This window comes from Gossypium hirsutum, chromosome A05 (assembly GCF_007990345.1).
Source record: "Gossypium hirsutum isolate 1008001.06 chromosome A05, Gossypium_hirsutum_v2.1, whole genome shotgun sequence".
Taxonomy (NCBI): domain Eukaryota; kingdom Viridiplantae; phylum Streptophyta; class Magnoliopsida; order Malvales; family Malvaceae; genus Gossypium; species Gossypium hirsutum.
The window spans coordinates 60455776-60527864 of NC_053428.1; the positions used below are offsets into that span (position 1 = coordinate 60455776).

Below are 72089 nucleotides of genomic sequence, written 5' to 3' on the forward strand. Positions count from 1 at the left end.
ATCTGCATAGTTGTTAGATTTGTGTGATTAAACTATTTCAAACCTAACAGGTCCCTGTTAACTCGTACGAATGCTAAGAAACCCTTAGTAAATAAGGATTAGCAAAATGCATATTTACTAAGTAAAGGATTCCGAAAGGACCTAATGTGGTTTCCAAACTCATGAAAGATCGAGTTGCCATGGAATGTTTTTCTGAATGTTATTAAACATGTTGATAATAAATTGAGTTTAATTAAAGTAATTGTCCTAGTTTATTTATGTTATAATTGTTGCAAATTGTGTTTAATTTTGCTAAAATCTATTTCATTCATATAGTTTGCATATTTAGGATAATTTGCATTAGGGATCATTGCATTTAGTTTAATATATTTAATTTTAATCATCACTTCTCAATCATATTGTGTTTTTATTTACCAAGCTGTTAATATAATTTTACAATTAAGTGATTTAACACAAATACAATCCCTGTGGAGACGATAACTCGATACTTACTTATTACTTGATAACGACTGTGTACACTTGCACAAACCTACGCGTTACAACGGTACAAAGTGGGTACAGGATCTTGCTTAAGGGATTTCCCGAGACTAAGAAGGATAATTATAGTTCAATCGATCAAGAAACTAGGAGTATATACAGACAATTATTGCAAATACAATGACTGAAAAAAATGAAAATTATAGTATAGAAATTTATAAATAATTTTGTGCCTACGAATTCCAATATGTATCAAAGAAGAATATAGACGGATGCAGTTTGCCCCAGATATGGTAAGGACTCTGAAACCAATATACATGCAAGCTGTGATTGTCCACTTGTTCTGCAGGTTTAGAAGAAACTTGGAATTAATTGAAGGGTGAATCAAATAGAAGACTTTATGGCTAATTAGGTTTGCCGGTTATTTTTTAGGAGTAGTAACCAGCAAAAATTAATAGTCATAATTGCAATCTGGCAATTTGGCTTTTGAGAAATGAACTACTGCATGAAGGAAAACAACAATCTAAGACTAAAATTGTTACCTTTATTTTGGGATATGTCCGTGAGTTAGAAATGTTGATTGGGGAATAAATTGGATAAGCGGCAGAAGAGACAGTGATGTGGTGGTCTACCTCAGATCATTTTGATGCAGGTTTCTAGAAAGAGTTGGAGGCAGTGAGTATGTCAATTAACATTAACAATAGCACTGGTCTGATAATAGGAGTAGCTTGCCTATGGAATAGATAGGTATCGAATGTGTTGCCAGTAGAGGTGTTGGTTGGTACCTAGGCTCTCAGATTCACACAGAAGTTCAGATTTTAGGCAATGGAGGTTGAAGGGGATTCTTTGGTGGTTATAATGAAGCTCTGAGCGACATGCATTGATTGGTCAAAGTTAGTAACCACATATGGGGAGCAAAATAGATTGTGCTATATTTTGAAAGATGTAAATTTCAGCATATCAAGAGAGGGGTTAACCGGGTTGCTCACCTATTGGCCAAAGAAGGGTTTCACCAGAAATGTGATGTTTAGTGGGTGGAGGATAGCTTGACAGTGATTCAGGGACTAGTGGAGGAGGAGGGACAGTTCACACTTCAAGTCAATTGAGGTCCATCAATACGGTGACAGAGGAGGCTAAAGATTCGATTATAGCTAGCAAAGTTAGATTGCTTCAGATTGAAGTGATTCAATACCAGTTTTGGGTATCAAAAGCGGTATATGGCATTTGGTGCGGATTGTGAGGGGAAAGAAAGGTTGTTTAATTCTTGTTTATTTAGATAATCGAGGGTCACGATTATTTTTGTTGTCTAACAACTTTTTAGAAATAAATGCATGCCAATTTACAATAAAAAGTTATTTTATAAGTTTTTCTAGTTAAAAAAATTAAGAGTTATTTAATTCCAAGTCCCTCTTTTTTTCACCATTTAAGTTCTTCACTCTACCTATAACGTCACGTGGAACTATTTTTGTGAACCATAATGATAGACAAGATAAAAGTTCAGGTATCAAATTGGATAAATTAAAAATAGAGATATCACATTGAAAGGTTTTTTAAAGTAGAAGGGTAAATTCTGACATTATCCCTACTATTATAGGCATAGATAAATTATGATGGATGTTGGTAATATTTATATTTGATAAAGCCGGCGCTGAGGTTGCAGAGGAGAAGACGGTAAAGCCATGAATGCTCCCGACCGCTACGAGAGATTCGTCGTCCCTGAGGGGACTAAAAAGTAGGCTCTTTAATCCCTTCATCTCTTTCCCTAATTCCTCTCATATCTGTTACATATTCGTTGGTTGAAATTTTAGGGTTTCTTACGAGAGAGACACCAAAATTATAAATGCGGCGACCTTCACCATCGAGAGAGAAGACCACACTATTGGCAACATCCTTCGAATGTACGCAGCATACTATCTTCTTCCTTTCAAGTTTCCTCTCTTTTTTTGCTTATCTTGCTGGATTATCCTCCTAATTATTTTTTCTTTCCCCATTATTGTTAACGCTGATAAACAATCAGGCAATTGCACAGAGATGAGAATGTTTTGTTTGCTGGCTACAAGCTTCCTCACCCTCTGCAGTACAAAATCCTAGTTAGGGTTAGTCTTTTCTTTGTTGGATAGGACTAAATGCTATTAATCTTTGGATTTATGGTATGCGTTCCGGTTCCGGTTCCAGTTGGGTTTAACCAATTTGATGCAATTTCTTAGATCCACACGACCAGTCAGTCTTCTCCAATGCAAGCATATAATCAGGCTATCAATGACCTGGATAAGGAACTTGATCATCTGAAGAATGCATTTGAGGTGTTACATTTGTCTTTTTTTCTTCATAGCTTATTTAAATTTAATTTAGATTGGGGAAATTGCAGTCACAAAGCTTGATATAATCTAATATGGGATTTCTTGAAGAAATTCCGTGCTTGTAGCTCTGCCTCTCCAATTGACGATTTCTGATAAGTGTCATTTCCCATTGTAGACTAGTCTTCACTGCTTCTATGTAGCTCTACACATAAATTGAACCTGTGGCAAACTAGGATTATAATTCTTTCTGTCAGACGCCCACACACGCGGAAGCTTTCACATATCTAACAATTTATTTAAACAGTCAAAAAATATTTATTTAATATATTAAAGTTAAAAGTCATTCTCTGTTTTGATAGTCTTGGTGGGTGTCTGTATATTGAACTTCATCCTCACACTTGTTATATTTCAATTTGTAGGTTGAGCTAGAAAAACATTCAAGGGACTTTTAATGCCTGTTTGAGGTGCTGTTACCTTTCCGGTGCCTTTTTGGTCTGATTTTAAAAAGAAAAGAACCGATATCTTTGAGACATTTTTCTTGTTTTTACTGATGTGATGCGGTAAAAGTTGCAATGCGTGCTATTGAGGCTTCTGTAAGGATATACTGTTCTGAAGTCTGTCTCAAAGCTGTTCAAGAAACAAACCTTCTGCGTTTCTGTATTATGTTTTTCTACCAAGCTAACAGCCTGGTAAATGTTACTTATCTGCTATATAATTGTGCATTTGCCTGTGGTATTTGATAATTAAATAGTGCAGTATTTCATACTACCTGCGCATTTGTTTTGTTTTGTTTTTACATATATCATGGTTCTATTATGGAATGTATGTCTTTTGTAGTGGGTAGCGTTTCCATAAAAAATAATGTTTATGCTGTTAAAGGAGTTGTGAAATGGTCTGAACGTAGTTTAGTTGCTAAACTGTGGCATACTTATATCAAGGATGTTTTAAATTTCTGGACTGTGGCCAATGTTATTTCGAAATAGCAACTAAACTGCAACGAGCACTGTTTAGTTGTATGAAAATTATGATCTGGCCTGTCTACCAAAGTATCAGTGACTCAGTCATCATTCATTCTAAAGACACGACATTCTCAAGGATTCGACTTTAGCTTCTGCTCTTTTATCTTTGGAGCACCTTCACAACCTCCCTTTTGGACACACTGGCAATGTTGAAGTCTTTGAGCAGTAAAACAAAATCATTGCGAAGTTAAGCATTTCTTCAAACTTCAGATGAATGGATCTCAAGAGTTGAGAATATTATTGACTTGAATTTGCAGAAGTGTGTTTTGCTGAATGGATGTGAATGGATCTAGCTAGATGAATTTATTTTTGTTTTGCAGAGTGCATTTAGTTGTGTATGAATATGTGGGTTTGAATATTTGAAGCTAATACCTAAAGGTGACAACCACGAAGAGTCGGTGGTATCCAAGAAGAAGACAATTCCGATGACCCATGTGAAAAACAATTTAAGTTTGGATGCTGTTTTAGTCTAAAATCATGAAACAGATGCATTTGAGAAGCTGCGGTAGCAGTAATCAATTATGTTTATCCATACTTTTTGGAAATGATTAGTAAAAGCTGCAATTACTTTTAAGCACATTTACGGTTCGGTTGTGTTTATCGTGATTACGATTTTGATGACTGTTATTAAGATTCATTATGACAAATATGATTAACAAGAAAAGTCGAAATCATAAAAGGAATGCATTTTGATAATTGGCGACCGGGTGTATCGTTACCGACCATTCTCTTCTATTCCTACAAATTTTACGTAGGATCCAATAAGTAAGTGGTTAAAGTCCTGTGTAGACACTTCAAAAACAATGTCCAATCCCTCTCCCAATATTGGGAACTATAAATATAAACCCACACTCCAACCCCGCTCCCCCCCCCCCTAAAAAAAAATAAATAAATAAATAAAGGCTAAGACTTAGGGAACACTCTTTGATAATTTCCTATTGGCCGTGAAGCTTGGTAGTCGTCCATGTTACGTGATCATTGTGGTCTCAACCTAATCACTGGTAGTGTAATATCCCGTTTTTCAGTGATGTCGAAAATAGTGGTTTCGAGATAACAAATTTGATATGTGAAGTTATGTTTTATGGTTTAGTCAATGTTTATGGAGTTACATTATCGTATTAAGTTTTATAAAAGAAATTTTAATGTTTTGCTTAGTAACATTTCGTAACCCTAATTCGATAATGGAGACTAGTTAAGGGTGTTACATTTAGTGGTATTAGAGCTACAGTTTGATCGATTCTAGGACTAATATAGCGTGTAATGGGTCTAGAATATACATGCCATATATACCCTGCGATAGTGTGACGCTTTTGATCCGTTCTAACATTGTATTTTCTTATAGATAAAAAATGTTGACCGAATCAAACCGAGCCGTAGTTAATGAACCTGAGAGTAATGTTCAAGCTTCCAACTCGGAAGCAAGTTATAGTGCATCAATTCCGCAATCATTTGGTGATAAAATGAAAAGTATATTTTCGATATGAGAATCAATGGTGCAATGAGTTTAAATGAGCGAACCCTATGACTCTGCAACCTCCAACCCCTACAATGCCTCATTTAGTACCTCCATGTCCTCAAAACCCTATGTCTACAATAGTCCATTGCCTTTCGATAGATAAAATTCAGAAATGTGGAGCAGAATAGTTTAGAGGTTAAGTTGATGATGATCCTTCAAAAGCCTAGTTCTGGTTAGTAAATACGAAAAGAGTTTTCTCAGAATTGACGTGTACTCTAGAAGATTGTTTTAGATATACAATTTTGTTGTTGAAAGACGAGGCATATTCATAGTGGGATATTTTAACTACAATGACATCCAATGATCATATTAACTGGGACTTCTTTCAGACAAAATTCAAAAAGAAATATGTTAGTCGATTGTACCTTAACAAGGAAAAGAAAGAGTTTCTTGAGTTGAAAATGGGGAATCGATCTGGAGCTAAGTATGAACAGGAGTTTATGCAGTTAAGTATGCTCGTAATATCGTATCAAATGAAGAAGATATGTGCATTAAATTCGAAGATGGCTTGAACGATGAAATTCAGATGTCGATTGCAACATTGAAATTACGTGAATTTGTAGAACTCTCAGAACGAGCTCAAAAACTTGAAGAAATTTGTAAGAGTAAACGACAATCTGATTTGAGATTTGGAGATTTCTACAAACAAGGGTCATCTAAATCAGCTCAGACTTTTTAGTGAAAAAAGCTCAGAAATGATGCAAATCGGTCAACTTTTCCTTCAAAGTTTACTAGTAGAGATAGAACAAGATAGAGTAACTTGAAATCTATTAATTCACCAGCTACTAGTGTTGGTAGTGTAAGAAAAGCGAAAAAAAGCATTCCAGTGAATGTCGATCTAAGTTAGGAACTTGTTTTCGATGTGGATCTCCTGATCATTTTCTCAGGGACTATCCAAAGCGTCATGGTGATTCAGGAAATCAATCTAGCAAGCCTGAAGCTACATCACAAAGAGGCAGAAGGCCGAGAACTGGTAGGAATGCTACTGCTGGTAGAAGAAAGGCTGGTGATACAACTGAACGATTTAAAGCTAGAGCACCTGCTAGAGTGTACACAATTAGAGCTTGAGAAGAATCTTCTACTTCGAATATTATTGCTGGTACTTTCTCTCTTTTTTATATTGATGTATATGCATTGATTAACCCCAGGAAAAACACACTCTTATATATGCACTGCATTAGTAGACAAAAAAGAAATTACTTGTTGTGTCAACTTAGTACAATGTTAAGGTAACAAATCAACTCGATCAGTGTGTTTTAGTTAATCAGATTTGCAAATCATGTCCACGAAAATTTTGGGGTTATGACTTTCCTACAATTTGATGCTATTACCATTTGATGAATTTGATTTATTTTGGGAATGGACTGGTTGTCTGAACATGATGTGATGGTGAGTTTTTGAAGAAAACAAGTTAGTTTGAAACGTCAAAGTGGTGAATTTATTTGTATTAAGGCAAATGGGATCAATTGTGCGACAAACGTGATTTCGACAATTTTAGCTCATAAATTGATCAGAAAAGGGTGTGAAGTTTATTTAGCTTATATTCTTAATTTTTTTTTACATTTATTGGTCCAGACAAAACTAACATCTTTTTGCAATATCTTAGTCATCAAAGATGCTAAAATGGAAAAGTTTTTAACAAGACATCGATAATATCCCGCTAAGCCCAAAAAGCTACAAACCTCAGAAACATTCTTTGGAATTTTCCAATCAACAAACATAGATGTTTTATTCGGATCAACACGGATTCCATTAGTAGAAACTACATGACTCAGAAATCTAACTTCTTGCAACCAAAATTCACGTTTACTAAATTTTTCGTATAATTGTTTTGTCGGGCAAAACTTGCAATACTATGTTCAAATGCTTAACATGATCTAACTCGTTCAACGAGTAAATCAAAATGTCGTCTATAAACACCACAACAAAATGATCCAAATATGGTTGAAACACCTGATTCATCAAACCCATGGATGGTGCATGTGTGTTAGTCAAACCAAATGGCATCACTAAAAATTCGTAATGACCGTATCGAGTTCTGAATGCAGTTTTAACTCAAAACTAATAATATTTGGATCACAAATCAATCTTTGAAAATACCGTAGATCCCTTTAACTGATCAAACAAGTCATTAATACGAGGTAACATGTATTTATTCTTGATAGTGACTCGATTCAACTACTGATAATCTATTCATAATCTCATTGACCCATCTTTCTTTTTCACAAATAGAACAGGGTTGACACACTCAGCCAAATAAATCTGCGATCTAATAATTCTTGCAACTTTGCTTTCAACTCTTTCACCTCGGTAGGAGCCATTTTGTATAAAGTTATTGAAATTGGAGCTATTCCCAACACAAGTTCAATTACAAATTCAACTTCTCTAATCGGTAGTAATCCCAAAATTCTTTAGGGAAAACATCAACATATTCTCTAACTATAGGTACTTGATCGATTTTTTATTCTACCACTTTTTGAAACCCCATAAACCCAGCCTAAACGTTATTACAGAATCTCGAAAATCACATTGGCCATATTAATGGCACAGCAAATCATTTAACTATTTTCTCTTAAAAGTAGGTGTTGCTAAAAATGTAACTTATTTGAGAAAACCAAATTTTGTTTGAAATTTTTTATCTTTAGAAAATTGACGTTTTGATACTTTCCAAAAAAACGCCGTACTTCAATTAAAATGTCGCAGCGGATAATTTGCACATCTAAAACTCGTTTGTCATTTTTGAAACATAGAGTTAACATATGTCTCATAAAATATCAATTTTTTGAGTAGATAGTGTTAAGTTTCGAAAACAAAGTATTGAATTTTGAAAACATCTTTGTTGGGCCTTGTTTGACTTAGTTATGAAATATCCATCGTAAATTGTCAATTTCACAATCTTTTAAATGATAATTTTAAAACCTAAATCATGCAGAAAAATCCAAAACCAAAATAGTCCAAAGTCCAAAAGAAAATTCGAAGCAAAAATTATAAAGTCCATAAAAGTACCAAAAAAAAGTATAAGTCCATAACCAAAAAAATCATATTTTCGAGAGCCTATCTGATGAATGAATCCGAGTCCTAACCATGAGGATTATTTGAAACAAACAACTAATGTAGGTGAGCTTTAAATGGCTCAGTGTGAGATCAAGACAAATAAATTCACATACATATGAAATTATATATCAATTGCAACATATCAAACATTATTAAATTCATAGATTATAACACAGATACTTATGCATGATCATATCGATGCATATTTAAAAATAAGGCACATCTTATAAAAATTTCCTACTCATTTCCGCTACACACCAATACCGAGTTCCCCAGAACTCGTTCATCCAATAACACACCATTCGTGGACAAGCCACCACATAAATGCCAAAAATGACCACATAGCACATTATGGACAAGCCACCTCATAATTGTCGATAAACGGTCACATAATTGCAGATAAACTACCACATAATTGCAGATAAACTGCCACATATCTTCCTCCTTTAACAAATCCCACCCCATGCATATGATATGACCATTTTCTCATTTTAATCAATTCTCATTAACATGTTGTAAACATGCTTTACACATAGGATCACATATCACAAGGTCATATTCATATTTTCATAATCGCATAACGGAATCATAGCGACAACACACAAGACATACATCATATTTCATGAGAATGAGATCTACACATATATCAATATCACATATATGCAATTTGCACAAAAATCACAATCACATAATATCAACATATCACACAATATACTTTTCATGAATAACGGATAGGGTCACTTACTTGGGTTTCTCCTTGATGGGGTTTTCAACCCTCTTTATGAGTACTTAGTGTACCCATGCATAAACAGTTAATAACATACTAATATAATACAAATAATACTCATCACATGAAATTAGTTAAAGATCCCACACCTTAATATAGATCAAAACTGTACGCTCCCTTTATAGAGGTCTCGCTTAGATTTAGTCCCAATCACAAATCTAACCACACTTTTATCTCTTTTAGGCCATGACCTAACAAAAAACAAGTGCTTTAATACAAAATCTAATATTGGAAATCTCACCAATACTTACCCTTAATTCGAACACTCAGATTCGTTACTCTCACGATGCCACACTATTAGTTTCCTGAAGGGTTGTTGTTCAGTCCTTCATATCACATGGAGATTGAAAGTTAATATCAAGAAACAATTATAGTTGAGTCATTATTTGAGAATGAGGGAAAAATAAGGGAAAGATGATGGTTCTATCACTTTGCATAACTTACACTACTAGATAGCACAAAGAAGTAGAAGATAAATCCTGAAAAAAGGTTCGAAGGTTTAACGATCTACAAGGGATCATGTGATCAGTGAGATTCATACACAAATGGAGTGAAAAAAATTAAAGGATGAGTTAATTGGAAGAGATAGGTGAAAAAAATTAAAAAAAAGAGAGGAAATGAGGAGAAAATCCCAAATCCCGATGATAATTGGCATCGACGATGACGAAAATGGCGTGGTCTGGCGATATTTCACGGCGGTGAGGGCGAGGGGAAGGGTGGTGATTAGAGGAAAAGAGGGAGATATGAGGGGTGTAGACAGTGGTGAGATGGTGGTACAACTAAGGCTCACTATGGAGGAATGGAAACAAAGATGAAGGGAAATGGTTTGTGGTTGCCAAAATAAAGAAAATGATGGAGGAAAAAAAGATGAAAATAGAAAAAGGAAGGAAGTAAGGGTGGTGGACAGTTTGGGAGGCCTTTGGAGTGGTCAACACATTTGTTTTGGCAAGAAAAGAGTGTAAGGAAGGAGAGGAAACAAATGAGCAAAAAGGGGGATGTGTCTCACAACTTATGACAAGTTTGACTTGCTAAAGGAAGAAATGAGCCCTCCACATACGGCAACAAAGGGGGTGGACAGTCGACATCTATTGTACTAATGGAAATTGTGTAAAAAAAAAATAGAGCAAGGGGATTTGAACTAGGGACCTCTAGGATAGTTAAGTAGCTTTCTACCACTAAGCCACTACACTTCGTTGTTTTCACTATTGTGTAATTAATTTAAAACATAGGAGATGACAATAACATTATTGTACAATTAATTGAAAAGTGGGATGTGACAACAATGAGGTGTGGTAAGCTTGGTCAATAGTGACCAGGTTTAATGAATAATAGCAAATAGGCAAAATAAGAAGTTTTGACAAGGGAGGGAGACATGGAGTGAGAAGGCGATCATGTTACCTTAACATATGGTAAGTTTGACTCATAAAGAGGGAAAGGAATCATCCAAAACGTGGTAACAATAGGGAGGACAACAAGCAAGTTATGCACATGGAAATTATGTTAAAAATTAAATAATAAGATGAGAATAATAAGACTTAAACTTAAGACCACTATGATAGTTTAGGAGCACTTAACCATTTGAGCACTTAAACATAGGAATATATTTGCTGAGGTTTAAGACAAAATTGCACCACATAGAAAATAATGTAAAGGAAGGGATTCGAACACAAGTCATCAAGGATAGCTCCGCCACTACTCAACCACTATACTTGATATCTATTAATATTAAAAGATCATCTAAAGTAAATAAATAAAATTTGGGCGACCACTCTTTCATTTCATTAACCCAATTTCTACTAACCTGATTTTTGGGATGTGATATTTTCAGATCAGGAATATAAACTAAATAAGTTTCACACATTTTTCTGATCAATTTATGGGTTGAAATTTCCAAAATCAAGTTTTTCGCACAATCAGTCCCATCTGCCTTAACAAATTAATTCACCACTCGGACATTTCAAACTAACTTGTTTTCTTTGACAACTCACCATTGCATCAAGTTCAAACAACCAATCTATTCCCAAAATATGATCAAATTCATGAAATGGTAATAGCATCAAATTAGTAGGAAATTCATAACCTCGAACTTTCCGCGGACATGATTTGTAAATCTAATTAACTAAAAACACACTGACCAAGTTAATTTGTTACCTTAATATTGTACTCAGTTGACACAACAAGTAATTTCTTTTTGTCTACTAATGTAGTGCATATATAAGAGTGTGTTGACATAGGGTCAATCAATGCATATACATCAAAAAAAAAAAGAAGAAGAAAAAGTACCAACAATAACATTCGGAGTAAAAGCTTCTTCTCGAGCTCTAATTATGAACACTCTAGCAACTGCTCTAGCTTTAGATTGTTCAATTGTATCACCAGCCATTCCTCGACCGGCAGTAGCATTTCTACCATTTCTCGGCTTCCTGCCTCTCTGTGATATAGCTTTAGGATTGCTAGATTGATTTCCCGAATCACCATGACGCTTTGGACAGTCCCTGAGAAAATTGTCATGAGATACACACCGAAAATAAGTTCCTAACTTAGATCAACATTCACCGAAATGTTTTTTTTTTTGCATTCCTCACAAATAGTCTTCTCAATATTTCTCACATTACTAACACTAGCAATCAGTGAATTAACAAATTTCAAGTTACTATGTCTTATTCTATCTTTACCAGTAAACTCTAAAGGAGCAGTTGATCGATTTGCATCATTTTTTAACTTCTTTGATGGAAAAGTATGAGCTGATTTAAATGACCCTCTTTGTTGAAATCTTAAGATCTCAAATTAGACTGTCATTTAATCTTGTAGATTTCTTCAATTTTTTAAGCTCGTTTTGAGAGTTCTACAAATTCACGTAATTTCAATGCTGAAACTGACATCCGAATTTCATCATTCAAGCCATCTTTGAATCTAATCTACATATCTTCTTCATTTGATATGATATTACGAGCATACTTGCTTATTGCATAAACTCTCATTCATACTCAGCTACAGACCGATTTTGTAATAGCCCGGTTTTAGCTAAATTGTAATAGTGGTTTCATAACTAAAAATTCGATGTTAGAAAATTATTTTAATATTATTTTATGTGTTTACAGCATGATTTTATGTATGTGTGAAAATTTCTTTAGCTAATTTTATCGTTTAATAGCTCAATTTGAGAAAAATGACTAAATCGCGTAAAATGTAAAAGTTGCATTCTACTTGTTTAAAGTGCTTAATTGCTATGGATTATTGAATGAAAGGTCCTTATGATGTTATTAAACCATTGATAGTGGAATTTGACATAGATGGCCTAATATTAAGTGATTTTATATGTTTATTATAAAGGTTAAAATGGTAATTAGGTTATTAAGTTAATATTAATTAAAAACAAAAGAAAATATGTTTCATAATCATCTTCCACCATTGGAATTACAAACTGAAGAAGCCATTAGAATCCATTAGGGTTAGGCACTTTGAGGGATCAATTGGTATGTGATTTCAGCTCGATTTTTGATGATTTTTACGTTTTTGAGATTGTTGCTTTGTACTCTAGCTAGACCATGCCTTAATTTTTGAAGCTTTTAATGATTTTATGAAGTTCCATTGTTGAATACTTGATTTTTTGAATGTTTGATGATGAAAAATGAATATTTTTTTATAGTTACACAAGTTTTGTTAAGTGATTTTAGCTAAAAATGCATTTTAGGGATTAAATTGTGAAAAGTGTAAATTGGGTGGATGAAATGTGAAATAAATGAAAGTTTTGGGCTGCTAGTGACTTATATGAAATTCGACCGAGCATGAATCTTGTTGAATTTTGTGAATTTTGTGTATTTGTAAAATAAGGACTAAATTATAAAAATGTGGAACTTTATGGGCTAAAGTGTAAAAATGGCCAAATATGTGTTGTGGAATGAATTGAATGATTTGATGAATAAATGAGTTAATTTTGAATGTATATAGATCAAGAACGAAAGAAATCAGATTTAGATCGGGGAAAATCAAAGGTTATTGAATAGTCGATCCATTCCGTTTATCCCGAATACAAGGTAAGTTCATGTGCAAATAAATGTCTTTAAATTGAATTATATATGTTTAATTGTCATTGAACTGCTATGAATGTTGAATGATCAAATGCGAGTAAGAATCGACAGGGTTACAATATTCGAAAGTCCCATACGAACCTTAGGAATAGTATAGGATACGAATGTCATGACATTAGGATTAACGAGATGTGATTATGTGTAAGACCATGTCTGGGACATTGGAATCATTATATGATTACGTGTAAGACCATGTCTAGGACATTGGCATCATTAGTTGATTTCGTGTAAGACCATGCTGGGATATTGGCATCGGTATGTGATAACATGTAAGACCATATCTGGGATATGTCATTGTACGAGCTATATGTGATTTTCGAGTATCCTTAACAATTCCAAAAGGTTCAACGGGCAAAGTCAAGTCGAGAAAGAATGTGTGAATGAGTTAAGTGACTCAGGTACGTACGAGATTCATACAAGTATTGAAAAGAGAAGTATTTGATGAATTCACTCATGATATTGAATATGCATACATTGGGAAAGGTTTGTGAGCTTATATGTGTTTACTTATAGTTTGCCTATTGAAAGAAATGATCTTGATTCATGTGGTAATTTTATTTGTATATGGATTACTAAGATTTTAAAGCTTACTTTGTGTGTTCTTTCCCTGTTTTATAGATAACTGAAGCTAGCTCAAACTCGGGTATCATCAAGAACACCGTCACACTATCAATCAACTTGTTGGTATTTTTGGTGCTTTGTAAATTTGGTATATGGCATGTATAGGCTAGTGCTATGATGATATGTTTTGAGATATGATAGTAGCCAATGAGATTTGGCTCATAAATGATGTAAATATTGGTGTGTATTTGGCCATTTTGGTTGGCTTATTATGTGAGTTTGGTAAGTGAAACATGATGTATATAAATGGCCTTGTGTTTTGGCATGTTTGTCATGGATGTTGTGATGATTAATTGGTATGATTTAAGGTTTAAAATAGATGTTAAAATGATGAGAAAAGTGCATAGAGAAGATAGGTGAAATTGTTGGTAATGGTATATTGTTTTAGTATGTTTTGGTTGCCTATAAATGTATTGAAATGGTATGAAATGATGTGGTTTTGGTTTGCTTGAGGAGGGTGAGAAATGTGGCTTAAGTCGAGCCTATTTGCACCCAACATGGTTAAGCACACGGACATGTGACTCGACCGTGTGTCTACTGTAACTTAATTAAACAAGGTAGTGACTTACACGGCTTAGACACACTGGCGTGTCTACTGGCCGTGTGTGACAATGGGCTGGGACATGGGTGTGTGGTTGGTCGTGTGCCTAAGTCAGTATACCCTTCAGATTTCACATGGCCAAGGCACACGGGCGTGTCTCCGGCCATGTGATGCAAGTCAGTATGTATGCCCTGTTTTCACACGGCTTGTGACACGGGTGTGTCTGGTAGCCGTGTGAGGCACACGGCCTGTTCACACAGCCGTGTGATCCCTGTATGCATGAAAATTTTATAAGTTTCCCAAAGTTTTCAAATGTTATCGGTTTAGTACCAAATCTCTTCCAGGCATGTTTTAAGGTCTCGTAGATGTAACAACTCGGTTTAGACCCTAGTCAGAATAGTGGTTTTGAGACCACAAATCTGAGTTAAAAAAATATTTTTATATTATTTTCTATGTTTACAGCATGTGTGGTTAAGCATGTGTGAAAGTTTCGTATGAAAATTTGATCGTTTGTGTGCTCAATTTGATAAAAAGACTAAATCGTAGAAAATGCAAAAGTTGTGTGCTACATGAATAAGTGTCGAATTGCTATGTCTCTTTAAACGAGAAGTCCTTATGTTGTTAATATGCCATTTACATGGTAAGTGAACAATAATGGCCTTAATGTTAATGTTTTATATGTTTATTAATCATGGATAAAATGGTAATTGATGTATTATTATGAATTAAAGAAAAAAAAGTCATAATATGCATTACTCTTTGTTCATCAACCGAAAATAAAAGAAAAAGAAAAGAAAAGGAGCCATTTAGGGTTCGGCAAGCTTAAGCATCAATTAGGTATGTATTTTTGATCGGTTTTCAATAATTTTTACATTTTTGAGATTGTTGCTTAGTAATCTATCAAGCCCATGTCTCAATTACTAAATTTGATTATGATTTTAAGATGTTTCGTTGTTGATAATGTGAGTTTTATGAAGTTTAATAATAGAAAATGAAAGATATGTGTTGGATTAATATGTTTTGTATTTGGATATTTTATGAAATTGAGTGTTTTGGGCTAATTTGTGAAAAGAGAAATTGAGGGGCTAAAATGTGAAATAAATAAAATATGTGGGCTTATATGAGCTAAGGGAAAATTTTACTAAGCATGTGTATATGGAAATTTTTATATTTTGTGATTTTTGTAATTAAGTACTAAAGTGTCAAAATGTGAAAATGTGAGGGCTAATCTGTAAAATGCCCTAAATATGTGTTTATGGATCGATTTGAATGAATGTGAGATTGAATAAGTCATATTTGAATGTGTTTAGATCAAGAACAAAAGAAAACAGGATTAGATCGGGGGAAAACGAAAGTAGTTGAATAGCCATTCATTTTCGTTCATTCTTGTACGTGGTAAGTTGATATACAAATAAATATGTTAAATTGAATTATTATTCCTTATATGATATTTGAATTGTGGTGAATGGATTTGAGAGCTGAAAATATGAAATCTGAGAAAGTTCCTGTAACACCCCTAACCCGTATCCGTCGCCGGAGGGGTAAGGAATATTACCAAATAAGTACGAAAATTCATTTGACAATACTCAGGTAATTTCTGATAGCATACCATTGAATTCAAATTTCGTTTATACACTATGCAAAACAATCTTCTCAATTTAAATAGTACCTTAATTCATTCCTAAGTTTAATTCACATCAAAACATTTAAAACATTAATCGATTATCATCCACACATACACATTAATTTTGTGGAGCGCATATAATAACTTAACAAGCCATTTTCGCATGGCTATACATATATACATCACCAAAAAAGATACGTAATTAACATCAAAAGTCAATCCTATACATGCCATTATCAAGGTTCATTTACAAGAGTACCGAAAGGTTTAGATAGTGTGGAGGACTTCGAGTTTGGATCTCCAGAGTCCGATAGTTCACGAACAAAATCTATAAAACAGGGAATGAAGGCAAAAAGAGTAAGCATTTCGATGCTTAGTAAGTCTTAAGTAATGAAATCATTTATAACTAAAGCATAGCATTCATAAGGCTCATCATCTTTCTGACTAAATGTAGTCATGATTAAATATACCCCTATTGTTCATACATGTCATCTTAAATTTTTCCTTAAACACGAATTCGTATGTAGATAATCTCTTTTTACCCAACTAACCTCATAATTATGCCGAATACATCTAATTCGATTACAAGGCTAAATAAATGCAAATACGCAAAAATCACATACTTATGTTACTTCACACTTCAACCCATATACTTACATGCTCATAGTCAATCTTAACTTAATTTCAATGTATATACGGTGCATGCCTGATCATCTTAGGGTTGTAAGCCCATCAATAGAAATTATTACATCGCACATTTCCAACCCAATTACCTTCGAGATTTAGCCCGGATGTAACAACCAGCACAAATGCCTTCGGGACTTAACCCGGAAATAGCAACCAGCATGAATGCCTTCGGGACTTAACCCGGAAATAACAACCAGCACGAATGCCTTCGGGACTTAACCCGGGAATAACAACCAGCAGAATGCCTTCGGGACTTAACCCGGAAATAACAACCAGCATGAATGCCTTCGGGACTTAACCCGGATATAATCCTCAATTGTCATGCACAAAATATATTTATATTATAAATCATTAACAATTTATTTACATTATTAGATCACAAACACAACATAATTATCCATCATTCCATTTTCGGCTCAACAGCTCATACAAATAACACGATTCCGTTTCGCTACTCTACATGATTTTCTATAACCATTTGACTACAAGCCGATGCACTACCCATTTATTTCAATATGTAAATCAAGAGAAACCATCAGGTCACAATTTATTTATTGTGCTATATATATAAATATATAACATTGTTTAATCAAATCATAAGCTAAGTTCCATTACTCAAAGACTTACCTCGGATTTATTTGAACAACTGCGGATAGGCTACTCGATTGCTTTCTCTTTTCCCTTATTCGAAATTGCCCCCCTATGCTCTTGAGCTTTAATTCAACAAATTTTAAACTAATCATTAATCGACTATTCAAATATTATTTTCAGAATATAATACATATATATTCGACTTTCACACATTCAGATTATAGTAAGCTTATAAGAAAACATTAAGCAACTCCTTAACAAATTTTTTATCAATGATTACCTCATAATCACAAATTCACAATAAGCTGTCTTCCTGAGCAACAGTCACTAAATTATTTATAAATGGAGCTACGAAACTCCAAATCAATTTCCATAAAATTTCCCTGAAAATAGACTCATATATATTTTATCCATAAAATTTTCAGAATTTTTAGTTTGGCCAATCAATGCCAGATTTTTCTTAAAGTTTCCCTTGTTTCACTGTTTGACTAATCTGACCACTCTTCACTACGAAATAAATTTCTCATTGTACAGAATTAAAAACATGTCCTTGTTTATTTCATTTGAAACTAGACTCATTAAGGAGTCTAAGCATATAAATTTCATCATTTTAATATTTTTATACGTTTTATAGTGATTTTATAAAAACAGAATAGGGGATCTAGAAGTCATTTTGACTCTGTCCCACATTACTTCAATTATCTCATTATTGGAAATTATTTTGCTTTTATAGTTTCTTTTATAAGAAACTAGACTCATCAATCTTTAATTACATAATTTATTCAGCTTCTAACTCAACTCCCACAATTTATAGTGATTTTTCCAAAATCACTTTACTGCTGCTGTCCTAAAGAGATTATTGCCAATTCACTCTTTCACACATTCTTTGTATACATATTATTTAATTATTTATCACCCTAGATATTATTAGCTAAATAGATCAATTGTACATATATACCGCCAAGACCGTACCTAATAATTTTACTTATACATAACATTACTCAAATTCTTCGAAATCATACTAACAAAAATATCATGTACTATGCCGAACCTTTAGGAAATCAAGCACCTAATTTATCCATTTCAAAACACCTAATCGGCATTTGTTCAAGACATTAAGCAAAGTCTATGTTCGGCTATTACACATATGAGTATTAGAAATTATAGTTTTTAACAAGATCAACTTCTTTCATCAACAATCTCTTCATCAAAACTTAAAGATAAAAATCAAATTCCTTCATTATCTACCATAACCGAATGTTCAATTCAACCATCCAAATTCAAAGTTTTGGCATGGGCTAAGTAAGTAGCATGATGAGTAACCTAAAACAAACTAGAATTTCAAAAATCTAACTTGATTTACTAACCTTCCTTAGGTTTCAAATGGCCGAATGTTTGCTCCCCTTTTTCTCCCTTTTGGTTCGGCTAAGAAGAACAAAGTTAAGACTTTGTTTTCTTCCCATTCTTTCTATTATTCTTTTCATTTTATTCATCTATACTATAACATATAAAGCCATTAACTAATAATTAATACATATTTTTATATATCACTTCATCATGGCCGGCCACTAATTGTAAAAAATGGATATTTGACATGCAAACCCATCCTTTTTCTAACATGCATTATTACACCACTTTGAGTTTAACCTATCATCTTTCACATTTATTTCACATGAGTCCTATTTAATCTATTTCACATACAAATGATAAAATTAGAACATGAAACTTTCGCACGTGCATGTAAACATACAGTAAGCATAGATTATAACGGTTAATTATTTTTATGACTCGGTTTTGTGGTCCCGAAACCACTTTCTGACTAGGGCCAAATTAGGGCTGTCACAGTTCCGATAATTTGACTATGTCTGAAAAGCCCCGTACGAACCATAGGAATAGTTAGGATACATATGCCATGACATAGGATTTCGATATGAGTCATCGTGTAAGACCACGTCTGGGACGTTGGCGTCGATTTCAGATTTACATGTAAGACCATGTCTTAGACATCGGCATTGTATTTGATTCCGTGTAAGACCCTGTCTGGGATAGTGGCATAGATATTGATTACATGTAAGACCTGATACGATCAAAACCCGGAGTGCACCAAGTTCCAGCAAGGATTCAACGGTGCTGGCCCAAGGACCTATTACGCGAGCTCGAGCTAAGCAATTCAAAGAGGCCATTTTGACCTTAGTTAACCAATTGTGGGGCGAGGCTTTGGTTGGAGAAATAGAACGAGTTGGAACCAGTTCAATAAAGTTTCCTTGTAACATATTGCAAACCGATTTCAGCTCAATTCCAGCTCTTTGAACCCGTTCCAACTAAATTGAACTTTTTATATTTCAGCTTTGCATTTAGTTGCATTTTAATCCTTGCATTTAAGCATCTTAGTTTAATAAATGAGTTGCTGGTTATTAATTCAACTCATTTTAGTTTAATTAATTGAGTTTTTTTTATGAACTTGTTTTAATAGTTGCTTCTTTAAATAATCTAGTTACTAGGATAATTTATTAATGCATGAGTTAAAGTTCATTTAATAATGCTTCTCTTAATTAAACTAGTTGCTAGAATAAATGATGCATAAGTGATAGTTCATTTATTTAACTTAGTTGTTAATTTGTTTTAAGTTTAATAATTGAATAAATGTGTCGGTTACATGTGTTAATTGCAAGTGACTTTCCAGCTCACATCCATTACATTAAAGGCTGTTATGCATTCAATAAGGTGACTTTTCAAGAGATTTCTGTTACAAAAGAGGGGGCTATTACAAAGAGGCTTTATACATCATTAAGAAGTTGTTTTATCAATTAAAGGAGAGCATTAATCTTTTTTAAATTGGGCAACATCTTTGTTTCTTCTTCCATAACTGTTTGCTTCATGAGTAATCATTACATACATTCAATTCTCCATCAAAGAAGCTGGTGTCTTTTCGGTTGCTCATGGAGACTTCAAAAGACTTTGAAAGCAACTTATTTGAAGAAGTAAATCACACTGAAGGTTGGAGTTACTTGGGTTAGAATTTCAAAAGTTGTGATTTTTCATTAGAGGTCATTATTAGCTTCATTAAAAGTGACCATTCTGCTAGCCTTTTTTGACACTATAAATATATGTAATCAGCTTATTGAAGGGGGAACTTTTGGACATTTTGTTAATGTTATGCTGCCAAATTTATGAGGCAAACTTTTCTCCATTTTCGTTCAGGGATTCGTTGGCTACCTAGTGTTCTAGTTGTGTCATCCGTTTTCTTTGTCGGAAACCGAACTTATCACTACTCGTAGTGTGGCATTCAAACATATCGAGGTTCTTATCTTGCTAGATAGTGGGTTGAGGTCACCTTAACCACTCTTAAACCGAACTAAAGGGCTTATAAGCAACAAGTCGATACCAAATCAGTATTGGTTCTTGTTTGCACTTTTGTTCAATCCATTTTCCTTTCTTAACCATTTGGTTCCCAAACTAATTTTTTTTTCACATCTTACTATTTCGAGCCAAAATAAATTCCTTCTTTTCCACCTTACCTTTTTCATACCATATATGCTTAAACCAGCTACTAATTTTTCGTAACAACTTCATTCCATATCAATTTCACTAAACTAAATTATCATTGCTTCTCGTAGACAATTGGGCATTTTACATACAATTCGATTCATCACGTAGTCAGATCGTATCATTTGGTATCAAAGCTAGAATTGAGAAGCTCCGAAGATTGAAGAACGCAACAAAAACTAGTTTGTAAGTAAAAAAAACAATTAAAAAAATTCAAAAAAAATTCAAAAAAAATTCAAAATTTTTTTTTGAAACTAGAACATTGTTTTTACTTCTTCTATATTTTTTTTTATCCTGAAACTCTTACTCTCTCATCCACTTCCATCTTTGACCTTTTTTTTTGCCACACTATACCCAAATTATTTTCTTTCTTGTAAGCCTACCCTGTCTTAAATCACATCATCCCTTGTCACCCATTTGAAACCGACCACCTAGACTAAGGTTAAGCCTTGGCGAATTGCTTAGAAAATCACGAGAAAGGTAAAGAGAGGTAAAAGGCACGAGAGTTGTGAGCACAATAGAGTGGAGTTAAAAGCCTATTCTCGAGCATAAACACAAGCATGAGTGAAATTCCTTTTTCTTTCTGAGTGATCCTGAGGTTTTGTGTGAGGTTCTTTACTAAACTCAATGTCACAAGAAGCCGATCCTAACATGGAAGATCATCCCGCACGACAACCTGTTCGCAATGTTCCTGATTTGAACATGTAAGCTCTATTACGAGAGATGGAAAGACTCTTAGATTGAAGACTAAATCCCCTCGAAGATCACCTATTCCAAGTTGAAGTGAGAGAGCAACGTGAAAGACCTCTTGAAGTAGTCAAAAGACCTCCTCAAGTAGTCCAACCTAGACGGGAGAGATCAAACCAACAATGGGAAAGAAAAAGAGTTCAAGATGATGATGTAAACGATCCTAGTGATCTTGAAAGCGATCAAGATCGAATGCAAGTAATCGCCAGAGGGAACCACGACATCAAGATCATAGATGTGAAGATGATGATCTTAAGAACATCAAGCTTTCAATTCCACCGTTCCAAGGTAGATTGGATCCGGAGGCCTATCTTGAGTGGGAAAAGAAGATCGAGTTGGTGTTTGATTGTCATAACTTTTCTGAGAACAAAAAGGTGAAACTAGCAGCAATCGAATTCTTGGATTACGCCATGATCTGGTGGGATCAATTAACTACTAGTCGAAGATGTAACGAAGAATGACCAATCTCTACATGGATCGAGATGAAAGCAGTTCTGAGGTGATGATTTATCCCTTCTTATTACCACCAAGAGTTGCACCAAAAACTTCAAAATCTTACACAAGGGACCAAAAGCGTCGAAGACTACTACAAGGAGATGGAAATTGCGATGATTCGGGTGGATGTCCAAGAGGATCCCGAAGCAACAATGGCGTGATTTCTAGCTGGATTAAACTGAGACATAGTGAATGTCGTCGAGCTTCAACAATACCTTAAAGTAGTGGACATGGTTCATATGGCCATAAAGGTAGAAAAGCAACTCAAGCATAAAGGCCCAAGCTGAGGTTTTTCCACTTCTAACACATCCAAGTGGGGCCAAAGTTCAAGTAAAGGTTTTCCAACATTTCGAGGAAAGGATACCATAGCACCTCCGAAATCCAACAAGCCTAACACTGAAGTAAACAAAGGCAAGGCACCCGAGGTTTCTTTCAATCGTAATCAAGACGTCAAATGTTTCAAATGTCTCAGGAGAGGTCACATAGCCAGTCAGTGCCCAAATCGGTGAGTGCTACACGATGGGTATACCAATCGGTATACTTTCAAGTTTATGGGAAAGAATGTTACGTTGGCACCGTTAACTCCCAAACAAGTTTACAATGACCAATTGAAGTTGAAGGCATCTGTTGAACAAATGAGAGAGAAAGAAAAAGAAGATTGTAAAAAAATAAAAGAAGAAAAAAATAAGAAAAAGAAAACAAAAGAGAGCGAAAAGAAAATCAGCAAAGAAAAAGAAGAAAAAGAGAAGGAAATTGAAAAAAATGAGTGTCTTTGCAAAAGTTAGTGATATTCGAAAAGTGTTAGTAATGAATCGCCCTGTTCTTTTACTCATGTACAAGGAAACCTTGTTTTCTACTAATGAATTACCCGACACCCTACCTTCTTCTGTTTTGTCTTTGTTGTAGGATTTTAAAGATGTTTTCCCGGAGGAAGTCCCGAATGGTCTACCGCCACTTTGTGGAATTGAACATCAAATAGAATTTGTGCTGGGAGCTACTATTCTAAACTGTCATGCTTATTGAGCCAATCTAGAAGAGACTAAAGAACTGCAACGGCAAGTCAATGATCTGTTGGAAAAAGGCTACGTTCACGAGAGTCTTAGTCCTTGTGCTGTACCTGTTTTACTAGTACCAAAAAAAGATAGAACATGGCGAATGTGCGTAGATTGCTGAGCCGTAAACAAGATAACCATCAAATACCGTTATCCAATTCCTCGCCTTGACGACATGCTTGATGAACTCAATGGAGCCAAAGTATTTTCAAAAATCAACTTAAAAAGTGGCTACCACCATATTAGGATGCGAGAAAGAGACGAGTGGAAAACGACATTCAAGACCAAGCATGGGCTATACGAATGGTTTGTCATGCCATTTGGCCTAACTAACGCCCCCAACACTTTCATGAGGTTAATGAATTATGTGTTAGGGTCTTTTATTGGTAAGTTCTATGTTGTTTATTTCGACAATATATTGATATATAGCAAGTCAATTGAAGACCATGTAAGGCACCTTAAATCTGTTTTGGAAGTTTTACATAAAGAAAGATTATATGCTAACCTCAAAAAGAGTTCTTTCTATTCTGATAAAGTTGTCTTTTTAGGATTTGTGGTTAGCACAGAAGGTCTCGAGGTAGACCAAGAAAAGATTAAGGCCATTCAAGATTGGCCAAGGCCAACGACTATCACGCAAGTCCAGAGTTTTCATGGCCTACCGAGTTTCTATCGACGTTTCGTTCCTAATTTCAGCACCATTATTGCCCCTCTTATGAGCGTCATTAAAAAGAACTCTGCTTTCTATTGTAATGATGAACAAGAAAAGTCGTTTGTTAAAATTAAGGATTTTCTTACTAACACTCCTTTACTTGCTCTTCTAGATTTTTCGAAGACCTTCGAGGTTGAGTGTGATGCCTCAGGCGTTGGAATCGAAGCTGTTTTGACACAAGAAGGAAGACCTGTTGTAACATCCCGAAATAGGGCCTAAACGGAATAGTGGTTGTGAAACCACAAATCCAAGGTAGAAAAAAATATTTTATTATTATTTTGAGGTTCATGATATGATTTCATGATTGTGTGAAAATTTCGTGATGAAATTCTGTGCATAAAGTGCTTAAGTTGAGGTTAGGGACTAAATCGAATAATTTGCAAAACTTGCATTCTAGAAGTTTTTAGTATGAAATTGCTTTGGAATATTAATTAGGAGGATTTAAATAACAATTTGACCAATTTCTAAGTTCATGGACAAAATAGGACAAGGATGGAATTTTTGAAAGTTTAATAAGGAAGGGCATTTTGGTCATTTGGATATTAAATGAAATAAAAAGGGAAAAATAGCACAAAATTCATCATCTTTTTCATTAGCACGAAATTTCAAGGGTTCTCCATAGCTAGGGTTTGTTTCAAGCTTTCAAGCTCCATAGTAAGTGATTCCAAGCCCCGTTTTTAATGTTCTTTACGTTATCGGAGTCCCGGTAGTTCAATAAAGCTTATGCTAACAATAATTTAAGTTAGGGTTCATATTTGGAAAAATACCCATAGGTGAAAAGTGTTTATTTTGATGTTTTATGATAGAATATGAGGTCTTATATTATGTTAGACAACTTTTGCTACTCGGGTTTAGGTAGAAACGAGTAAAAGGGCTTAATCGGTAAAAATACCTAATAGTCATAAGTGCATGTTAGAGTGTGAATTTGATGCTGTCATAGAAGGGAAAAATGATCAGCATGTCATAAAACATAAGAAAATAGGATGAAGTTTAAATTATGAGCCTTGGGGCAAAAATGCAAATATGTGAAAGTTTAGGGGCAAAAATGTAATTTTTCCAAAGTTTGGGTCAATGACTGTTTTGATAAATGTGAGTATTAAATAACTTAAATTTTCTATTATAGATCAAGAAGAGCGAAATTCGGGAGTAGATTAGGGAAAAGAAAAAGTAAAGGACTAAATTGTAAAGTTTAGTCACATTTTGTATCGAGGTAAGTTTACAGTAAATAAATGCAATATCATTTTATTTTACATTATTATTGTAAATTTCTAGCATTTATATTCTTATTTTCTTTGAATATTTAAAGTCGAATTAAAGGCGAAGTGTCAGAGAAAAAGCATTAGGAAGCCCCGTTTGAACCTTAGGAATGTTAGGATATTGGGGTTGACAGACAGGACAGGACAGAAATGAGCCATGTAAGTCCATATCATATATCTAGCTTTGGAGACAGGAATGAGCCATGTAAGCCCATATTAGATATATATATGGCATTGGAGACAGGAATAATTCATGTGAGTCCATGTCGAAGACATGGCATTGGCAGGATATGGATAGACAGGAACGACCCTAGTATCCTTAGTATTTCGAGTGGTTCAACGGGTTATTGTACACGTTAAATTATAGTGAATTATCAGCAAAAGGGAAGGTAGATTATATTTATGAATAGTGAAAGGTCAGGTAAGAAAGAAGGTAAGTGAGTAAAGAAGAAGGTAGAAAATGAGAAGTAAAGAAAGTTTATGAGGCTAGGTGACATTATGTATAATTATTCATTATGTTGAATGTTGTAATATATTTTCTTGTAAGCTTACTAAACCTAGTGCTTACTCTCTTTATTTTCTTTTTCTTATAGTTTTTATCAAGCCACTCGGGGATCGAAGGAAACGTTGGAGACCCGATCACACTATCGAAGAAATCACATTGGTATAGTTAGACGTTTTGTTTTGTGTATGGTATGTATAGGAACTTGGTTTCTTTTGATATGATATGATCAATGAATGATGTGTAAATACTTGCTAGTGATTAACTAATAGAGTAGCTGATGATATACATGTTTAATAGTATGTATGATTAAGTAGTAACTATCACATGAAAACTAAGAAAAATGTGAAAGTAACTTAAAAATAGATTCAAGTATCAGAAATAATGTGATTTTAAAAAATCACAAGAAATTTTAGAGACATGGGTTGATGGTGAATAATATATGAAATTTTGTGTCTATTTTCATATGGAATAAGCAAAACAGGTAAAGGTTTTGTATTTTATAGGGTATCTGAGTTTTGGTGAAATAGGGCCAGAGCGATTTTTGGATCCCCTATTCCAACTTTAGAAATTCACCATAATTTTACAAAAATAATTAGGTGGTGTACTTTATATGGTTAGAATCCTTATTGAATCTAGTTTTAATAGAAACAAACGGTATAGTCATATGATTTTTGTACAGAGAGAAAAGTGGTTCGTAGTAAGTAGAGGCCAGTGCAATCGAATTCTGAAACAGGGGTAACTTTAACTAATAAACTGTACTAATTGGCTAAGTCAAAAATTCTAGAAAAACATTAGTAGATAGATATATGAGTCTAGTTTCAGGAAAAATTTACGGATCTTAATTTCAAGTTTTGAAACTCGAGAAATGAATTTTTAAGTAACCATGACGCAGAAAAATAGTTTAGTCCGAAAATTAAAATAAGTGGTTTAGAGTTGTTTAAAAGGTAATATAAGTTTAGTAACACCTTAAGCTTGACTCCGGTGACGGTCTCGGGAGTGGGGTGTTACATTTATTGGTATCAGAGCAGTTTAGTCGGTTCTCGAAACAGTTAGTGTGAGTAAAAGTCTAGCTATACATGCCATACCTGTATTTTGATAGTGTGACGACTCCTGACGATTTTTAGATATTTTGTTTTATAGTAATGGATCCTGAGTGAGCTGGTGATAATGATGTAGAAAGTAATGCGCCTGCTCCCGTGGAAGGGGCAGCGCCATCTAAGAATAGGCCAATAACAGTTAATCAGGGAGGAGTGACTCAAGAAGCTCTCTTCCAAGCTTTGAATGATTTGTTTGCCGAGTTCGTTCGTACGAATCCGACAGTTAGACCTCCACCCCGCCATGATTCTCAGGCTACCCATGTAGCTCAAGCTCCCCCAGTCACAGGTACAGTGATAAGAGAAAAGCCACCAGTTGATAGAATCAGGAAACAAGGGGCAGAAGAGTTCCGAGCAACAAAAGATGATGATGCAGAAAGAACAGAATTTTAGTTAGAAAATACTATTAGAGTCTTTGACGGATTATCTTGTACACCCGAGGAATGTATGAAATGTGTAGTATCACTTCTTAGAGACTCAGCCTACCACTGGTGGAAGACACTTGTATCAATTGTACCAACGGAGAGGGTCACTTGGGATTTCTTTCAGGAGGAATTTCGTAAAAAGTACATTAGTCAGAGGTTTATTGACCAGAAGAGAAAGGAATTCCTAGAATTGAAACAAGGTAATATGACGGTGACCGATTATGAGCGTGAATTTGTCAGGCTTAGTAAATATGCTCGAGAATGTGTGTCCATAGAGGCTATCATGTGTAAAAGGTTTGAGGATGGGCTAAATGATAATATCCGACTGTCAGTGGGTGTCCTAGAAATAAAAGAGTTTGTTATTTTAGTTGAGAGAGCCTGTAAGGCAGAGGAGCTGTTAAAAACAAAAGGCAAAGTTGAGACAGAGACACAAGATACAAAGAAGAGACAGATGAGCAGGTCATTCCAGGCTACATCCAAAAGGCCAAAGGAGTTTTCTACCAGATCTAGTTTCTCAGCCGGGTATTCTAGTCAGAATAAAGGCAGCAGATTTAAGGATTCGAAGGCTCAGAACACCTCGATTGCGAGTGTAGGTAATGTTGGACAGGGTAGATCAGGGTGTTCATGGTGTGGTAGACTTCATTATGGTCCTTGTCGGGCAGGATAAAATGTTTGTTATAAATAGGGTGCTCCAGATCATTTTGTACGAGAATGTCCAGAGGTGGCTAATCGAGAGATAACACAGAGTGCTAGATTCAGAAATGCTCCTACTAAAGGCAGATCACCAAGGCAACCTGGAGTAGGAGCAAGTAACAGAGGTACCTCAAGAGATTCGGCTGTGAGACCAGATGTTACAGCCCCTGCAAGGACTTATGCTATTCGTGCACGCGAAGAGGCATTCTTCCCCGATGTGATTACGGGTATATTTTCTCTATATGATATTAATGTCATTGCTTTGATTGATCCGGGTTCAACTCATTCATATGTTAGCAAGAAATTGATGTCTAGTACAAGTATGCCTATAGAATCTATAGAATTTGTGATTAAAGTATCGAATCCATTAGGCAAGCGTGTATTAGTAGATAAAGCAATTAAGGAACAAAAGTATTGCACTTGTGAAAGTACTATGGAATAGACATGGGGTAGACGAGGCTACATTGGAACCCAAAGAGGCTATGCGAAAACAGTACCCAAATCTCTTCACAGGTAATATTTTCGGGGACGAAAATCCCTAAAGGGGGGAGAAATGTAACATCCCGAAATAGGGCCTAAACAGAACAGCGGTTGTGAAACCACAAATCCAAGGTAGAAAAATTTATTTTATTATTATTTTGAGGTTCATGATATGATTGCATGATTGTGTGAAAATTTCGTGATGAAATTCTATGCATAAAGTGCTTAAGTTGAGGTTAGGGACTAAATCGAATAATTTGCAAAACTTGCATTCTAGAAGTTTTTAGTATGAAATTGCTTTGGAATATTAATTAGGAGGATTTAAATAACAATTTGACCAATTTCTAAGTTCATGGAAAAAATAGGACATGGATGGAATTTTTGAAAGTTTAATAAGGAAGGGCATTTTGGTCATTTGGATATTAAATGAAATAAAAAGGGAAAAATAACACAAAATTCATCATCTTTTTCATTAGCACGAAATTTCAAGGGTTCTCCATAGCTAGGGTTTGTTTCAAGCTTTCAAGCTCCATAGTAAGTGATTCCAAGCCCCATTTTTAATGTTCTTTACGTTTTCGGAGTCCTGGTAGTTCGATAAAGCTTATGCTAGCAATAATTTAAGTTAGGGTTCATATTTGGAAAAATACCCATAGGTGAAAAGTGTTTATTTTGATGTTTTATGATAGAATATGAGGTCTTATATTATGTTAGAAAACTTGTGCTACTCGATTTTAGGTAAAAACGAGTAAAAGGGCTTAATCGGTAAAAATACCTAATAGTCATAAGTGCATGTTAGAGTGTGAATTTGATGCTGTCATAGAAGGGAAAAATGATCAGCATGTCATAAAACATAAGAAAATAAGATGAAGTTTAAATTATGAGCCTTGGGGAAAAAGTGCAAATATGTGAAAGTTTAGGGGCAAAAATGTAATTTTTCAATAGTTTGGGTCAAGGATTGTTTTGATAAATGTGAATATTAAATAAGTTAAATTTGCTATTATAGATCAAGAAGAGCGAAATTCAGGAGTAGATCGGGGAAAAGAAAAAGTAAAGGACTAAATTGTAATGTTTAGTCACATTTTGTATCGAGGTAAGTTTACAGTAAATAAATGCAATATTATTTTATTTTACATTATTATTGTAAATTTCCAGCATTTATATACTTATTTTCTTTGAATATTTAAAGTCGAATTAAAGGCGAAGTGATAGAGAAAAAGCATTAGGAAGCCCTGTTTGAACCTTAGGAATGTTAGGATATTGGGGTTGACAGGACAGGACAGGACAGAAATGAGCCATGTAAGTCCATATCAGATATATGGCTTTGGAGATAGGAATGAGCCATGTAAGCCCATATTAGATATATATATGGCATTGGAGATAGGAATAATTCATGTAAGTCCATGTCGAAGACATGGCATTGGCAGGATATGGATAGACAGGAACGACCCTAGTATCCTTAGTATTCCGAGTGGTTCAACGGGTCATTGTACACGTTAAATTACAGTGAATTATCAGCAAAAGGAAAGGTAGATTATATTTATGAATAGTGAAAGGTCAGGTAAGAAAGAAGGTAAGTGAGTAAAGAAGAAGGTAGAAAATGAGAAGTAAAGAAAGTTTATGAGGCTAGGTGACATTATGTATAATTATTCATTATGTTGAATGTTGTAATTTATTTTCTTGTAAGCTTACTAAACCTAGTGCTTACTCTCTTTATTTTCTTTTTCTTATAGTTTTTATCAAGCCACTCGGGGAGTGAAGGAAACGTTGGAGACCCGATCACACTATCGAAGAAATCACATTGGTATAGTTAGACGTTTCGTTTTGTGTATGGCATGTATAGGAACTTGGTTTCTTTTGATATGATATGATCAATGAATGATGTGTAAATACTTGCTAGTGATTAACTAATAGAGTAGCTGATGATATACATGTTTAATAGTATGTATGATTAAGTAGTAACTATCACATGAAAACTAAGAAAAATGTGAAAGTAACTTTAAAACAGATTCAAGTATCAGAAATAACGTGATTTTGAAAAATCATAAGAAATTGTAGAGACATGGGTTGATGGTGAATAATATATGAAAGTAAATCTCGTTGTGTCTATTTTTATATGGAATAAGCAAAACAGGTAAAGGTTTTGTATTTTATAGGGTATCTGAGTTTTGGTGAAATAGGGCCAGAGCGATTTCTGGATCCCCTGTTCCAACTTTAGAAATTTACCATAATTTTACAAAAATAATTAGGTGGTGTACTTTATATGGTTAGAATCCTTATTGAATCTAGTTTTAATAGAAACAAACGGTATAGTCATATGATTTTTGTACAGAGAGAAAAGTGGTTCGTAGTAAGTAGAGGCCAGTGCAATCGAATTCTAAAACAGGGGTAACTTTAACTAATAAACTGTACTAATTGGCTAAGTCAAAAATTCTAGAAAAACATTAGTAGATAGATATATGAGTCTAGTTTCAGGAAAAATTTACGGATCTTAATTTCAAGTTTTGAAACTCGAGAAATGAATTTTTAAGCAACCATGACGCAGAAAAATAGTTTAGTCCGAAAATTAAAATAAGTGGTTTAGAGTTGTTTAAAAGGTAAGATAAGTTTAGTAACACCTCAAGCTTGACTCCGGTGACGGTTTCGGGCGTGGGGGTGTTACACCTGTGGCCTATTTTAGTGAAATGATTAGTGGAGTTGTGCTCAACTATCCGGTATATGATAAAGAGATGTACACGCTCATACGAGCCCTGAGACGTGGCAACATTATTTATGGCCAAAGGAGTTCGTTATACACTCCGATCATGAAGCTTTATAGCACATTAAAGGCCAGCACAAATTGAATCGACATCACGCAAAATGGGTGGAGTTTCTTGAATCGTTTCCTTATGTTATAAAACACAAAAAAGGTAAAGATAACATAGTGGCTGATGCACTTTCGAGAAGGTACACTTTATTGTCATATTTAGACTCCAAAATTCTTGGTTTTGCTTTGTTAAAAGACTCTTACGCTAACGATTTTGATTTTGGTGAGATCTTTGTTGCGTGCGAGAATGGTATGTTTGAAAACTTTTATAGGTATGAAGGCTTTCTTTTTAAAGAAAGTAAACTTTGCATTCCTTCTGGTTCTGTTAGAGATTTATTAGTGCACGAGGCCCATAATGGTGGACTTGTGGGACACTTTGGAGTCAACAAGACGCTTGCAACCCTTCAAGAACACTTCTATTGGCCGCGAATGCGCAAATATGTGGAACGATTTTTTGAGAGGTGTATAGATTGTAAAAAGGCTAAATCGAACGTTCAGCCACATGGTTTATATACGCCATTACCTATTCTTGAAGCTCCGTGGGTCGATATCTCCATGGACTTTGTTCTTGGACTACCACGCACAAAAACGTGGAAGGATTCTATCTTTGTAGTTGTCGATCGTTTTTCGAAAATGTCTCATTTTATTTCTTGCACTAAAACTGATGACACTCTTCATGTTGCAAATTTGTTCTTCAGAGACATCGTTCGACTTCATGGCATTTCTCATACCATTGTATCGGATCGTGATGCAAAATTTTTGAACCACTTTTGGAGATCCTTGTGGGGAAAATTAGGAACCAAATTATTATTCTCGACCACCAGCCACCCCCAAACTTATGGCCAAACGGAATTCGTCAATAGGGTATTGTCCACATTACTTCGGGCCATCATCCGTAAAAACTTGAAGTCTTGGGAAGATTACCTACAACATATTGAGTTTTCCTACAATCGCTCCATCCATTTTGCTACCAAATATTCGCCTTTCAAAATTGTATACGGTTTCAATCCATTGACACCTTTAGATTTATTACCTTTGCCTACTGATCAATTGGTTCATGCAGATGCGAAGGAAAAGGCTGACTTTGTCAAAGAATTACATCAAAAGGTGCGAACTAACATTGAGGCAAGAACTGAGTCATACGTGCGTAACACTAACAAAGGACAAAAACAAGTGGTCTTTGAACCCAGAGAGTGGGTTTCGGTTCACATGCGCAAGGAGTGTTTTTCAGCTCAACAAAAATCAAAATTGTTACCTCGCAGAGACGGTCCTTTCCAAATTCTTGAGCGCATCAATGAAAACTCTTATAAACTCAATTTGTCTGGTGAATTTAACGTTAGTTCATCTTTTAACGTGTCAGATTTAACCCCTTTTGACGTAAATTTTGACTTGAGGACAAGTCGTTTCGAAGAAGGGGGAATAATACGATCACGACCCGGAGTGCACCAAGTTCCAGCAAGGATTCAACGGTGCTACCCCAAGGACCAATTATGTGAGCTCGAGCTAAGCAATTCAAAGAGGCCATTTCAGCCTTAGTTAACCAATTAGGGTGAGGCTTTGGTTGGAGAAATAGAATGAGTTGGAGCCTGTTCAATAAAGTTTCCTTGCAACATATTGCAAACCGATTTCAGCTCAATTCCAGCTCTTTGAACCTGTTCCAACTAAATTGAACTTTTTATTTTTCAGCTTTGCATTTAGTTGCATTTTAATCCTTGCATTTAAGCATCTTAGTTTAATAAATGAGTTACTGGTTATTAATTCAACTCATTTTAGTTTAATTAATTGAGTTTTTTTTATGAACTTGATTTAATAGTTGCTTCTTTAAATAATCTAGTTACTAGGATAATTTATTGATGCATGAGTTAAAGTTCATTTAACAATGTTTCTCTTAATTAAACTAGTTGCTGGAATAAATGATGCATAAGTGATAGTTCATTTATTTAACTTAGTTGTTAATTTGTTTTAAGTTTAATAATTGAATAAATGTGTTGATTACATGTGTTAATTGCAGGTGACTTTCCAGCTCACATCCATTACATTTAAAGGCTGTTATGCATTCAATAAGGTGACTTTTCAATAGATTTCGGTTACAAAAGAGGGGGCCGTTACAAAGAGGCTTTATACATCATTAAGAAGTTGTTTTATCAATTAAAGGAGAGCATTAATCTTCTTTAAATTGGGCAACATCTTTGTTTCCTCTTCCATAATCGTTTGCTTCATGAGTAATCATTACATATATTCAATTCTCCATCAAAGAAGTTGGTATCTTTTCAGTTGGTCATGGAGACTTCAAAAGACTTTGAAAGCAACTTAATTGAAGAAGTAAATCACACTGGAGGTTGGAGTTACTTGGGTTAGAATTTTAAAAGTCGTGATTTTTCATTAGAGCTCATTATTAGCTTCATTAAAAGTGACCATTCAGCTAGCCTTTTTTGACACTATAAATATATCAGCTTATTGAAGGGGGAACTTTTGGACATTTTGTTAATGTTATGCTGCCAAATTTGTGAGGCAAACTTTTCTCCATTTTCGTTCAAGGATTTGTTGCCTACCTAGTGTTCTAGTTGTGTCATCTGTTTTCTTTGTCAGAAACTAAACTTATCACTACTCGTAGTGTGGCGTTCAAACATACCGAGGTTCCTATCTTGCTAGATAGTGGGTTGAGGTCACCTTAACCACTCTTAAACCGAACTAAAGGGCTTATAAGCAACGGGTCGATACCAAATCGGTATTGGTTCTTGTTTGCACTTTTGTTCAATCCATTTTCCTTTCTTAACCATTTGGTTCCAAAACTATTTTTTTTTCACATCTTGCCATTTCGAACCAAAATAAATTCCTTCTTTTCCACCTTACCTTTTTCATACCATATATGCTTAAACCAGCTACTAATTTGTCATAACAACTTCATTCCATTTCAATTTCACTAAACTAAATTATCATTACTTCTCGTAGACGATTGGGCATTTTACATACAATTCAATTCATCACGTAGTCAGATCGTATCAAGACCACGTCTAGAACATTGGCATTGTACGAGCTTTCCAAGCTATCTGAGTATCTTATTTGATTTCGAGCGGTTCAACGGGCACTTCGAGAAATGAATGATTATGTGAAATGTTCATCCGAATTCTGGTACGTATGAAAGGTATACCAAATTGTGAATGAAATGTAGTAGATGTATATATGTAAGTTTGTGATGTAAGTATAGTTATATGATAATAAGATATGCTTATTGCTAGAGAACTATGATCAAATGATGTTATGTAAGAAATATGGACTTGTGATTGTTTATAGCCATGAGCTAATTGAATGAATTTGATTATAAATGTGTTAGGTGATAAGTTTATTTGTATATGGCTTACTAAGCTTTTGAACGCTTACTTTGTGTGTGTTTGCATTGTTTTATAGATGTCGAAGCTACTGGAAGCTCAGGGATCATCGAGGATCATCACTACACTATCGACCTTTATTTTGGTACCTTTTGAAAATGTATATATCAAAGTATGGCATGTATAAGCTAGAACTAATGTGGTATGTTTTGATATGGGTATATCATACCATGAGATATAGCCTGATTATGGTTGAAATGGTATGATTCATGATTGATGTGGTAAGGTTGTTATGAACTTGAAATGGTTATAAATGTGATATGAATCATATGTTTATGGTATGAATTAGGTACATGGAATTAGTATGTTTTTGAGTTCAAATTGTGTATGAATATGATTAATGATATTGAAGCATGAATGATGTTTGATTTGGTAATGTTTTGATTGCATATTGAGTTATGAAATGTGGTATTAGATGCTTGTGATAATAGGGTGGCAAAAATGGCTTTACAAATAGCCTATTTTTGTCCACACGGGTAGAGACACGAATGTGCGTCTCAGCCGTGTGCGAGACATGATCATGTTACACGGCCATGTGTCCCTTGGGTACCCTTTCGAATTAAGGCAGAACACCCTACAGTTTTGACACGGCTTAGACACACAGATATGTCTATTGGCCGTGTGTGTCACACGGGCTGACACACGAACGTGTGGTCTGCCGTGTGACCCAAGTCAATATTTATACCCTATTCTCACACGGCTTATGACACGGGCATGTGACCTATGATTTCATGAAATTTTCCTAAGTGTTTGAAAATTTTTATATGTGATCGGTTTAGTCCCGACAAAATTTTTATATGTGATCGGTTTAGTCCCGACCCCTTCCCAATGCATGTTTAAGGTTTCGTAGACCTTCTAAAGGGACTCTTTGTGTACGACTTGCTATGATATGATGATGATTTATAATATGTTTGTGAAATGATTGAAAAAGGTCTTGATAAGTCCGGCAATGCCTCTTAACCCTAGTCCGGTGACGGATACGGCTTAGGGGTGTTATAATAGAGCCTTATAAGGGACAATGTGACTATGTTGGATTGATGTTTATGTATTAATGGATTCTTGGATGAAAAATGTATGGTGTATGTTGTGATTTGTTAGGTAATGTCTTGTAACCCTATTTCGGTGATGGATACAAGTTAGGGGCGTTACAGATTCCCCTATTTTAATTCAAGGAACTCTTTCTTTTTCTTGTCAAGGTATTACCAGCTAACATATTTCTTCCTGAATTCTATCCGAAAGAATTCCCAATTAATATGATCAATGGATGCTATTGTAATTAAATTATCCCGCCATGAATATGCCTCGTCTTTCAACAACGAAACTGCACATCTTAAACAATCTTCTAAAGTACACATCAATTCTGAGAAAACTCTTTTCTTATTTACTAACCAGAACTCAGCTTTTGAAGAATTATCATCAACTTTACCTCTAAATTCTTCCGCTCAACATTTTCGAATTTTATTTACTGAAAGTTGAGGGACTATCGTAAACACAGGGTTTTGAGGACATGGAGGTACTGAAGGAGGCATAATAGGGGGTGGAGGTTGTGGAGTCACAGGGTTCGCTCATTTGAACTCACTGAACCATTGATTCTCATATCGAAAAATACACTTTTCATTTTATCACCAAATGATTGTGGAATTGATGCACTATGACTTGCTTCCGGGTTGGAAGCTTGAACATTACTCTCAACTTCATTAACTGGGTCCGGTTTGATTAAGTCGACATCTTGTATCTATAAGAAAATACAATGTTAGAACGATCAAAGGCGTCACACTATTGCAGGGTATATGTGGCATGTATATTCTATACCCATTACAAGCTACATTGTCATAGAATCGACTAAACTGTAGCTCTGATACCACTAAATGTAATACCCCTAATTCGTCCTTGTTACCGAATTAGGGTTACGAAATGTTACTAAGCAAAAAGCTAAAATTTCTTCTCTAAAACTTAATACGACCCTAACATAGATATTGACTAAACCATAAAACACAACTTCACATATCAAATTTGTGGTCCCGAAACCACCGATTCTGACACCACTTAAAAAAGGATATTACAGTTGGTACTTCCTATCTTTGGTTAAATGTGTGTTTGGGTCTTTTCTCTCCACTGTCAATGAACCGTGGTTGAATAAAGTCCATGATGTTTTTTTGTTTGTTTTCTTTTTAATTTGTTCATATTTAATTCATGCATGTTAAGAACATCAAAATTGTGTTTGTTTATTTAAAATTATGTGTGCACATATTTGTTAATTTAAATTGAATAAATTTATTGATAAAAATTGAACAAACATATTCATGAACAAATAATCCAACATATTGTCCAACAATTAAATATATGTTTATGAATAGTAAGCATATGTTTTTTATTGGCTTAATTTACAAATTGTCCCCTAAATTATATTTATTTTTATTTTGATACCTACATTTTTTTTATCTCGATTATGTACTTAAAGAATTGAAACGTTATGGCTTCTAATCCCAAAATAAATGACCATTAAAATAACAATCTGGCCAATGAGATGATGCCATGTGTGTAGCTTTTATATTTTAATACGAAATTAATATTAGAATTCAATTGTTTTAATTTAATTTAATTTAATAATGTGATAATCTCTCCTCCCTCTGAGTCTTTTGTTCACTCCCTCTTTTGAGTTGCAGAAAACTTCAAAAATGTTTTAGGGTTTGAAATTTAAGTGAATCCCAATCGATGTTAATGCTGTGGGAATCGCCATTCACCGAGAAAGAAGAAGAATTTGGCGGTGGGTCTGGCTTATGATGACAACTTTTTTATCGGTGATGAAGTCTCCAACAGAGTCGAGGAGGGAGAATCCATTAGAGTCCAAAAGGTGTCTGTTGTTGTTGCGATTATCATCATCAGTGAAGAACTCGAAATTTATGGTCTTGAAAGTGAAAGCGAATTTTTTAAACATTTCAGATATTTGTGGGGGCTTAATAAGTTCATAGCCATTCATTTCTATAATGGGAATTACAATAAATAAATAAGGGAAAATTTTCGTTTTAGCTCAATTCATTGAGGAGGAGAGGTAAAAACATTTTTTTTACCACATTATTAAATTAAATTAAAATTTTAAAATAAATATGAAATTCTAATATTAATTTCTGAAATTTTATATTATGAAAATATAAAAACCACAAACGTGGCATCTTGTCGTTGGCCCAATAGTTTTTCTTTCACGTTAATTTACTTTTAGACAAAAACAAAAATCCTATATCTTTTAATACTTTAGGTACTTATTTGAGATTAAAAAAAAAGTATAAATTCAGAAAATAAATATACTTTAAGGGTTAATTTATAAATTAACTATTTTTTTTTATTTTTAGATATAAAATAATAAAGCATAAGTATTATTATTTATATTATAAATGAATAAAATAAAATACAAACACTAAAATTATTAATTAGGGCTGAGCAAAAAATTCTATCCAACTGAAAGTCAACCCGAATCAAAATATTTGGACGGTTTGTGAAATGTAAGTTCAAAAATCGTGGTTACTCGAAACCTAACCAAATTCTTTTTTATTTAATATATAATTGATTTAAATTTTTATGATATAAAAATAAATATTTTATATTTAAAATAGTAAAAATAATTTAAAAATTCTTGAAAAAATATTACTTTTTAAAAATATTTATGAAAATGACATTGAAATTTTGTCAAAAAATATTCAAAAGCCATAAATCAAAGCTTATTTTTATCAAATAAGTCCAAAATCAAAACATAAAATTAATATGAAAAAAACCAAAAAATTAAACCAAATTATGATGGACGGTTAAGAAATTTTAAAAAATCTAACTTAATCAAGTTGATATCGCCCTTATTATTAATTATTTAATAATTGAATAATCAACATAATATACATCAATAATTGTGTAATTTATACTTACAAGAATATTTTGAAGAAGAGTTAAAATTGGATTATCATAATATACATCAATTGATATATAACATGAGAACAATATTAGAAAAATAGTCGAAAGATTTCAAGAAAAATGACATCAACACATCATCAATGCATCAAAATTTATATAAATAAATTATTGTTCTAGAAAAGTTAAATTAAAATATCAAGTTGCTCTTTCTTATGCAATTTATTGTGTTACTCCAAACAATATATATGTTCTCTTTATTTAAAACAAAATAACACATTTCTGTAAAGTAGTGACATTTATCCTTCTCTTCTCGACTCATTTTCAAAGTTGCAACATCTCACTTACAGCATGGGTAGCCTCCCTCTCCACTTGAACTAGAATATGAGTCGAAAATGCTATAATATTGAAGAAGCTTCCGACCACCTGCAACTCAACATGATCAAGATTATACTCAAAATGATAATGGTTAAATAAAGCACATTTTCGTTGGTATATTGTGTTTATGATAAATGCCAAAAAAGTTGGAAACTGTAAAATGGGGTTCGGCTTCTATTTTGTTAAATAGCTGAATGAGATACAACTTACCGAGGTTAAGAGGGGTATGGGTAGAGCAGCTGCGGCTGAGAACATGAGAAGCATGATGGCTAAGAAAACCACCATAATCTTCACTTGAAATGAGTTGTGGGTTAAAGCCATTCTGAAGAAATCTTGTCTAACAAAATAAGGGCCTTAAGCTTGGAAATATAGCAAAGGCGTGCAATGGGGTTGATGAGGAATAACTGGCAGTTTGTAGCTTTGTTTTTATAGACAAAAAAATTATTTGACTTTTGGTACAAAGAAGTCTTGTACATCAAAGTCTGAAACTTTTTAATCACTCAATTATTCTCCTACATTATTATTGCTCACGAGAGGCAATAATTCAACGGTTATCTGTCCAGCTATATTCAATAGAATTTGGCCAGATTCAATTCAAGCCATCGCCACCTTTGCTTTGCTTTGTTTATTTTTATTTTTTTTTTGTATTAAGATTAATGGAGACATAGAAGAACTAGAGAAAACTATTAGCTGATTTTTTTTTCAATACATTAACATATTTAAATTTAGGAATGGATGCAAGTACAACCCATTAGATTGGCTTAATAATTTAATATCTGAATTTGATATTTTTTTAATATGATATTTGTATTTGTAACAAAGTTAATATTTTAGTATTTAATACAAATCTTAGAGTTGATTTAATGAAAGTTTATAATTAAGTAATAATATTAGTAATTAATTTTCATTAAATCAGCCCTAAAACTTGAATTAAATTATATCCTTCATACTCTATTTGACAAGTTACATGCAAAATTAAACAAATTAACAATAAATTTATTTTTTTAACAAAATCATGAAATATTCAAACCTAATAATATTAGAAATTAACTTTCATCAAAATAACCTTAAAACTCGAATTAAGCACTAAAAATTAACACAATTATCTTTTGGTACCAAAATATAACTTTTGTCATGTACAAGTACTAGATTGGATAAAAAATATATACATGTACCACATTAGAAAAAAAGTATCAAATTCAGTTACCAAATGATATATTAAGCCTAATATGTTAGGAAACTGATTCACTTATACCGTTATAAAACTTAAGTAGTTTTACACATTTTTTTATAACTTTTTCAACAATTAATGTTTTAGCAATCCGAACATCACATTTTATCTTCCATTTATGTATATCAAGCATGCTAACTTTTGAGTAAATTTAAAATGCTTAACTATATGTTTTATGTAAAAAATTTCAACCATTAAATATATATATTAATAAAAATAATATTTTGAATTGATATGGTAGAGATATCGAATCAATTCGAAATATATGACAAGTAAAACTACATTAGTAAATTCAACCATTGTATTACTAAGTTATTAATTGTAGAAAAAATTATGAAAGTGTGTAGAACATTTACACTAGTGTGTAAAATTACTTGTAATAGTGAATGCATGAGGTGCCATATCCTCATTTATTATTATTATTATTATTATAATAAAATAAATTGATTGTGCCTTAACTTACTTGGCATCGTTGCTATTGCAACATATAAGAGAAAATTGTTTGAGCATATTTAAATATGTATTAACTTTTAAGAGTTGGGACTGCTATAGGAAATAGAAGAAATTGTATTAAAAACTTTATAATAAAATAAATGCTTATCAAATATTATTTTTTAAGTTTTAGATTGGATAACATCTTTAATTATAATTGTCGAAACCATTTTTTGAAAGAAGGGTCTTCGACTTATTTTTAAAAAAAGATGGAGTCGCCACCGATTTTTCGAGGTGTAATCGGATCACCGAATTAATTTGGTCATTTTAATAAAATATTTCGATTTATTAAAACAAACGATTTTGGTCTACGAAAATTGAGAAAAACGGGTTCGGGAGTCGGTTACATGCGAGGAAGGATTAGCACCCTCGTCAAGCCCCAAATTGGTACCTAATTAATTAATTAATGTCTTAATGTCGAAAATTGAAATTTTGAAAAGGTTTTAAAATACAATCCCTTTTTATTAGCGCTCATTTAAAAAATGCTTGAGTTAAGTTGAAACAAGTATCAAAGGCTCTCTTGTCCCGATATAATAAAATGCCACATGCCATAAGTTAGGATGCGACGTTTGAATCATCGGGAATAAGTTTGCCTTTTAATTTTTACCTAAAACTTTGCGTATTTTGAAATCCAAAAGTATATTTGGCTATTTAGGTTTAACAAGAAAATCGGAATCCCGTAAGTTAGGGTACAATTTCTTGAATTCCCGAAACGCGAAATATTGCCTTATTTTGAAGATTTCCTTTTTGAATAATAACGAGTGCAACACTTAGCAATGTGCGTTTATTTTGTTTGGAGTAAAATGAAACAATCTATATTGGATAAATACATTTGAGCTTAATACGCGATATGATTTAAACGAAATAAAATAAAAGGCAATATAGAGCATGGAATAATAATACATGAATTGAATGCTATTTCAATAAATGTCAATAATATGAAAATATTAATAAATAATTCCTAAAGCATATAATGACAATATTCACACCATGTATGTCACTTTTAATGTCAATATTCATAATCACAAAACATGAAACAAACATCATATATGAAAAATTTTAAAGTAAATAAAACGGTTTAAAATAAATAATAAATGAAACAACTATAAATAAATAATACTAAGAAACAGTTTCAAATGAATAATGTATAAAACTTAAAATAAATAAAAAAAGCTTAAAATAAATAATATAAAAAATTAAACTTAATAACATATAAAACAGTTTAAATTAAATACTTTATATGAAAATTTTGAGTAGATAATATATGAAAATAATTTAAAATAAAGAGTATATAAAATATATTTTAAAACAAATAATATATAGAAAGTTCAAAATAAATAATAATAAAAAGGAGTTTAGAATGATTAATGTATAAAATAATATAACTAAATAACATAAAAAATAACTTTTAAAATAGATAATATATATATAATAGTTTAAAATAAAAAAGGTATCTAAAAATTTTCAAAATAAATAATATATATAATAGTTTAAAACAAATAATGTATATAAAATCTAAAATGAATAATAATTTAAAACACATAGCATGTAAAAAAAAACTAAATTAAATAATAATAAAATGATTTAAAATATATAATATAAGAACACAAACTTAAAATAAATAATAATAAAACAGTTCAAAAAATGGATAAATAAATAAATTAATTAATTACACAGACTAGGACTAGGCTAAAATTGAATTTAAATTTTGGGTACAAGTTGTAAAATAAAAAAGCCAATAAGGATCAAAATAAGACAGATTGAAACAAGCGGGGACCTGATGGAAAAATAAACCAATATTCGGACACACGTCCATTTCCAAGAGTTCAGCGTGCCAAGGATCAAATCAAACACGTGAGAAAGATGTGGCCAAATTTATAAAAATAAATAAAGTAAATAAAGGGCCAAATTGTAACGCACTACAAAGGCGGAGGGACCTCGCGCGCAAATAGCCCTTAAATCAGAAACACACGGATCCCCCCTGGAGCGGGTCGGATCGCGCGAGTCATGGCCTATACGACGCCGTTTTGGAGCTGGGGCTTTAGGTGCAAAACGGCACCATTTTGATTGTGTATAAAAGCTAATTTTTTTAAAAAAGGGCTTATTCTGCTCTTTTTCAAAGAAAAAAATGGGAACTCTCTCCCCCTTCCCCCGTTTCTCTTCTCCTCAGGCCTGGAAGCCGGCGGGCTCGCACGGTGTCTCCGTTGCAACTCCGCCGCGCCTGAGATAAAAACCTTTCGAATCCTTTTTTTTTTGAAAAAGAAGATTTAAATTTACATGCAAACTCCTAAAAAAAATAGATTCGCCCTTGCTTTTTTAAACCATCTCGTATCCCCTTTTTTAGAGCCTGTTCGAAACCCTAAAAGGTTTCTATGGCTTTCATGAATGGAGAGGGACTTCCGAAGGTGGCGTGGCGCGATAAACAGGTAAGTTTCGAATCCCTTTTTTGTTTTATGTTTTTTTCTACACAAATGTATTTCGTTAAAAAAAACTGAAATGTAAAAGAAATCACCTCTTTTGCTTTAAGTTTCTGTTCTTTTGAGTAATATTGAACTAAAAAAAAAAATTACAAGGGAGAGATTGCAGCCTTTATAACCGATTACAACTCATTTGTTTTCTTCTCTTTGTTTTTTTGTTTGTTGTTTTTTTGTTTGTTGTTTGTTTCTGTGTTGTTTGTACTGCTTGCGTGTGGATTTTGCCTTGGCAGGTGTTAGAGGAGCATCAGAGGTGCGCGAGGCCGGTGATGGCGTGTGGGCAATGGTGGTAGAGGCGTGCGGCGGCTAAAGTTTAGGGGGCTAGGGTTAGTTTTTTTTTTTTGAAAATTTCAATGTTTTGGGTCTTTTGGGCCAATGTAGTTGGGTTAGGGATTTGGGTATGTTATTGGGTTTTGGGGATTTTTATTTGGGCTTATAAATAAACTGGACTGTTATATTTTATTGGTTTATTGAACTTGGGTAAAATTTGGATTTCACAATAATTATGATTAATTGTGTAAACAAGATACTTAATGCTTGTCAGGTAATAATTATGATTAATTACGTAAACGAGATATTTAATGCTTGTAAGGTAAATAAATTTTAACTTGAAAATTTTGATTTTAGTTTGATTATTATTGAGCTTAAACAAATTAAACTATTAAGTGAATTGAATTTGAGTATACCACATTTTTAAACTTCATTAGTCTAATTAATATTTTTCTAAAAAGTAACTAATCTTTTTATTTTTAATTGATATTAAAATTTTCAACTTTTAACCCAAGTACGAGTTCAAGCATAAATAAGAAATTGAGCGTGATAGTTAAAGCTTATTATTTCTAAGCAAGGATCTAATCCAACAAGCTTCAACATTTTAATTTTTTTTCTTTACTTGAATCGAATTCAAAAAATTCAAGCAAGCTCAAGCTAAACTTCATCTCAAATTTTGGATCAAAATCAACTTCTTCTTTTTTTAGTTTGAATTCCAGTCGGCTAATTTAGTTATGATTACTGAATAAATTCCTTTTATAAAAAAAAACATTTCTTTTATATTTTACCTTAATGGCAGATGATGATTGCACCTAACAAAAATATATATTCCTATTCAAATATAGATTAATGAATTAATAAATGCCTGGGACACATTCCCAAAGAAGAAGAAAAAAAGCTCAGCAGACTTGTATTCCTCTTTTTTACGAATTTCACTTTATAAATTTAAAAAATTATGAAAATAATTCAACTTCAAGATTAATTATGGGAATGACTTGATTTTTACAGTAAAATTAAGTATGCCACTTTTCCAAGCGGCATCACTATCAAAATCCAAAAAAAAATAATTTTTTTGGTGCTGCCTAACAAATTGGTAGCACCAGACTGAAGCATGCAAGTGCAAAACGTTTAGGGACTTGATGAAGTAATTACCCTTTTTAGATTGGCTAAAAAAGAGTGCTGCATGAGAGTATTACGCTAATTAAACTTTTAATCTATTTGTATGTTAGGGTTGTCCACTTTCGAAATTAAATTTAAGTAGCCCTTAAAAAATATAAGAATAACAAAAATAAATCCATTCTCATTTTTTTTATTTTTTATTTTAAAAACTATAAACTTACAAAATATATAAAATTATTATTTAAATTACCCAATATGTCCCTCAAAAAATTTCTTCAAGTTTATTTAAATTTAAACATTTTCAATTCATTCCCTAGCATATTTGAGTTTAGATAAACTTGAGGAATTTTTTTGAGAGACATATTGGATAATTTAAATAAGAATTATATATATATTTAACTTTACTGTTTTTAAAAAAATAAAAAAAATGAGAAGTGTTTATCTTTGTTATTCTTATATCTTTTAAGGCTATTTAAATTTAATTTCAAAAGAGGACAGACCTAACATGCAAATAAATCAAAAGTTTAATTAGGCAATGCCACAATCTCATGCGTCACTTTTTTTTTCAGTCAATCTAAAAAGGGTAATTACTTTATCAGGTCCCTAAATGTTTTGCCCTTTCACGCTTCAGTTCGGTGCTGTCAATTTGTTAGGCGACACCAAAAAAAATATTTTTTTTCATTTTTAGGGTGGTGCTGCCAAGGAAAGTGGTGGCACCCTACTCTATCGTAGAAATCAAGTCATTCCCATAATTAATCTTAAAGTTGAGTCATTTTCATAATTTTTTAAACTTAAAGGGTCAGATTCTTAAAAAAGCCCATTTATTGGGTTGCAAGACAATATGATATTTTGTAATAATACTTTTTAGTCATTTTTAAAACATTAATCACATTTAATATATTATATATGTACAAAATTAACAATACATTTTATATAAATTTTATTATATTTATACCATATTTATATTGATAAATTATTTGAGACACTGTCAGTGAAGTTTTTAAATTCCACAAGTAAGGTCAGGATTTGACAAATGTCTTATAAGAATCTAGTAAAATATTTTAAAAAAACATATAACATTTTGAAGTGTTGGAACGGTTGGCTTGAAAAATAGGTCAAATGGTCTAATTTTCTTTGTACCATACGGTCTGCTACACGACTGTGTGAGGTACACAGTCTAGAGGCACAACTATGTGTATTGTGAAAAATGTTTTCAATATAGTCCACACGGTTACAATTTGTTATATGGTTTAACCACATGGCCGTGTGACACTTGCACACGAGCTGAGACACGACTGTGTGACACAACTATGTGAGGCACATGGGTTATGACATGGTTATGTGATAAGCCATGTGATTACTGTAGTATGTTTTGAAGTTTCCACACGAGCACAATGAGTCACACGGCTTGGAGACACGATCATGTGACCTCTATTTGCATGCTTGTCTTTAACTATTTAAAATATTGCAATTTGATCCCTATTTATTTTCGAGTTCATTCTAGAGCTCATGTAAGCTCGTCTAAGGCTTAGATATGGCTATAAATTACATTGAATGATTAATATGATAAAAATTTTCCATGTTTAACTATGAGTTACCTGTCATAGTTTTTGTTTGTTTCAATTCAGTCCCTGTTAGATTCTGAATATATTTTAGAGCTTTTGCAAGCTCGATTTAAACTTGATTTTGTTTGCAAAGCACGATTTATGTGAATGTATGAGATTTATTGAATGTATTCTTGAATTAAATTCACATATAACTATTTCCTTAATTGCTGTAATATTTTGTAACTCGTTTTTGACGATGGAGACGGGTGAGGGGTGTTACAACTAACCAAAGGGTTAAGTACAAAAATGGTTCTTAATTTATCGATGGAGAAGGGTCTTAAGCCTAGTGGTTGAGGAATTCATGGTGGACACCCAACTTAGTTTTCTAAATTCAATGTGATCAAAAGAAACCATGGAAAAGACTCAATGTACATTTTACTTATCTTATAATGAATGATGCACATGCATAATGTCGAGTTCTTACTCTTAATGAATTTATATCTAGAGTTTGGGTGGTCCTATTGAGACAGACTTGATGAATTCACCGACATGTAAGGTTTAGTTTCTTACTTGTACTGAGTTCATATCCAAAGTTTAGGCAGCCCTATGAGACGAACTTGATTAATTCACCGAATTTAAAATTGAGAGGATGAGCTTAATAAATGCTCTTAATGATTTCATAGTCCTGATTCGGGTAGTCTATATTGAGATAGACTTGATGAAATCACCTAAGTGTGAAAAACTAGCCACCTTTTATAAAAGACATTGGACAGTCTTTCTAGAGCACTTACTAGCATCCCGAGGTGTATTGGCTAAAACTTGTTGATCTATCGTGGAACATAAATTGGATCTGAGATAAGTCGTATGTCATGAGTTAACCCCTATCTTAACAAGTTCAAGATTCTTTCACCTATTAAAGAGAAGAATCATTCATTTCACTACGTACTAGTGTTTAAACGACTAATTTTGTTGTTGCTCTTCTCACATTTTACCACATTTCTCATATTTACATGATTTCAAATTCTTTTGTATCAATGGGGGAATATTGGTAAAATGCAAAGTGGAATATTCCGCACTGGTTGAGGAAAGACTTATAAGAGAGTTTAAATACAACCTTGCCTCTTACCTTCATTTTGGTTATTTAGGGGTAAAATGAATTAAAAGACAAATTTTAAACTCCAAATGTGTCCCTTTCTTCTTGCTACAGCAGAATGTACCAAGAGCAGCCATGGTTAGGGTTTGGCCAAGTTTCCAAGCTTAATAATCAAGGAAATCGAGATTTGAGCTTAAATCGGGAAAATACAAGGTTATAGACTAGAGTGGTAAATTGCCATTTCTGGATCTGAGGTAAGTTTGTACGTAAATAATTTATCAATTCTTTTTATTTTATTATATTTTGTTATCATATGAAATGTGGCTGCCTATAGAATGATTATTTGTTGTAAATTGCAAATTGAAAAAGGACTATGAATAAATTGTAACATGTTAGAAAGTGAGGAATTTCTCGGTTAGTCTTCGGAATAGAAACGATACGAATGATCTATTGTCAGGTCACGTGTGTAGTACTAAGTGCAAGCTACTACATGTACCGGATAATTGGTCGCATGTGTAGTACTAAGTGTAAGCTACTATGCGTACCCGATAACTTTGATCACGTGTGTAGTACTAAGTGCAGGCTGCTACGTGTACTGGATAATTGGTCGCATGTGTAGTACTAAGTGTAGGCTACTATGCGTACCAGATAGCTTTGGCTACAAGTGTGAAAATATGTGCAGGCAACTGAGTATCAGTTATTATTCCGAAGAGTTCAACGGGAAAATCGATTAAGTAAAAATACATGTGAACATGATTATATGATGAATAAGTGCAGGTATATGTTTAAGAAAATTTTGAGCAATATGCTCGATATTTGAGTGAACTTCGATAAGACAAAATAGATTAAGTGAAATTATGTAAGAGTGAATTTTAGTAGTAAAATAGTATTGGACAGCAGCAGTTGTGTGACTTTGAAAATTCACCAACAATTGTGTAAGTTGAATTAAATTTAAAATAAATTATTAAATTAAATATTAATGAGTCTATTTTCATGTAAAAGAAGCAGGGGGAGCAAAAGTGTTGTATATTATGTGATATTCTAATCTTTGTGAGATAGTGTCAGAATGAATTTGAGATCGCCTATTCTGATTTAGAAAAATTGTTAAAAATTGTATAAAAATAATTATGGGTTATAATTTATATTCCTAGAATAGTTGATGAACCTACTTTTAATATAAACAAATAGAAACATTATCCAACTCTCGTAGTATGATATAAATAAATTTAAGTGAAGAAAGGTCGAAGCTGTCAAATAACAAAATAGGGGAGAATTTGAATAATAAAATATACTTGTTGGATGGACCAAAAATTCTAAAAATTTTATGGTGGAAAGATATATGATTCTAGTTTCTGGGAAAATTTACGGATCTTAATTTGGAGTTCTGTAACTCCAGATATAAATGATTTAGTGACTGTGACTCAAGAAAGCAACTTAACCAGAACATGTGTAAATGTACAATTGGGTTAGTTTTACTATGCAAAGCATGTTAGTAAATTGCTTATTATTATTTTATGCGAGCTTACTAAGCATAAAGCTTACCCCCTCCTTTCCATTTCTTTTAGTGTTGTCAGGTTAGCTCAAGGTTGGAGATCGTCGGAGGTAGCATCACACTATCAAGCCAACACCTTGACAGTATAAACACATATGCTAGAATTATCAAGTGAGTGGCATGTATAGGGACCTAGTTTTATAACATGTGTTATTATTATTTGGCCAAATATATTGGTCTTTAGTGAGCTAATGATTCTGACTTATAAATCTAGCTATTTATGTTAGGTTTGATATTGGTGATGTGCATATGCTTGTTTGCCATGCATGGTTGGTAATATGTTATGTGTTGTTGTGAATGTTTAAGTCCGTTAATGCCTCGAACCCTATCCCGACGTTGGATACGGGTGACGGGTGTTACACCGTAGTTGTCTGGTCTGTATCCGTTTTAACACATATCTATGACATGTAACACCCTAAATAATTTTTTTTTGTTTCTGTAAAATCTAACAAAATTGTGTATTTGCTTCAATGGTTAAGTGTTCTGGGTGTGTGTGGGAGGTATTGGGTTCAAGTCTCACTTTTGCTAAATTTTGTGATTTTTGGAATCAAGTTTTATCTTTGTTCAGTGGGCTTATATTAAATTATCTCTAAAAATATATCAGAATGAGGTTGTTGGTTCGAGTGGTAAGGGTGTTGGTGTGTTGGAGATCCCGTGTTCGAATCACTGCATGAACATGAGTATTATTTTTGCTCGATTAGTTGATAGAGTTTTGGTTGAGCCAAACTTCTGAGGTAGTTGTGTGTAGTGGGTTATTGGGAGAGATATGGGGGATTTTGGTATATTCTTTTATTTTATTTTGTTTTTTTTTCAAATAAAACATTTTCTCTCTCTTTCAAAGAAATTTTGACGTCTCTACTATTCTCTTTTCGGGTTCTCTGTAAATTTTTATTTTTTTCAATTGTTCTTTGATTTTGTCACTTCTGTTTGTTCGTAAATAGTCTTAGTTCGGCTTTTTGGTGGTCCTTGTGCATTTCTGGTAAGTGTTGTAAGTGTTTTGGTTTGTGAATCGATAGTTAATGGGGCTTGTTTTATGCTTAGGAGAAGATTAAGGGGCTAGGGGTTTCCAATCGGTGCTCTTGTTGTGCGAAATCATTGTTGCTTGCTCAAAGATAAGGGTTTTGTTAGATTAAAAGGAGTGTTTTATTCGATATAGCTAGATTGAGTATCGTTTTAAACAACTAATTCGGTGTCTTATTGGACAATTTTAGGTTATGGTGTCTCAGGAGTGTTTTTGCATCAAAATCGTAAAAGGTGTGTACCCGAAACATAGGAAAACAAGCTTCGAAAAAAGTTAAAAAACCTCACTATTGATGTCACATGGGCGAGTGCTTGGCCGTGTATGAGACATGACTATGTGATTGACGAAGGCATGGCCGTGCACAGGGCATAACTATGTGGTGGCTGAAGTGTGGTCGTATGGGCCATACAGGCTAGGCCAAGTTGGGCGTGTGGGCCACACAGGCGTGTGGGTTTTTGGACCAAGCCATGTGGGCCATGCGGATAAGGCCAATCTAGGTTTGTGGGCCCACACGGGGGAACTATACGGGCATGTGGGCCAATAATCTTGAAATTTTTCTAGGGTTGTACGGCTCGCTCCGATCGACTGTAGGCCTACTATAGGATTGGTAAGGGCTAATTAAATCTGATTTGTATGCTATGATATTCTGATAGAATGATTTAAGAAAGATACTAAATGTATGCCTTACTATACTGATGTATGTGTATCTGTTATTTGTATAAAGCATGTTGAGCATCTTTAATCTGTTATATCTATATCTAAATCTCTGTATCTGTTATTGGGGTGGGATTTGTATATGAGGAGGAAGTATTCTGTTCGGTGTTAATTGTCTTTATTCTGGCAGCTTGGCTGCATATTATCTAATATGTGTCTTAATAGCACAACGTGGTGTATAGGGATGGGTGGGTGTTTTTAACTCGATATGGTGTGATGGGATGGTCGGAGTTGGTGTGTATAGGATGGGGGTAGGATTTTGCATATCTGAATCTGAATCTGTTATCTGAATTTGAATTTGAAATAGAATCTGTATCTATATTTGACTGTGCATATGATTCTGTATGTATTGCATGCCTATTTCTGTTAGGTACACACTGAGTTTACGTAAACTTACCTCTGTTTGTCTGTTTCTTTTCAGGTAATCCACAGACTTAAATGGGTCGGTGTGGTGGAGGCTTAGTGTTGACACATGTTCGAAGACTATTTTACTTAGTAAATTATGGTTTAATTTATAATTCTGGTTTTATTTGAGAGTTCGTAATTTTTAAGACTCTCTCTTCGGACTGTTGGTTTTATTTTGGTTTTGGATGTGTTTTTAACTCTTTCATTGTGATGCATGATGGAAAATACGATTTTATGAAAACAAAGGTTTTTTTCTAAAAACACGAACTAGATTTCTAAATCATAACGATTTTAAGACTTTTGCTGTAAATTATGTTTTGGAAAACAAACAAATATGAACTATTAAACTTGAATGATTTGACGAGATGAGTTTGTTTTCAAAACCCTACCTTGTGGTATTTTCAGATTCGGCATAACGTCTAGGTCAGGTTTGGGATGTTACATTTAGTGGTATCAGAGTCAGGTTACAAAACTCGGGCTGTGAATTTTGGGTTCCAAAATTGTGTTAAAAAAGAATCAGTTTTTAAATGATTTGAATAAATTGAGATAGTATGTGGTACACTGAGTCTCTGGCGCCAATCCTATAAGTATTTCTGAAACTTAGATAAAACTGCTTTGAAACACTGTAGATATGACCTTCTGAAACTGTACTGAATTAGCTAGAGACTGAAACCTTTGAAAACAATTCTGAACTTCTGATAATTTATGCATAGAACATCTGCTAATAAATACTGCAACTGATGCATAAAATTTTATAATGTAGATTCAAACTCAAAAGTTATGATGAGTGCTTGTGGGACTCGAGGGATGTGGTATTTGTGGTTGTGGTAGAGGCCGTAGGGGGCTTAAGCTGAGTCTTCATCTCTGTGCAATATGCCAAATTTAGATACGAGTGAGACACTGATTTCACTAGAGCTGAGGGCCGAAGGTTGGTAACTGAACGACTCCGGTCTAATTTTGCTAAGTTGTTTAGGGGTGTTATTGGAGTTTCCCCTAATGTGACTAATTATTGTTTTGACGCCACCGAGAAGATGATGAATGACTTAGACTGTACTCCCGAGTAGAAATTTAAGGGTGCAGTCTACTTGCTTTGTGACTAGACATATCTATGGTGGTTGACAAGATTGTCTAAACTGGGATTTCTTTAAGACCACCTTCAAGAGTAAGTATGTGGGGGCGAGCTATGTGAATGCTAGTAGCTGTGAGTTTATGAATCTCATGCAGGGTGATAGATCTGTGGCTGAGTAAGAGGCCGAGTTTCTGAGGTTGAGCTACTACGCTCGAGGCATGGTGGTGTCTGAGTATGAGAGGTGCGTCCGATTTAAGGATGGATTAAAGGATAATCTGAGGGTACTGATTGCTCCACAAAGTGAGAAAGATTTCGCGGTTTTGGTTGAGAAGGGGAAGATTGCCGAGGATATTAAGCGCGTGGAGTGCCAGAATAGGGACCGAGAGAGAGGCAATAATAAGAGGGATTCGGAGCCCTCTAGTTCTATTTAGAGGCCTAAGAAAAAGGCCAGACTTGATGGGCCGGTTAGAGTGGGAGCTCCTATTACTCCTACCGGGATTCAACTGTATGGAGATTGGGGTAGGCGCCATCTGGGTGAGTATTGGAAGAGGATAGGGGCTTGTCTGAGGTGTGGGTCTTTAGAGCATCGAATTTGAGAGTGTCCACAAAGGGCTGATTAGATGCAAGCTTTGGGACCAGGTTCTGCTTAGCCTAAGAGGGCAGTTTAGTAGCCACCAAGGGCCGTGGGCCGGCTAGGGGTGTTAATGGTGAGGGTCGTGGGTAGAGAGCACCGGGAAGAGGTGCTAATCAGATAGAGGCGAGGCAGCCTGCATTGGTTGTATGACACCGATAGGATAGAGATGCTCTAAATGTTATCACTGGTACGTTCTTTATATTTGATGTACTTTATACTGCTTTGGTAGATATAGGTTCTACACACTCCTATGTAGCTAATACTGTATTTGAAACCGTGGGGATTTTTGTTGAGAGAACTACTAGTGAGGTTACTGTACTGAGTCTGTTGGGGTAGTCTGTTCGGGTTAGTAAACTTTATAGGGACGTTCCATTAGAGGTGCAAGGGGCGATATTTCTAGCAGATGTGATGGAGTTTCCATTTGGGGAATTTGACTTGATTCTGGTTATGGATTGGTTGGTTAAGCATCGAGTTAGTTTGGATTATGCAACTAAGAGGGTCGTTCTAAAAACTAAGGATGATAATGAGGTGGTTGTGATCGATGAACCCCGAGATTATCTGTCTAATGTGATCTCTGCGCTTGTGGCTGAAAAATTGGTTCAGAAAGGATGTGAGACGTATTTGGATTATGTCAATGTTTATGTTTCTAAGGACTCTTCTGTTGGGGATATTAGAACAGTGAGGGATTTTTCAGATGTCTTTCCTAAGAAGTTACCGGGTTTACCGCTAAATCAAGAAGTTGAGTTTAAAATTGAGCTTCTACTGGGTACAGCTCTAGTGTCTATCGCTCCATACTGTATGGCACCAAAGGAGCTTACAGAGCTTAAGACTCAATTGCAAGAGCTTCTGGATCGTGGTTTCATCCATCCTAGTGTGTCTCCATGGGGAGCACCAGTTCTGTTTGTTAAGAAGAAGGATGGGACCATGAGGATATGCATCGATTATCAATAGTTGAATAAGTTGACTGTGAAGAATAAATATCCACTTTCGAGGATCGACGACTTTTTTGATCAGTTTCGAGGGGCTTCGATGTTTATGAAGATTGTTCTTCGTTCTGGCTATGATCAGTTAAGGGTTAAGGAGATGAATGTTCATAAGACTATATTTAGGACTCGTTATGGACATTACGAGTTCCTAGTGATGCCTTTTGGTCTGACGAATGCTCTGGTTGCATTCATAGATTTGATGAACAGAGTGTTTTAGCCATATTTGGATCAGTTCATTGTGGTCTTTATCGACAACATTCTGGTTTACTCTAAGACCGAGGATGAGCATGACGAGCATCTTATAATAATGCTTCAGATTCTCCGTAAGAAATAGCTCTACGCTAAGTTGAGCAAGTGTGAGTTCTGGTTGTGTGAAGTAACTTTTCTGGGGCATGTGGTTTCTGCTGAGGGGATCCGAGTGGATCTTAGGAAGATTGAGGCTATGCTTGATTCGAAACAGCCTAAGAACATATTTGAGATCTGTACTTTTCTGGGTTTGGCGGGTTTTTATCGGTTGTTTGTCGATGGGTTCTCTCTGATTGCAGCTCCGTTGACTAAACTTTTGCACAAGGGAGTTCCTTTTGTCTGGACTGATGTACAGTAATCAAGCTTTGAGAAGCTCAAGCCTATTCTGGCTCAGGCTCTTGTTCTGATGTAGCTTGAATCCAATAAAGAGTTTATGGTATACAATGATGTGTCGCACGTCGGATTGGGATGTGTGTTGATGTAAGATGAAAAAGTTGTGGCTTATGCATCCCGTCAACTTAAGTCACATGAGGGAAATTATTCGACGCTTGATCTCGAGTTGGCTGCGGTGGTTTTTGCATTGAAAATTTGGAGGCACTATCTATATAGGGAGAGGTGCATTATCTACACTGATTGAGTTGCTCAAAGATTTTGACAGCACGATAGAGTATTATCCTGGTAAGGCCAATGTGGTGGCTGATGTTGTAAGTCGAAGAGCGATGACTGATTTGAGAGCGATGTTTGCTCTTATTCTGTTTGATGATGGGATTCTGCTAGCCGAGTTGCAAGTTAAGTCGACTTGGATTGATTAGATTGGAGATAAGCAGTTAGGGGATGAGTCTTTGGATTTGGGCTTCTGTTAGATTGAAAGTGGCAGTACTTCAGTTTTGGGCTAAATAATGATGGTGTTCTGTGTTTTTGAGGTTGGATCTATGTACCGAATGACTCTGATTTGCAGTCGATTCTGAGGGAGGCGCATAGTAGCCCTTATGTTATGCATCCTAGTGGTAATAAAATGTATCGCAATCTTTATGAGCTGTACTGGTAGCTGGGTTTAAAGCGTGAGGTTGCGGATTTCATTACTTGTTGCTTGACGTGCCAGCAAGTTAAGGTTGAGCATTAATTGCCTTCGGGTTTGCTACAGCTAGTTAAGATTCCCTTATGGAAATAGGACCGAGTGACGATGGACTTCGTTAATGGGTTTCCCTTGACACCTACGAAGAAGGATTATATTTAGGTCATCGTGGATCGATTGACCAAGTCCACTCACTTTATTTCGGTTTGGACCAATTATTCTCTATAGAAGTTAGCGAAGCTCTATATCTCTAAGATAGTTAGACTACATAGGGTTCCTGTGTTGATTATTTTTGATAGAGATCCTTACTTCACTTCTTGGTTCTGGAAGAAATTGTATGACGCTCTGGGTTCGAGATTGGACTTTAGTATTGCGTTCCATCCTCAGATCAATGATCAATCTGAGAGGGTGATTCAGATATTAGAGGATATGCTTTGGAGTTGTGTGATTCATTTTTGAGGTAGTTGGGAGGATTATCTACCACTAGCTGAGTTTGCCTACAATAATAGTTTCTAATCTAGCATCCAAATGACACCTTACGAGGCTCTATATGGTCGTAAGTGTCGTACTCTACTGTGTTGGATTGAGTTAGGTGAACGTCGGGTTTTGGGTCCTGAGTTGGTTTCTGAGACCGAGGATAAGGTTAGACTAATCCGAGATTGTCTGAAAGTGGCTTCTAATGGACATAAATCTTATGCAGATTTGAAAAGGCATGATATTAAGTATTCTATAGGTGATTCAATGTTTCTCAAGGTTTCTCCATAGAAGAAGGTTCTGAGATTCGATCGTAAGGGCAAGTTGAGCCCTAGGTTTATTGGGCTGTATAGGATTCTAAAGCGTATGGGACCAGTCGCTTATCAGCTAGAGCTACCTTCAGAGATGGACCATATTCACGATGTGTTTCACGTTTCGATGTTGAGGCAGTATCGATCTGATCCATCTCACGTTGTCTCTGTTGAGGAGATTAAGGTTAGAACGGACTTGAATTTTGAGGAGGAGCTGGTTTAGATTCTGGATCGAGATGTTAAAGTTCTAAGAAGAAAGTTCATTCCTTTAGTGAAGGTTCTATGGCAGAATCATGGCACTGAGGAATCCACGTGATAACTGTAACGCCCCAATTTTTGGGTTTTCTGTGTTTCTGTGATTTTTAAAATTTGTATGTGTTCTGGTTGGTTATATATGTTTTAGTAGGTTAGTGGGCCTTTGGAAGGCCCAAACTTAAGTTAAGTCTGTGGTAGTCTTCGAAATTTTAATTTTATGAACAGGTGATGCAATTGGCGTTTGGGCTTTTAAAAGTAAAGGGGTAAAAGATGACACAAAAAGGAGTGTGGTGTAGTGGCAAGGTGGCGCCACTTAGGGGACAAGGAAGTGACACCATAGAGGAAGCAAGGGGTCCAAGGTTCAAGTCTTGGCTCTTGCAATATATTTTGGTTTTTCTTTTCAATAAATCTGGAAGCAAGTAGGCACGCTTTAAAGTTTAATGTGTTGGATTTATGACACAAATGAGTTGATGGCCTAGTGGTGGTGGTGTGAGTTGGCATGTGAGAGGACTTTGGTTCGAATCCCTTGGCACACAAAGGTTGATTATTTTGCTATGTTGGGATGGCAAGAGTTGGTGTTGGTTTTAAACTCTAGTGATGGAGGGATCCCACATCGGGAAGCTAACATAAGAGTAGATGGAGAGCTGGCTTTAAATAGAGCAAACCATGAGGAGAGTAGGCATACCCTTCTTGGCTGACCCCTTTCGCTTTGTGACGTGTTCGTTTGGGTTGGGGTCAGCTAAGAGTGTTTGGAGCGCGGATTAACTGCAATCTCCTAACAGGTGTGTATTTCTCATTACTCTAGTAGTAGGACGGCTATTTCGGGCCGCGATGGGCTGAAATGGGCCATGTGGTCCCAATGGGTCCGTAGGCCCAAGTGGATAAGTTGTAGAATTACCAAAATACCCCTGTAGGATAGAATTACCTAAATACCCTTGTAGGGTAGAAATACCGAAATACCCCTGTAAGGTAGAATTACCGAGATACCCTTGTGGGGTAAAATTACCATTTTGCCCCTGGGGTGTTAAATGACTATTTTGCCTCTCGTGCGTAAATGACTAACTTGTGTGATGATTGGGTTAGTTGACATGGATTTATGTTAGTTATCGTTAATTTGTAAGTCTAATGTGTTAGTGATCGATTGTAGGATTATCGCGTGGGAGATATCGTCATCAACGTCATCAACCAGGTGTGTAAACGACACCCTCCTTTAGACTGAATCAGTAAAAGTCGAAATACCAAAACGTTGGTATTTTGTGAACTCACGAGCGTGCGAGCGCTCGTGAGACAGTTGTTAATGAATATGGTGCATTTGGATAATTAAAGTGCAGAGTGTGCATTTTCGTGCACAACAGTATTTTTGGGCTTAATGGGCCGAAAACGGGCCAACGGGCCAACGGGCCCACTTTGGTAAAAAGACGAGGTAGGTACTTCTGATTACTTGGTACACGTTAGAATGAGCATGAAACCTTAGCAATAGGTAATAATTACTGAAATACCCTTATGCATGAAAAATTACAATTTTACCCCTAGGGTTATTTTTTTTCTGGAAAGCATGATGTTCTGTTTCTGTATACGTATGCCATGACATATTATTTCTGTTGCATGGGACATGGGTTTAAATTGATGGAGCAAGCGCTCTGGCAGCCTCGCTGCAATCTGGTGGCCTCGCCACATATATCTGTTTTGGTGACTTCGTCATAATATTTGGCATCCTCGCTGCAATCTGGTGGCTTCGCCACACATATATATATATCTATTCTGGTGGCCTAGCCACAATATCTGTATCTGGTGATTTCGTCACAATATATGGTAGCTTCGCTGCAATTTCTGTGGTGTGTAACGGTTGGGTGGGTCAAGTAGTCTCCCCACATGGTGTGAGGCTGGTACGTGGGTGTTATGGATGATGTTGGGTTGGGATTTCTGCATTCATGATATATTTGTTCTGTATTTTCTATGGGCCTATGGGTTTCATTCTGATTTTTGTACTGGGCCAAGGCCCAGATAAGTTTGACTCTGAGGTTTGATCTGTTTTGGGCTATGGTTGGGTTATGTTACACACTGAGTTTACCGAACTCACCCTTTATTTTCATCTCTGCAAGAAATCCCCAACCATAGTGGGCTTGGAGCTGTGAGGGATTCGGAGTGCCCACATCATCTGCAAAGTTGGTTTTTCTAAGTTAGTTTATTTTTATTATTTTATATTCTGATTTAATTTTAGGTTTTAAGTTATAATAAGGCCGCTATTTAAATTTCTTTTTCCGCTATGGTTTTATTTTCTGATTATATTTATACTATGTCGAAACTGCTAGTGTTAGGCTGCGCGGGTTTTCAAAATTAATGAACGTTTTCCAAGACTCAACAAGCACAACAAATGGATAGCCTAAAGATTGATAAACCGACTTTTCATTCAACCGTTGTTTTTATAAAGACCACCCCAATCACTTAAACCAATGAATGCATACTAAGTAGTAAGTCCATGTGACACGTCAGATCTGGCAATAACGTCTGGGCCGGGTTTGGGGTGTTACAAGAACCTGAAGACTCAATGCATTAGCAGTATCCTCATCTATTTTGATCAGGTAAATTTCGAGGTCGAAATTTCTTTTAGGAGGTAGAGTTGTAAAACCCTTAATAATTTATTTCTGTTTCTATAAAATCTAACACAACTGTGTATCTGCTTCAGTGGTTAAGTTTTCTGGGTGTGTGTGTGTGAGGTCTTGGTTTCAAGTCTCACCTTTACTAAATTTTGTGTTATTTGGAATCAAGCCTTATCTTTGCTCAGTGAGCTTATATTAAATTATCTGTAAATCCATATCAGAATGAGCCTATTGGTTCGAGTGGTAAGGGTGTTGGTGTGTTGGAGGTCTGGTATTCGAATCCATGCGCGAATGTAGGTATTACTTTTGCTCAGTTAGTTGATAGATTTTCGATTGAGACAAACTTTTGAGGTAGTTGTGTGTAGTGGGTTAGTGGGAGAGATGTGGGGGATTTTGGGATATTATCTTTTATTTTGTTTTGTTTTTTTCAAAAAAAATGCTTTCTCCCTCTTCCAAAGGAATTCTGACGTCTCTACTCTTCCCCTTTCGGGTTCTCTGCAAATTTTTATTTGTCTTCAATTGTTGTTCAATTCGGTGACTTCTATTTTTGCGCAAATCGTCTTAGTTCAGCTTTTTGGTGGTCCTTGTGCATTTCTGGTAAGTATGGTAGGTGTTTTGGTTTGTGAATTGATGGTTAATAGGGCTCGTTTTGTGCTTAGGAGAAGATTAAGGGGTTGGGGTGTAACACCCTTTACCCGTATCCAAAGTCGGGATAGGGTTCGAGGCGTTACTGAACTTAAACATTCACAACATGTAAAACCGGACCATAAAATTTCATCCAAATTAAAACTTTTCAGACACATGTAAATCGTCCCTTATACAGGCCTTCGAGGCCTAAAACATACATCGGGGTGGTTCGAGACTAAATTGAGGACTTTAGAAAGCTCTGGGAAAACTTAGAGAAATTTTCATGAAACAGGGTCACATGCTTGTGTGGACACAGGGACATGCTTGTGGGCCTTCAACACGCCCGTGTCCTCAGGCCGTGTAACTCTCTGTTTATGACGTTAGCAAAACAAATTGATCCACATGGCCAAGACACATGCTCGTGTGCTAGGCCGTGTCCTCCACACGGCTGAGACACATGGCTGTGTCTCTGCCCGTGTAGCCAACACTTAGGTTATTTTCCAAGCCTTATGTTGTCCTTAATTCTCTCCCATACTTATACTCATTATAGAAACATATTACAACACCAATTTAATGGTTAATCATCCTTTAGTAAAATTTCGTTAAAGCATTTACATGTTGTCATACATGTGTTTATTACCTATACTCATGTTACACCAAGTTAGGCATTCCAATTCACATTCTACAATTGTCCATATTCAATCATTATCAACTTACTACCATGTAACATCATGATTTTCGGGTTTTTTGCGATTCTCGATATTTTAGTAAAGTTTTTAAAAATTTGGTATGTGGTTGTGAAATTCATAATTTGAGTATGTAAATGGGCTTATGGAAGGCCCATGTGTTGGCCAAAACCCGGTAGAATTTTTGAATTTAGGACTTAAGAGTTAGGGGTACTAGCTAGATGACCTTATGTAAAGTTGTGGGTAAAATGTATCACAAAAAGAGCTTTGGTAAAGTGGCAAGGGTGACACCACTAAGCTCCTAAAAAGGTGGCGTGTGGAGCATAGAGGAAGACCTGGGTTCGATTCCTTGTGTTGGCAAATAAGGTTATTTATTTTTATGTGCAGGAAGGGTAGGCGTTGGAACCCAAGTGGATTCTGTTGGAGGAGTTTGAATTAATCAAGTGCATGGATTAAGGAGTGATAAGGGGAGAGATTTTAGGGATGATGGAGAGATAAGGGGGAGCGTATCTAGGAGGGATTTTAGGAGATTTGAAATGGGAGAAGTGGTGGCCGGTTAAGGGGAAGGTTTAGAGCAAATTCGATTATTGGGGTTTTAGGGTGGCATTTTTCTCTTTTTTTTTTTTTTTTCTTTTCTTTCTTTTCACTTGTGCCTGTTGTTCTTAAGCAAATCCCTCTCATTTCTCTTCCATTATTTCTTCCACAAACTCTTTTCCTCTCATTCTTCCTCTCTTTCAGTCAAGGGAAGTCGATTTATCTATAAAGGTATACACTTGTTCTTTTTCTTTTTAGCTGATTCTTGTTATTTCAAAAGCCTTTCAACTCTTTTGTCAACACCCTTTTTCGGTCCATAACCACTTTTTCTTCAGTGACCCAAAAGCCGAAAGCACAGCACCCTTAGGTGACTTGGTGGCCGATTCTTAGGATCCTTGTGGTGCAATTTCTGCTAGTGTTTTGGAGCTGGGACTGCGTTGAATCAGAGTTAGCACGGGATTGGAATATTTTGGGTAGGTGAACCTTGGTAAGTGCTCGTGGCCTTAATCAATTCGGTATTATAGAGGTTAAGAAAAGCCGAAACCCCTATAGGTTAGGGAGGTGGCCGAATGTTGGTATAGGCCTTATTGGGTTCTTCTTTTAATCTTTTTATGGTTTGTATAGTGGAGGAGCTGCAAGGCGTAGTATCGGCTTGGATTAGCTGGGATCATCGGAGTGACTAGATCTAGTCATCAACTTTGACAAAGGTATGAATTCTAAGGCCATTATGGAGGGTGGCCGAATGTGTAAGTATTGTTAATAGATGGTTCTCGATTTGGTTCTATTATTGTGAGCTGATCTATTAACGGTTGATTATAGGAGAAATCGTGTAGGAGATCTCGTCGAGGAATATCGCAAAACAGGTGTGTAACAAACCCTTTTTCATAGCTTGAAACGATAAATGCCGAAAAGCCAAAATGCTGAAATTCTGGCATTTTGAGGACTTGTGAGCAAGCGAACGCTCATTGGTTAGTTAGATCGCTAGGTTGATGATCGGGAACGTTGGAAAAGGGTAGGGGCATGATTTTTGGCATTACGGTAAGTTGGGCCTCGAGGGGCTGAAGTTGGGCCCAATGGCTGTCGGGCCCATTTGGGTAAAATTGGTAGAAAATGAAAACCTGTTAAATTGCACATTAAGACTGGTAACACCATTATGGAAAATAGGCTAAATGGGCCTAGATGACTAAATCGGCTATGTAATGCCCATTGGGGGTTTCTGGCCCAATAACTTGGTATCGCGAAAAATGGGCCAGAATCGCTGTTTAAAACATATGAATGGTTAGTAACTAATAATGAACACGAAAAACCCTAATATTTGGTAAAATTATGAAATTACCCTTATATTATGAAAATGACTATTTTGCCCCTAGGTAAAAATGACCGTTATACCCCTAGGGTTTACTTATAATTTGGTACATCGGATTTTGATATACATGATATGTATGATATGCACATGATGTATTCATAAATGCATTGGGTTGGGTTTTTATATGGATGGAGGAAGTGCAAAAGGGCTTATGCCCCAGTTTATTGAAAAGGGCTTATGCCCCAGTTTATTGAAAAGGGCTTTGCCCTAGTTTACCGAAAAGGGCTTTGCCCTAGTTATTAAAGAGGCTAGGCCTCCAGATATACGATAAAGCAGCTATGCTGCCAGTGTGGGTTGGTTGGGTGGGTTGAGTTATTCCCCACATGGTGTGTTGGTTGGTACGGGTGGAGAGTAGTGGATGGTGGGTCGAGTAGTCTCCCCAAATGGGCTTGCATACATTTATTGATATTACATGTGATATTGAAATGGGCCTATGGGCCATACCGTTTACAGTAAAGGCTTCGGCCCAATAATATGAAATATGAAAAGGCTTCGGCCCAGTATACGCTGAGATTGAAGTTGGGCTTAGGCCCAGCAGGTTGATATTGCTTTGGGCTCTGAAAGGGGCTTGTTACGCATTGAGTTTCCAAACTCACCCCCTTTCCTTAACCTTGAAGGTGAGCCTTGATTTGGGGACTTGGAGCCGGAGGGGATTCAGAGTGGCCATGGTGATCGCTTTTGGGCTTTTGAATAAGTGTTTGGTTTTCATTAAAGTTTGCTTTATTTATTAATTATTTTTGGGTTGTAATAAGGCCGTTTTAACTTTATTTTCTTTCTTTTCTGGGATTATTTTATTTTTAATAACTTTAAACTGGTTGATAATAAATGGGCGAGGCTTAGGATGCATTTTCAAAACGACACTTGTTTCCCAAACAACACAACGTTACGATTATCCGATTTCTCAAAGATATCCACTTAAATAAATTTCAAATCGATATAACCAAGTGTGGCAATGGTTGTGGGCATGTCTAGGATTGGATCCATTCGAAGAGCTTGGTACTTAAGCAGCCTTCATGGCTCACCTCCTCTGTTACGGATTCCTACCTGGTGCCCAGCTTCCATTCACTTTGTTCGCTTAACAAAAGTCGGTTTTTAACGCACTAAAACGAAACATGGGTTTTTAACTTCAATATGGCACGTCAGATTTGGCCATAATGTTTGGGCCGGGTTTGGGGTGTTACATACCATGCCACACATTCATTCCATGGCCACGACCACCTCGAATGGTCTTAGAGCATTCATCATGTACATGTGTTATACTAATCATTCAAAACAACCAATTATAAACACATCACAAACATTAACACATAGCAAGAATAATTAGGCTTACAAGCCATAACCATTTAAGCCAAATCTCATGGCCGTGTACAATAAATCATTATAAGCCGATACATTTGGCTAATCATAACAACATCTAACATAAAAACTAGTACTTATACATGCCACTCACTTAAAAGTATTTAATACAAATATGACAATACTCCGGAGTTGTTGGCTTGATAGTGTGATGCTGCCTTTGACGGTCTCTAACCCTGAGCTGACCTAAGAACACTAAGGAAATGGAGAGGAGGGAGTAAGCTTAAAGCTTAGTAAGTCCATATGAAAATGATAAGCAAATTATCAACATGATTCCATGAAAATGTAATCATAATTACACTTTTGTTGATTTTCTGGTCATGCTATTTTCTCGAGTCATAGTTACTAATTTCTTTATATCCAGAGCTAAGAAACACCAAATTAAGATCCGTTAATTTTCTCTGAAACTAGAATCATATATATTCTTAGCATAAAATTTTCTGAATTTTTGGTCTAGCCAATAAGTACAGTTTATTCATTAAATATACCCTTATTTCACTGTCTGACAATTCCGACCTCTCTTCACTAAAAAATATTTATCTCATGGTACGGGACTCCAAATTGAGAACGGTAATTTTCCAGAAACTAGAATCATTAAGGATTGTAAGCATGAAAATTATGACCCATAATTATTTTTTTTTACATTTTTTTAATGATTTTCCCAAATCATAACAGGAGATTCTAAAATCATTCTGACCCTGTATCACAAAAAATCCAATTATCACAGAATATAAAATTCTTTTGCATTCACCGTTTCTTTTATAAGAAACTAGACTGATTAAGCATTAATATCATATCTTATTCAACCTATAATTCAATTTCTACCATTCTCGGTGATTTTTCAAAGTCACACAACTGCTACTATCCAAAATTGTGTTATTACAAAATTTCACTTTTACATCATTTCACTTACTCCATTCTGTCGTACCAAAAGATAAGCTCAACAATCATGCACATTGCTCAAAACTTTTCACATAGATATACCTGCACTTATTCATCACATAGTCATGTAAATATATATTTTCACTTAGTAAATTTCCTGTTGAACTCATCGGAATAATAACAAATACCCAGTGGCCTGTGCATATACCACCCTTGTAACTGAAGCTCTCTGGTGCGCATAGTAGCCTGCACTTAGTACTGCACATGCGAAATATCAATCTGGTACACGTAGTAGCCTGCACTTAGTACGACACGCGTGACTTAACCATCTGATACACGTAGTAGCCTGCACTTAGTACTACACACGTGATCGAAGTTAACAGGTATGCATAGTAGCCTGCACTTAATACTAAACATACGACCTATCAATCTGGTACACATAGTAGCCTGCACTTAGTATTACAGACGTGACTCACAACGGATCATTTGTATCTCTTCTATTTTGAAGGTTCAATCGAAAAATTCTTCACTTTTCAACATTTTACTAACTCGTTCTTAGTCAATTCCGATTCGTAGTTTACATCAATTGATCATTCTATAGGCAGCCACATCTCATATAATAACAAAAGATAATAACATAAAAAGAATCGAAATATTATTTACATACAAACTTACTCTTTTCAAAGAAACATCATATTCCATCAAACTTCCAAACCTGTACCGGACGTACTCGAATTGTGGCTTCATTCACATAGCAATATCTCATAATCACATGGCATTGCAACATTTTCATCATAATAGCAAAACATCAAGAAAATGTTATATCATCAAAATAATCACATAATATCAAATTATTCACATATATATGCTTACAACTCGTGTAATATTGAAGCATTACATTCAAAAACAATATTGCATTATTAAAATCACATGAACTTACCTCGGGTTCGAGTACAACTATATATTCTGATTTAGTCCATAATCTCATTCATTTCCAATCTATGCCCGAATGTTATTTTCCTTGATCTATAATACCACATTTAGCTTACTAATTAGTCACATTATTCATATGGGTCCAAAAATATACTTTTACAAATTTATATTTTGACCCTTAAACTTTCACATATTTACACTTTGGCCCCTACGCTCATAAAATGATTTTTATTCAATTTCCTTACATTTTAAGCCTAGCCGAATCATTTTCATAACTGTAGCAGCCCCTAATTTTTACTAAATCACACTTTTATGACAAATTCTGTAACTTTTACAAAATGGTCCTTTTTGACAATTTCACCGAAAATCATTTAGTAAAAGTTGTTTATTACACACCGAGCATTCATATTCTACCATTAGACATCAAAACACATGCATGTCATCCATGGTTAAATTTTTAAACACAAACCCTAGCTCAAAATATGGGTAGAAAAGAGTAGATCTTATTACGAGGATTTTAAAAACGTAAAAATCATTGTTACAACTCTCCCTCTTTAGGGATTTTCGCTCTCAAAAATCTTACCAGAAGAGTGGTTCGGTTTTCACATAAACTCCACTATCTCATAATCATTGTTGAAGAACCTTTACTCAGGCTATGTTTAATATTTAGCTCTTTAATTTCTCATACTAAAGTCATGAACAATTCTGTGTTATACGACGTATCAATCGAATCTTGACTTATATTAGAGAACTCATGTATACAAGGGTCGGACCCATATTGTCATAAAATATGTATATTCACACCATACTTGAATCTTCTCGGATTCAAATGGCGTAGCCAGCCTGATCATCATGGCCTTAAGTTCTCTATCATTTTATACAGCCCGACAGTTTACTAGTTCGACCTCTAGTCGTCATTAAAAGTCAGAGCCTCAATTAGCTTTTTCAATAATTCACGAAATAAATCCTGAATCTCAATCCGATTAACAAAAAACTAGCATTTTAAGAAATTCAAAAATCGCAAAGATACTTAATCCCATAAGTCTGATTTGCAGAAATTCAGTACTTACCGACATGATTTGCAGATTCATCAATTACTTAACGACAAGTTATATGACATCTTTCTCTTTCAAAGATAGGAATAATTCTAATATGAAATCTATAGTAATCTCATTATCAGAGATCATACCATAACTATCTTATCATCCTTTAACAATTCAAGTCAGCTACACTATCTCAACTTAAGTCTTTCTATGACAGCAAATACTTTAAGCTATCACACTGTCCTTCTTGTCTTAAAACACATCACTGAAAATCGAGAAGTCTTTGCTCAATGCAGACTAAACCAGTTTCAAGGCTTCGATTAACAATATTCTCATATATTAAAATCGTTACCAACATGTAGTAAACCATTCAACTTTCACAAGACAAAAACTTTATCATTCAAAGCAACTTTAAATTGTATCAAAGTCTTCTAAGATATATACACTTTCATTCAGACTATCTGTCTTTTACCCGGAGAGTAAAATCTTATTCTCAGACTTGGGAAAAAAAATTCGAACATAAATATCCCACTAAATCTTTCAAACAATAACCCATACAAACTGAACAACCAAGTTGGTCTTAATTATTACTTGATAAAGTTTCAGGAAATCCTTCCTTTCAGTTGTCAAAACGATTTAACATTTAATCATGCAAAATTCACTCATCATACTAATCAAAGTTCATTTCAATTGCATTAGCTCAAGGTAGTATAAATGTTCCCAATCGAAGGCATTAACTTGATTAACTTTCTTAAGAAAAGAAATCCATCATACAAGCTGATACTAGCAATTTCACCACTTATGCCTTTGCCGATGTCAAATCCTTCACGAGGATTTAGAGAAATCCAGATACTAGAATTACCACATTACTATGATCAAAGCAGAAGCATAGTCACACTTGACATGATTATCACAACTGAAGAACCTGTAAATATGAGCCGTGATTGATAAATATCAGATATAGATAATAAGAAAACTAGGATTAAGAAGTCCAAGATAGAGAAATCTAAGATAAGGAAATCCAAGATACAATATCATAATGAAAGACCTAGAACAAAGCTCATAAGAAATATGGAAGATTTCAATAATTTCCCCGAAGAAAGAAGTCCAGAAGAATACATCATTCAAGCCCACTAAAATTAAATGCAACAAGGATAATGTACCTTCCCATATATATATATTGAACAGAGTATCCATTAGAAAGAACAAAATCATAACATCAGGTACATTATCTCATAAAATCCCAACAGACGGAACATAATAGAATGCCAGAGGGAAAATAGAGCAATACAAATTATATACCAGTCAGACTATCAATACTTTCATCTTATTCCAAGATTAGAAAACATTTTCGCACGATAACAATTTATCTGAAAATAGATAGCCCCAGTAATACATTCGAGAGTAAATGAACTCATAGAGTACCTCAAGAGAGACAGTCATGATATGCTTACTATAATTACCATATTCCGATATCTTACATGTTAAGATTTATTCCTCCAACTATTCTGTTATTACAAATCCCACATTATGATTTTCATTGAAGAAGATTGGTTCTGAAGAAATTCCAGTTAATACGTTTCTCGACATTGCACTTTACTAGCTCTGTCTTTACTTATCAATCCAATTAATCTCTGATCATAGTTATAACCATTCTACAGCTAAACTCCTTGGTCTCATACTTGTGAGCTTATTCAACACTGATCTTATAAAATCCTTTACAAAACACCACTCTGGTAAGGGGGTAGGGTCGTAAGGTCCCTAACTCATCTCTCATACACATATACATATAACACTATTTCATCATCATAATAACATTTTCACAAGTATATCATCCACTTCAGGCAAACTATTATTCACGTTTGTATAACACGAACTTTTCAGTTACCTTATTTAAACCAGTGCATTTATGCATGCATTCTATGGATTCTGAATAACTTTACTTATCCCATTCATTCAATCAAACAAGTCATGCACATAACATCTTATGAGGGCCAAACAAACATGGATAAGTATGTCACAATCAAAACTTTTATCGAGCACTTCATCATATACATATCATTACATTCAAATGAATCAATCCATCAATTTAATGTAAATAAATTCATTACATTATAATCCTTTGTCTCATTTAAAGATATCATTAAAATTCATCAACATTCAACGTCCAATTGGGAAAATGACATTTTTATCTGTAACATGATATTATAAACCTTTATTCATACTTTTATGAATTTCTTTTTATCACATTCACTTAATCAATCAAGTCAAGTGCACAACATCATATGAATATCAAACAAGCATGAGTATTCCTCATAACATAAACTTTTATCTCACATGTTATCACATACATATCGTGAACTTTTATTCATACTTCTTTGAGTTTAGGCTCATCAAAATTGTACTTTACCCGAATACCTTAGCTTCACATTTAATATGGTCGGTGTAGCTTGGTTGGAGAGTACCTCTATCTAAACAAGATGGTTCTCATCCCCGTCAGGAGACATCACACTATCACGGATTGGTGGCATGTATAGCTAGACTCTCATTCATGCTAGGTTAGTCTGAGAACTAACTAAATCATCAATTTGATACCACTAAATGTAACACCCCTTACTCGTATCTGAAGCCGGGATAGGGTTCGAGGCATTACTGGACTTAAACATTCACAAACATTAAAAATCGGGCCATAAAATTTCATCCAAATTAAAACTTTTCAAACACATGTAAATCATCCCTTATACAGGCCTTTGAGGCCTAAAACATACATCGAGGTGCTTCGGGACTACACCAAGGACTTTAGAAAGATCTGGAAAAACTTAGAGAAATTTTCATGAAACAGGGTCACACGCCCGTGAGGACACAGCGACATGCTCGTGTGTCTTCAACTCGCCTGTATCCTCAAGCCGTGTAACTCTCTATTTATGATATCAGCAAAACAAATTGATCCACACGGCCAAGCCGCACGCCCGTATGCTAGCCGTGTCCTCCACACAGCTGAGACACATGGTCGTGCCTCTGCCCGTGTAGCCAACACTTAGGCTATTTTCCAAGCCTTATGTTGCCCTTAATTCTCTCCCATATTTATACGCATTATAGACACACATTATAATAGCAATTTAATGGTTAATCATCCTTTAGTAAAATTCCGTTAAAGCATTTACATGTTGTCATACATGTGTTTATTACCTATACTCATGTGACACCAAGTTAGATATTCCAATTCACATCTACAATTGTCCATATTCAATCATTATCAACTTACTACCATGCCACACATTCATTCCATGGCCACGACCACCTCGAATGATCTTAGAGCATTCATCATGTACATGTGTTATACTAATCATTCAAAACAACCATTATAAACACATCACAAACATTAACACATAGCAAGAATAATTTGGCTTACAAGCCTTAACCATTTAAGCCACATCTCATGGCCATATACAATAAATCAATACAAGTCGATACATTTGGCTAATCATAACAACATCTAACATAAAAACTAGTCCTTATACATGCCACTCACTTGAAAGTATTTAATACACATATGGCAATACTCCGGAGTTGTTGGCTTGATAGCGTGATACTGCCTCCGATGGTCTTTAACCCCGAGCTGACTTGAGAACACGAAGGAAATGGAGAGGAGGGAGTAAGCTTAAAGCTTAGTAAGTCCATATGAAAATAATAAGCAAATTTTCAACATGATTCCATGAAAATGTAATCATAATTACACTTTTGCTAATTTTTTGGTCATGTTGTTTTCTCGAGTCATAGTTTTATTTATATCCGGAGCTAAGAAACTCCAAATTAAGATCCGTTAATTTTTTTTGACACTAGACTCATAAATTTTCTTACCATAAAATTTTTAAAATTTTTGGTCTAGCCAATAAGTACAGTTTATTCATTAAATATACCCCTATTTCACTGTCCAATAGTTCTGACCTCTCTTCACTAAAAATTATTTATCTCATGGTACGGGACTCAAAATTGAGAACTGCTAATTTTCCCAGAAACTATACTCATTAATGATTTTAATAATGCAAATTATGACCCATAATTATTTTTTTACAATTTTTAATGATTTTCCAAAATTAGAACAAGGGATTCCAAAATCATTTTGACCTTGTATCACAAAAAATCCAATTATCACAGAATATGAAATTCGTTTGCCATCGCTGTTTCTTTTATGAGAAAATAGACTCATTAAGATTTAATTCCATATCTTATTCAACCTCTAATTATTTCTACCATTTTTGGTGATTTTTTAAAGTCACACAACTGCTGCAGTCCAAAATTGTTTTATTATCAAATTTCACTTTTACATAATTTCACTTACTCCATTCTATTTTACCAAAAGATTCGTTCAACTATCGAGCACATTGCTCACAACCTTTCACATAGGTATACTTGCATTATTCATTTACTTTCTTGTTGAACTCATCGAAATAATAACAGATACTCGGTGGCCTGTGCATATACCACCCTTGTAACTGATGCTCTCTGGTACGCATAGTAGCCTGCACTTAGTACTACACATGCGACCTATCAATCTGGTACACGTAGTAGCCTGCACTTAGTACTACACACGTGACTTAACCATCTGATACACATAGTAGCCTGCACTTAGTACTACACACGTGAATTAACCATCTGATACACGTAGTAGCCTGCACTTAGTACTACACATGTGACCTATCAATCTGGTACACATAGTAGCCTGCACTTAGAACTACACACATGACTTAACCATCTGATACACGTAGTAGCTTGCACTTAGTACCTATCAATCTGGTACACATAGTAGCCTGCACTTAGTACTACACACGTGAATCACAACGGATCATTTATATATCTTCTATTCCGAAGGTTCAATTGGGAAATTCTTCACTTTTCAACATTTTACTAACTCGTTCTTAGTTAATTCCGATTCGTAGTTTACATCAATTGGTCATTCTATAGGCAGCCACATCTCATATAATAACAAAAGATAATAACATAAAAAGAATCAAAATATTATTTACATACAAACTTACTCGTTTCAAAGAAACATCATATTCCATAAAACTTCCAAACCTATACCGGACGTACTCAAATTGTGGCTTCATTCACATAGCAATATCTCATAATCACATGGCATTGCAACATTTTCATCATAATAGCAAAACATCAAGAACATGTTATATCATCAAAATAATCACATAATATCAAATTATTCACATATATATACTTGCAACTCGTGTAATATTGAAGCTTAGCATTTAAATACAAAATTACATTATTAAAATCACATGAACTTACATCGGGTTCGAGTACGACTATATATTCTGATTTAGTCCATAATCTCATTCATTTCCAATCTATGCCCGAATCTCATTTTCCTTGATCTATAATACCAAATTTAGCTTACTAATTAGTCATATTATTCATATGGGTCCAAAAATCATAATTTTACAAATTTAAATTTTAACCCCTAAACTTTCATATATTTGCACTTTGGCCACTAGGCTCGTAAAATGATTTTTATTCAATTTCCTTACATTTTAAGCCTAGCCGAATCATTTTCATAACTGTAGCAACCCCTAATTTCCACTAAATTGCACTTTTATGAAAAATTCTATAACTTTTACAAAAAGGTCCTTTTTAACAATTTCACCGAAAATCACTAAGTAAAAGTCATTTATTACACACCGAGCATTCATATTCTACCATTATACATCAAAATCCATGCATTTCATCCATGGGTAAATTTTTAAACACAGACCTGGCTCAAAATATGGGTAGAAATGAGTAAATCTTGTTACGAGGATTTTAAAAATGTAAAAATCATTAAAAAAAAGGCTAGAACAGACTTACAATCGAGCTTGGAAGCTTGAAAAACCCTAGCTATGTATTCTCCATGCAAGTTTCGGCCATGGGGTAGAAGATGGACAAAAATTGGCTTTTAATTTTGTTTTTAATTCATTTTAATTAGTAGATTACCAAAATGCCCCTAACTTAAAAAATTCTATTTCACCCATTTCATGTCCATTTTTGTCCAAAAAATTATCCAATGGTCTAATTACCATTTAAGGGCTTCCAATTTAAAATTTCATAACAATTAGACATCTCTAACATGTAGAACTCAACTTTTGCACTTTTTACAATTTAGTCCTTTTGACTAAATTGAGTGCCCAAATGTTAAAATTTTCGAACGAAATTTTCACGAAATCATCCCGTGAAATCATAGACCATAAAAATATAATAAAAAACAATTATATTGTGTTAGATTTGTGGTCCCGAAACCACTGTTCTGACTAGGCCCTAATTCAGGA

The 72089-nt window shown here is 34.6% G+C and overlaps 1 protein-coding gene and 2 long non-coding RNA genes across 3 annotated transcripts; 1 reads left to right on the top strand and 2 right to left on the bottom strand.

The window, feature by feature from the left end:
• Positions 1 to 2039: 2039 nt before the first annotated feature.
• LOC107960061 (DNA-directed RNA polymerases II, IV and V subunit 11) lies at positions 2040 to 3545 on the top strand. Its single transcript, XM_016896269.2, has 5 exons — positions 2040 to 2209; positions 2286 to 2375; positions 2495 to 2573; positions 2685 to 2780; positions 3197 to 3545. The coding sequence occupies exons 1-5, from the start codon at positions 2157 to 2159 to the stop codon at positions 3227 to 3229; spliced, it is 351 nt and encodes a 116-aa protein (XP_016751758.2). The 5' UTR covers positions 2040 to 2156; the 3' UTR covers positions 3230 to 3545.
• Positions 3546 to 16053: 12508 nt separating this feature from the next.
• LOC121229179 (uncharacterized) lies at positions 16054 to 17402 on the bottom strand. Its single transcript, XR_005926850.1, has 2 exons — positions 17345 to 17402; positions 16054 to 16358 (listed from the first exon to the last, which is right to left on the bottom strand). It is a non-coding gene; the product is annotated as an uncharacterized lncRNA (long non-coding RNA).
• A 21189-nt stretch (positions 17403 to 38591) lies between these two features.
• LOC107961501 (uncharacterized) lies at positions 38592 to 39252 on the bottom strand. Its single transcript, XR_001701312.2, has 2 exons — positions 38988 to 39252; positions 38592 to 38825 (listed from the first exon to the last, which is right to left on the bottom strand). It is a non-coding gene; the product is annotated as an uncharacterized lncRNA (long non-coding RNA).
• Between the last annotated feature and the right edge of the window lie 32837 nt (positions 39253 to 72089).

What these genes read in the sequence shown, in the direction of transcription:
- LOC107960061 (XM_016896269.2), top strand. Translation starts at nt 2,157, where the DNA reads ATGAATGCTCCCGACCGCTACGAGAGATTCGTCGTCCCTGAGGGGACT. An exon ending in AGTACAAAATCCTAGTTAGG is followed by an intron (nt 2,574 to 2,684) that starts GTTAGTCTTTTC and finishes GCAATTTCTTAG; the next exon opens with ATCCACACGACCAGTCAGTC. An exon ending in ATCTGAAGAATGCATTTGAG is followed by an intron (nt 2,781 to 3,196) that starts GTGTTACATTTG and finishes TTCAATTTGTAG; the next exon opens with GTTGAGCTAGAAAAACATTC.